Source organism: Taudactylus pleione, unplaced genomic scaffold, assembly GCF_031769625.1.
Source record: "Taudactylus pleione unplaced genomic scaffold, aTauple2 ptg000199l, whole genome shotgun sequence".
NCBI lineage: Eukaryota > Metazoa > Chordata > Amphibia > Anura > Myobatrachidae > Taudactylus > Taudactylus pleione.
This window is the reverse complement of record NW_028284601.1, coordinates 381,632-453,720: the sequence shown is the minus strand read 5'-3', so window position 1 is coordinate 453,720 and position 72,089 is coordinate 381,632. Positions and strand designations below refer to the sequence as shown.

Here is a 72,089-nt window from a genome sequence, read left to right as displayed (position 1 = left end):
CTGCCACAGTTTATCGTCCACGTATTTGTGACTCTGCAAGTGGTCTGTCTGCACTCGGCAGTGGTGCTTTGTTGTCAATAAAGATGGGGCGCTGTCTGTATTGTTCATCAAGGGGCTGCTGCCTCATTCAGGGGTGCTCTTCCCCAGTGTAAAAATAAATAAAAGTGCTTTTTTGTGTGTGTGTGTGTGTTAGCAACTTAGCTGCGCTATTAGTGTACGGTGACACTGCCACAGTTTATCGTCCACGTATTTGTGACTCTGCAGGTGGTCTGTCCGCACTTGGCAGGGGTGCTTTGTTCATCAAAAAGTGGTGCTGTCTGTGTTGTTCATCAAGAGGCTGCTGCCTCACTCAGGGGTGCTCTTCCCCAGTGTAAAAAAAAATATTGTTCGGTGACACTGCCGGTCAGACCACAGTGTAAGTTTGTTGATATGGAGGACGATAAAATGAGAGGAGAGCAGGAACCACATATCAGTCTTGCAACTGCTGCCAGCAGTCATGATGACGAGGCAAGGCCGTCAATGTCATCTACAAAGGCCGATGCGCAAGGGCTTAAGTCAAAATCAAAAGCTAAGTTAGCTGCAGAGAAACAAAAAATTGGCAATATGCCATTTACTACACGAAGTTGCTAGGAAAGGCTAAGGCCTCGGCCTTTATTTATGACTGGTGGGACTGCATATTATGAGGATGTAAGCCCTTCTCCCTGTAGAAGTGTCAAAAAATTTAAATCGCTAAGACACTTGAACCAACTGTGTGCTCGGAAAAGTCACATATCCCCGAGGAGAGTTCATATGTGTGAGCGGTTGCCATGTGTGAGCCTGACCTTTCTAATACTGTACTTGAAGAGGATCCTCCCTCCACCAATTGTATGCCCTCTGAAAATGTGGGGATGAGCAGCACAAGTCAACATGCTGACATAGAAATCGAGGATGCTTCTGTGGAATTGAACCAGGAGGATGAGGAGGATATTTCTATAGTTGGCGCTAACAAGGATGGTGAGGATGTTGATGATGAGGATGTTGTTTGTGTAAATCAGACAACAGTTGTTACCCATGGTATGAAAAAGCCGATTGTCATGCCGGAGCAAAAGACAAAAAAATCCACTTCTCATGTGTGGAATTATTTCCACTCAAATCCTGGCAACAGTTGTCAAGCCATCTGTAACGTTTGCCAAGCAAGAGTGAGTAGAGGTAAGGACCTTAACATCTAGGAACCTGCTCCCTGTTACGTCACTTGCAGCGCATTCATCAAATTCCAAAGTGTTTGAAAAATTCAGAAACTTTGGCTAAAAACATAACAATCAGTCAAGCACCTAGCTGCTCCCTTTTCTCTGTTAGATCCAAGCACCTGAAATCTTCACCACCAACACCTGCATCATCAACATCCTCAATCATGATCGGAAGTAGTCCTGCTGCATCCAATTTCATAAGCATGACTGACTCCTCTCCTATCCATGATTCCTCAGAAGGATCCTTGAGTGCTACGCTTGTTGCTGCTGATGCTGTTGCTGATGGGGGTGGATCTTCATCACAGAAAAGGGACCAAGAAGACTACTATTAGTAGTAAGTTAAAAAAAACAATTGACTATTAAACAATCCTTTGACAGATGAAGTAAGTATAACAGCTGTCACCCAATTGCGCAGCGGATCACTGTCACCATGATGGCTGTGCTAGTATTAGATGGTGAAATGCAAAAGGAGGATGAGGGGAAAATTTGCGTCCTATCTGACACTAATCAGCCACCAGTGGCAGCAGTTCTTGCTCGTGATAAAAAGAAAGCCAGAAAAGCCACGTCTTGGGTGTGGAATTATTTGAATCTAAATTCTGACAACAGTTGTGAATGCAACTGTTCCATTTGTAAAGCCAAAGTTAGCAGAGGAAGGGACGTTAACCATCTAGGCACATCCTCCCTGTTACGTCATTTGCCACGAGTTCATGCAATTTGTTTAACAAAATTATATTAATTTGTAAATTAATAACAAGCAGTCCAGTATCAGCTACCAGCAGTTTGGACCAGCACATGCAATCTCCACCACCAACACCCTCATCATCAACCTCCTCCTTAATAATTGAAGGTAGTCCTTCCAAAAATGTTTTGTGGGGGCCCAAACAAACCTAAGAGTTCAGCCACGAAAGTGTCAGTCCTAGTGGCTAAAGTGCTTGGTTTTGTTAAACTGTGCATGTCCTTTTTAATATCCCGCATAAGAGTGGGTGGGAGGGACAATACCATCTTGCACCTCTTTTCTTTACATTTTGCACAATTTGGGGCATTGCCGACTGACATTATTATAGTTTATTAAACTGCCATCCTGTCTGCCACTGCTGTGTGGCAATGTTTCCTAGACGTCTGATATTTTATTAAACTGCCGTGCGTCTGTGCCGCTGCTCTGTTGCTTACTTTAGCCAGCCAGCTCCCTGCAGCCTTTGGCCTATATTGGTGAAAAATAGTGAAATCAATAATGTGAGCTGTGAGGTGGTTCAAAATGCCTGGAAATGCCTGAAAATTATTGTTATTAAGGATAATAATACTGTAGGAACAAAAGCAGGCCCAAATTATGTGGTTTTAGCTGTTTATATAATTTTTTGGAAAAAAAAATACACATTCAAAACCAAAACATGCAAGGTTTTGTAAAATCAAATCCAGATCCAAAACCTTGAAGGAGATACAGATCCAAAACCAAAACACGGGGGTCGGCGCGCATCCCTACCCAATACAAACAAGGTAATTTATGAACTGGCAAATGTACAACTCCACAATGTAAATCCTGTTTTCTGATGTCACGTCTCTACTTTGGGGAAGCGATGGATTTTAGGGCCAAGTTGGCTGTCTGCATGGGTGCAGGGTTTATACTAGCCAATGACAGAACTGGCTATATATTTAAAAGAAACACTAATAATTATAAAGTGGCATATTTATCAGAAATTATTTGGAAGATTTGGGGGTAGCGGCATCCCTCTCTGGGATGTACAGTATCTAGGGTGGGCAGCAGCAGCAGGAGATTTCAACCGTAAAAGCAGCCCCATAAATTCTGAATCTAAACAAACTCTGGATTGCAAAGAGGAACATAAAAAAAAAAGTGTGGAATAGTACTCTTTAAACTTGCCATACATAACAAAAGGCAGATCAGACTGGGCCGTAAGATCACCATGTGCTACATGCATACCAGTCACCTTTTTAATGAGTGATCACTGGTGACCAGCTAATGTCCCACACAAAGACAGCAAACTTTCATGATCAAGTGAATTACGCTGCTCAGCAGCAGATAATTAAAGCGCACGCCAGGCAGGCGAACCATTGTGAATTGCTTTCCTCACTTATATGCTGCCATTAGTTTAGCGTGATTGCTGTTCCAGTTGTTCCATGTGAATGTATTCTCTCGGCTGCGTGTAGGACAAGTTCTGAATAAATTGTGGTATACTGTATTGACCCGATGAAACTGCAAGCTCTTCAGACTAGCCCATGTCATTTGCTTTTATCAGCCGTGTAAACCACTATTTCCTAATCCACGTGGGAGTGCAAAGCTGTGCAGGAAAATCACTGTGAATGGCTTCCATCTTCTGTGTGCAGAACATGTCCCTGATAAGTATGGTGGTGTTCTACAGAAGGATAGGATTCCCTTTCGGCAGCTATGTGCAGAATACCCCCTAATCAATGCATCTGCTCATTAGGGAATTAGTATATGAGCTCTGCAGGCCAGTCTATAGAAATTGCTTTTCTGAGGGGTTTGCAGGACAACTCCCCACAGGACGTGGTGGAGATAGCTCTATTCCCACACATGGCACAATTACAGACCTGTGATATATTTGGTGCACTGGAGAGATATAGATCAGCGTGCAAGCAGTTGCTGTGGTAACAAAGGGTTTTGTTTTGCAGAAGGGCGTCGCTGTCATCTCATGCTCACATCAAGGTAAGGTATTGCTGCAATGCCACATAGGCAACTGCTATGCTGGGGGGTTAACCACTAATAATGGTGCATACACACGATCAGATTTTTTCTTCAGATATGGACGATAACGATTTAAAAATCGTTCAGTCGTTCATATCTGAAGGAAAATCGTTCATATCTGACATGCCTGAACGATGGACGATCAACGATGCGCGTTCCCGTTTGTCAGATAACGATATCTGACATCTGATGGGTTTGCAGTCAGACTTGGACGATCCCATTCATTTTAATGCAGTCAAAAATCGTTCAATCGTTCAAATCGTTCAAATCGTTCAAAACTTTGGTCAAATCGTCCAAATCGTTTAATCGTTCAGTCGTTCATCTGACAAATCTGACAAGTCTGACAAATCTGACCGTGTGTATGCTCCTTAACAGTCCTTTTCTTCTTCAGACAAAAGAAACAAGTTAGAATAGATGTATAAACCTAATTATAGTTAGGCTATGGGAAAGGTGGGTTAGGGTTAAATTACTTACCTGCAGGCGTCTGGATTTCAACCATCAGGATACCGGTGCGAGGATTCCGTCCGCCAGCATTGTGTGCACCGTGATCATGTACCATACTTGCCTACCCTCCCGATTCGGCCGGGAGCCTCCCGAAAATCGGGTGCCGCTCCCGGGCCCCCCGGAAAGGTAGGCAAGTCTCCCGGCCCCAGCGACCCACCTGCATAAACCCCGGCAGCGGGGGGGGGCGATGACGCAATTTGCACTGAATCGCGTCATCGTAGTCCCGCCCCCTGCATCACAATGCCGATATTAATGGCATTGTGATGCAGGGGGCGGGGCTACGATGACGCGATCGCGATGTCACGCCCATGCCCTGCCCCCAATGGCGTGTCATCCTCATAGCCACGCACCCTTTTCTCCCGCGACACGCCCCCTTTTTGCCGAGAGACTTTCCCCTGTGATTGCCCGACAGCTCCCTCCCGGAAGGAGGGAGTTAAATGTCGGCGACCCTGTCATGTACCCAACCCCATGTCACTGCCTCTGTCACATGAAGCCCTGTCCTCACTAACACATCACTCATCTCTTGATATACTCTATGCTGCAGGGGTCCCTGCTCCTTCTACTATATAACTCTCAGTCTGGGCTTCCTGCCAGGGATGCCCATTGATGGTTAACCACTGAGGGTCGATGGTTTTGCAATTGATGGTGGAAATCCAATGGTTCTCCACCATCAATGGCAAAGAGCCACCCAATCGTTTATTTTTCTCCCTGTAGCCAGGACACTTAGGGCTCTATTTGCTACAATCCGCATATTGAATGCGGATTGTAGTGTGATATTACCGAGTGAATTCGCATTGCGAATTCAGGCAATATCACAGGGATTTACTATAAATCCCTTGTAGGGACAGCGCTTGTGATAAAGCTCTGTCCCTGCAGATCCCATCCGCACTCTAGTCGCGGTATTTTCGGAAAAAATACCGCGACTAAGAGCCCGCACATGCGCCGACCCACCGTCGCTGCTACCCCCCACTGACGCTAAGCCCCGCCCCCTGCGATCGCGGACCCCGCGACCCCCCCCTCCCTTCATTACACTTACCTGCATCCTCCTGGCCTCCGGTGATCTTCTCCGGGCTTCCCGATCAGGTGATCTCCCATACTGCACTGGGACCCGATCACCTGATGACTGGGCAGCAGTGCACTGACCAGCTGACTGGAGAGGAGCCATCACCGGAGGCCCGATCACCGGTCCCTGGATTCAGGTAAGTAAAAAAAAAATGTTTCAATTTTTTTTTTCTTTTTTTTACAGTAATCAGCTTGCAGTCTGTTTAGACCACACAGCTGATTACTGGTACCGGCTCCCGCCTCTGCTCTCCGCGATAGAGCAGAGTGGGAGCCCGGTAACCGGGGGAGACCCTGGATAACGCCACCTCCAGGTGGCGTTATTATCACAGGGCTTCCCCCGGTATTTTTTTACAATTTATTTTTAGTAACATTGGTCGGATCACATTTCCCATTACAATTATGGGAAATGCGATCTGCTTTACTAAAAATAAGTGATACCTAATGGTTGGAGTAGAATTTTACTAATTCTACTCCAATTGCCCTGTAATAACTACAGGTGAAACTAAAATAATGTGAAAAGGGTGTGAAAACACCCTTTTTCACTTTATTTTAGTAAAAATAATGTTAATAAATAGAGCCCTTAGTCTTGCTCCACCCCCACACTGAGACCTGTGAATCCCAACCCCCTATGTGCAGCAGCCAATATGAGTCTGACTCTCATTGGCTGCTAAAACAAACACACAACCACTGTGTAGTACACTCACTGTCAGTGAGTGTATTACCTGTGCCGGTGTGTTTGTTTTAGTGTGTAGTGCCATGGGCTGCACTGACCTGGACAGCGGGTAAGACTAAAAATAAATTTTAAATCCTTGTCAAACACTGATACTACATACACTACTTTCTATTTTTGAAGTAGGGTTAGTTTAAATTTTTAAAGAACAAGTATGCGTTCTAGATATTTGCAGAAAATAAATATGACCTGTGTGATTGTGAATTGCACTTGTTCTAACAAAGTTAAGACCTACATTTGTATATGATATATGGGTACTATGGTAAGTCAGTATATGACACATTCTCAGCCTACTGAGCCTAGATGACTAAACACATAGGTAAAGGTATGGTGGCTTCAAGTTCTCAAAGGAATTTTAAAGAAAAGTTCTCCAGTAAAATCCATTACAGTATCATTAAATTTGCAAAAATTAGACTAAAATGAAAACTGAGATCCACTGACTAAATCTTGACTAAAGCAAAGCAAAAAAGAGAGACTAAAATTTGACTTTAAATCAATAAGTGACATAGGGGCCTATTCATCAACACTAAATAGCCCCGGAACCATGCGGTAACCATCACCAGGGGTACAGTAGGATCACCTGATATTCGGCAAACTCTGAAAACTGAAAGTTTTCAGAGTTTGCTTTGCGAGAACAAGTGCCATCTTCAGACCTTGCTCCTTTCACTATAGAAGTCTCAGTGTGTGGCTTCCTGTGGCCTCCATTCCCTTTACATCATGTCACTGCTCCTGTCACATGCAGCCCTGTCCACACTGCCTAAGCGCGTATCTCCTGATATACTCTGTGCTGCTGCGCACCCTGCTACTCATGCAATATAACTCTTATCATGTCACTGCTCCTGTCACATGCAGCCCTGTCCTCACTGCCTAAGCGCATATCTCCTGATATACTCTGTGCTGCTGCGCACCCTGCTGCTCATACAATATAACTCTTATCATGAAACTGCTCCTGTCACATGCAGCTCTGGCAACTGTAACATAATTACTTGAGTGTACAAGTCACCCCATACCACAAAATCGCCTACACTCTGATTTCCTGAAATAATCTGTGCTGCAGTGATCTGATCGCAGTTTTATCCCTAGAAACACACAGACAAGCAGGAGATGAACAGTGATGACAGAGTGGTGCTAGGACCATGTTATTCTCATATTAAAAAGAAAATAGCTGATAAGTTGAATGGGGGATGGTGGCTCTTAGAATTTGTTCTGTAACGAGTTGATTGTGTTACTTCATTTACATTCTGATTTTCGGAGGGAGCAGTCGAAAAATTGACAAATTCCTCTCTATGAAAATTGCTTTTTCCAATTAATGGGGAAACATGGAGGGAGGAAAAAAAACTGCTCAGACTGTTTGTAATTCTTCAGGAACCATGAAATACTACAACTACAGTATTAACAGATAATCAAACTGCAGACTCTATGGAGGAGACATTTTGTAACAAGCTTGTTGTATATCAAATGAAATATAGGACAACAGCCAGCACAGAGATATTTGCAGGCAGTACTGCCATCTAGTGGAATGATGGATATCTGTAACCTCGAGTCCAGAATATTACAGAGTGCGCTCTCTGCTGGCCATGTACTGTACACAAAATGAGCTTCTAGTTACTTGTTCACTATCTTACTTCAATTTACTTTAATCCAGTGAGATATTAATATTTGCAAAGGGCTTAAAAATGTTTAATATTATAAAGAAAGCGACAACTTATTTTTTCTACTGTCAAACGGTCAAGCTCTTCCATAAAGCCCAGCTGAAGTGTTTAATAGACTAATTTACCCTACACTGACATTAAGCACTAGCTGGCTGATGGCTTTAGAAGGTGGGGGTTATCCTGTGGGGAACCTCCATACATTCCAGGTATTGGGCAAGCTGGTGGAAGCTCCATGATTATCTAGGCACTAACCCCCACCCACTTGGGCATTGAACCTCAGACTACCAGCTTCATACAGTACCTTAGCAGGCGGGAGGTGGGGGGACGTCAAACTTTGGTGCCCATGCCGCTGTAATCTATGGGCTACACATCATAAAACTAGCCAGGAGAGGGTTCCGGAGGAGCATACCCTGGCATGGCCGCCGCGCATGCGTGGTCTGTAGGCAGCGCATGCGCAGGAGTCCTAGCACAGGACGGAAGAGAACGCTGACACGGTCACTTCACTCCCGGCACATCGCAGGAATGCGTTCCTTTTGGAGCCCCTGCGGATGCTCTTTAATACATCTGAGGGTATGATCGCATACTGTACTGCGATCGTGGGTGCTAATGTCATGCCCAGATTGAGTCGGAAAGAGACTGTGGCATCACTTCAGTCCCAGACCATCACAGACACGGAGTAGTAGCTGCCATCTGTTGCTCCTCTTTGACAAAGGTTGGCACTCAGTGAAGGGGCACCATTGAGGCAATTAAAAGACTGAATGAGTGGCATTATGTCCCTCATGCAAGTTTTTAGATGCCATATAAACAGGGCTGCCATCAGAAGTTGTGGGGCTCGGTCCTGACAAAATATGTAGCTCCCCCCCACCCTGGAGGTATGCTGCAGAGGTGGGTGTAGTTGTGGGTAATGTGGGTGGAGCTATTTCAGGGGTGAAGCATCAATTGGTGCATAAACCAGTTTAAAAATTCTCAAAGTTTGGGCTATGGGAGCAGTTGTTAGGAAAGGTTAGTTGGACTAAGGGGTCAAAGGGCAGGGAATGCCAGCTGGACTGGGCGAGGGGTAGGGCAGGCTGGCTGGACTAGAGGGGTTGAAGGGAAGGCTGGCTGGACTAGAGCAGGGCAGGGAAGATAGGCTGGCTGGACTAGGGGTACGGCACAGGGAAGGCTGGCTGCATTGGGGCAGGACAGGCAAGACAGGCTGGCAGGACTGGAGCAGGACAGAGAAGACAGGTTGGACTAGAGATAGGGCCCAGGGAAGTCTGGCTGGACTTGGGCAGGGTGCAGGGAAGGCTGGCTGGAGAAAGGTGAGTAAAAGAGGAAAGTCCATGATAGACGCCAACCGAAACTAGATGGTGGAACGCACACATTAGTTTCGGTGCATGGGAGAGGAAATTAACTGGATCGCAACCGGAAGTTGGCGGTGGAACACATGTCACTTCCGGTGCGCAGCATTTATGTAAAGAGCGGTATTCACTTAATTTGGAGGGGTATAAATACCTGGGAGTTAGTTATGCATGTCATCCAAGCCTGAGGAAGGAGTACCAGCTCCGAAACGCGTTGTTTGGACGGCATGCTTTTAACTTGACTGTGTTTTGCTCATCATTCAAACCCACTGCGGTGGTGCTGAGGTTTTACCGGGGAACTGTTTGCTGCTTTTTGCTAAAGCCCACCACAACACCGATCAAGGGTGAGAGACGCTAACAGCAGGACATTACTTTTTATTCCATTTAATAATAAGGGAAGTTTTTATTATGTTTTGTGAGATGACATTGTGAATAAATTGTGTTCATACCACTTTCATGTTCACTTGATATACATTTTTTGGAGCTTTTTGGCGACTTATATCCCTGTACCCCTTTATGCTGAATTTCATGACATAAGGGATGTGGTGTCCCTAAGGTACGAGGGAGGCAGCCTAAAACTCCATTCATTGCGCACCTGTAAAGACTACACGTTTTTTATTGCACTGCTGCGAATGCGCCACTTTCGTGAATGTAACAGCGAATGCGCAGCACTGATTACAGCTGCGGTAAGTTAGAGCAGAGAGGGAAAAGTATCTATTTTCTGAAAAGTTGTCATTGCAAAAATGACAGCTTTTCGGAATAGATAGTTATGGGGAGGAGGAATGATGAATTCTTCCAGTAATTAGGTAGAACTCCATGCGAGCTCTAAACCTAATTACCTCCATCGATATTTTAGTGCTGATGAATAGGCCCCCCAAAGACTTGCATTATGTCCCTCATGCAAGTTTTGAGATGCCATATAAACAGGGCTTATAGTTATAGAGAGATGGGAGACCTGCGCCACAATATTATGGGTTATGTGTAGGGTTCGGTGCTTACTGCTGATCTCTATATGGGAACCCAACCCAATCTCAAGCGTAAGTTATATTGGTGGAGATCAGCGCTACACCTAAATGATATTCAGAGTACTTATGTATAGAAATAGGTATTTTTATTAATTAAGATGTAGGCACAGGGCCTATTATGCCAGTTATAAGTACGGTGCACAATAGTAACAGTAGTAGTATGATGGGTGGTATACAGATGGTTAGTGCAATATCACCAAGGTAGTTAGTGCAGTAAATACAAAAATAGTATTGTACAGATGGTCAGTGCAACAAGCTGGGGGGTGTTCGCACTGGTCCTGGTATGGTGGGGATATGTATGGCCAAGAAACAGTCTTGCACACAATTGTAGGCCCGGTGTACAGCACCAGTAGATGTGGTCCGGCTGGTCTGTAATTGTGTCCTTATACGCGGGGTTTGTCAGTATGTGTCTGGTGTGGCGGCGTCCCGTATCCCCCAGGTGCACATACTTACCCTCAACGTCCTTTGTTGTTCACCTCCAGGTGAACGGCGTCCTCTTCTCCGTCCTCGTCACGGTCTCCGCTCTTTATTGCTGTCAGTGCGTGTATGGGAGACACGTGCTGGCTGGGATGCAGCGTCTTCACCGGCGTCCTGCGAGACTTCCGGGTTACTGCGCTCTCGCAAGAGCTCGCAGTACTCCAGACTCAGCAGACGCTCGCGTTGGCTCGACTAGGCGCCGCGAGGAGACTTAGAGGTGGGTGGCCCTACGGATAGGGTGATGAATAAGTGTGGTAGTAAGTTCCTTCCAATGCGTATCGGCTAATGAGCCTTCCTCAGAGAATGGTGTGTGCCATCTTGTGTGTGGTTATTAATAGGCTGATTGTACAGTATCGGCCATCTTGGTGGTGGCTGCAGGGGTTGTTGTAACTGTAGCCATCTTGTGTGAGGCAGGGAGTGTCATAATCCTTTGTTAATGAGAATAGTCTATGTACATACATTTTAGTCATCAGATAGTGCATGTATGTATATATTATATTATTATTTGACGGTATATGTATATAAAAACCATTGGCATTACATCTGGTATATGTTATGGACAGGTGGGAGGGTGGGGTATAAACAGGGCTGCCATTAGAAATTGTGGGGCCCGATCCTGACAAAATAGGCAGCCCGCGCCCTGGAGGTATGCGGCAGAGCTGGGCCGAGCTATGGATAATGTGGGTGGAGCTATTTCTGGGGTGGGGCATCAAGTGGTGCATAAACCAGTTGAAAAATTCTCAAAGTTTTGGCTGTGGGGGCAGTTGTTAGGGAGGGCTGGTTGGACTAGACTAGGGGGTCAAAGGGCAGGGATGGCCGACTGGACTGGACGAGGGGCAGGGCACAGGGAAGGCAAGCTGGAATGGGGCAGGGCAGGCAAGACAGGCTGGCAGGACTGGAGCTGGGCAGACAAGACAGGGGTAGGACCAAGGGAAGGCTGGCTGGACTGGAGCAGGGCACAGGGAAGGCTGGTTGGACTGGAGCAGGGCACAGGGAAGGCTGGCTGGACTGGAGCAGGGTGCAGGGAAGGCCGGCTGGACTGGAGCAGGATGCAGGGAAGGCCGGCTGGACTGGAGCAGGGCGCAGGGAAGGCTGGCTGGACTGGGGCAGGGCGCAGGGAAGGCTGGCTGGAATGGGGCAGGGCAGGCAAGACAGGCTGGCAGGACTGGAGCAGGGTAGACAAGACAGGGGTAGGACCAAGGGAAGGCTGCTGGACTGGACCAGGGTGCAGGGAAGGCTGGTTGGACTGGAGCAGGGCGCAGGGAAGGCCAGCTGGACTGGAGCAGGGCGCAGGGAAGGCTGGCTGGAATGGGGCAGGGCAGGCAAGACAGGCTGGCAGGACTGGAGCAGGGCAGACAAGACAGGGGTAGGACCAAGGGAAGGCTGGCTGGACTGGAGCAGGTCGCAGGGAAGGCTGGTTGGACTGGAGCAGGGCGCAGGGAAGGCTGGCTGTACTGGAGCAGGGCGCAGGGAAGGCTGGCTGGACTGGAGCAGGGTGCAGGGAAGGCTGGCTGGACTGGAGCAGGGCGCAGGGAAGGCTGGCTGGACTGGAGCAGGGCGCAGGGAAGGCTGGCTGGACTGGAGCAGGGCGCAGGGAAGGCTGCTGGACTAGGGGAGGGGCAGGGAAGGCAGGCTTGCTGTACTAGAAGCAGGTTCGGATTAAGGTGTGTGAGGGCCCCTGTGCAACAAACATGTGGACGAACTGGGGGTATGTGCAATTGGGACCTTATGCAGAGCCCACAGTAGTGGTGCCCCTTATGCAGTGTCCCCAGTAGTGTCAGTGCCCACAGTGGTAGTGCCCTGTATGCAGAGCCCACAGTCAGGGGCGTATCTACCCATTGGCCAGGATGGCACTCGCCAGGGGCGCCAGCCAAGGGGGGGCGCCATCCGACGGTGCCACCCGCGGCCAAGGGGTACAATCAGGCTGTGATTACACTCCTGCTAGGCTGCTACTGCCCGCTTAAGTGAAGAGGGAGCCCGCTCCTATCGCTGGTGCTACTCCCAGTCCCTCCATGAGTAAAGTGGGAGCCCGCTCCTACTGTCTGCCACCTGCGCTACAACATGACTGAAGAGTGAGCCCGCTGCTACTGCCTGCGCTACTGCCTCCATGCGTGAAGAGGGGCCCGCTACTGCCACCCGCACTATGCCCTCCTCGGGTGAAGAGGGGGCCCGCTCCAACCTGCATGCCGCGCTGACTACCTGTTTGATTGCAGATAGTCAGTGTCAGCTTCCGCTTGTCCCCTTGTTCAATAAAGTATGTCAGCGTGCATGATGTCACACCTGCCGCGCCGCATGGGAGAGAAGCTGTGGCGCATGAGGAGCCGTGCTGGCTAGCTGATCCGGAAGATGCAGCCAGAAGGAGCTTTCCTCAAGAAGGTAAGTCATTAAGCTTATCATTTATTGGGATTTGATGATTTGTTTTAGAATGTGATGTACAAGTGATTATATTTAGGCTAAATATAATCACTTGTACACTACAGGGATAGAGAAACATGTTACTATAGAGAGGGGGGCTGTGTTACTACAGGGATAGAGAAACATGTTACTATAGAGGAGGGGGGGCTGTGTTACTACAGGGATAGAGAAATATGTTACTATAGAGAGGGGGGGCTGTGTTACTACAGGGATAGAGAAACATGTTACTATAGAGAGGGGGGGCTGTGTTACTACAGGGATAGAGAAATATGTTACTATAGAGGAGGTGGGGCTGTGTTACTACAGGGATAGAGAAATATGTTACTATAGAGGAGGGGGGGCTGTGTTACTACAAGGATAGAGAAATATGTTACTATAGAGGAGGGGGGGCTGTGTTACAGGGATAGAGAAACATGTTATGGGGCAGGTTGGGGGAGACGTGAGATATCATAGAGGGAGGATGGGCTACAGGGGAGGAATGACAAAGGAATATGTGGCTGGGGACACAGAAGGAGCAATGGCTGGGGACACAGAAGGGGGAATGGCTGGGGACACAGAAGGAGGAATGGCTGGGGACACAGAAGGGGGAATGGCTGGGGACACAGAAGAGGGATGGCTGGGGACACAGAAGAGGGATGGCTGGGGACACAGAAGAGTGATGGCTGGGGACACAGAAGGAGGAATGGCTGGGGACACAGAAGAGTGATGGCTGGGGACACAGAAGAGGGATGGTTGGGGAGAAAGAAGGGGGATGGCTGGAGACACAGAAGAGTGATGGCTGGGGACACAGAAGAGTGATGGCTGGGGACACAGAAGAGGGATGGCTGGGAAGACAGAAAATAATTATTCAGAAAATATGGGGGGTGCCAGTCCATTACTTAGCCAGGGGCGCTCAGACCCCTAGATACACCCCTGCCCACAGTAGTGGTGCCCCTTATGCAGTGCCCCCTATGCAATACCCCAATTAGTAGTGCCCCCAGTAGTGATGCCCCTGGTAGTAATGCCCCGTGTGGTAGTGCCCCCAATTGTAATGCCCCCTGTATAAATGAACCCAATAGTAATGCCCCCAATAGTAATGCTTCCAGTACAGGGGGATATCTATAACGGGTGCAGGGTGTGCACACATGCCCCCGGGTCCAGGGGGGCCCCGCACCGCATACCCTGCACCCATATTATATAAAACTCACCTGTCTGTGGTCCCACGTCGGGTGTCAGTGCTACACAGAACACCGGAAAATGGCCGAATGAATAAAGGAGTCTAGTGGGTATATTTACTAAAGTGCTGGTTTATAGAAGTGGGGATGTTGCCCATAGCAACCAATCACATTCTAGCTATTATCTTCTATAAGGTGCTAGATAAATGAGAAGTAGAATACGATTGGTAGCTATGGGCAACAACTCCACTTCTATAAACCCGCACTTTAGTACATATACTCCTAAGAATAAGAAGTGAGAGGAATGCATGAAGGAGTCTTAAGCTGGGTACACACTGACAGATATATTGGTCGATCAATTGATCGGCCAATGTATCTACTGCCCGTCCGGCAGTGTGTACCCGCAATATGTCCGTGAACGCCGGCTTTCACCGACATATCGCATTGGCTGTGCTGCATAGCCGATGGACACATATGTCTGCAGACCGCCCGTACACACACAGCGGCAGCCATGAGGAGGGGGGCGGGACACTCCCCCCGCCTGCCTGGACACGCCCCCTGGGCACCGGGACCTGCGGGCAGGCACAGATGATGGTTGTTCAGTGTGCATGAACAACCATCATCTGCAGATATATCTGTATAGTGTGTACCCACCTTAAGGGGTAAATTTACTAAGCATGAAAGGAGCACCCAAGATGTATATCTGCTGCGGTTCCTCTGCTTCCGATCACAACAGAAGCCCCCACAGGTTCTATTGGGACTGCTGTATTGTGAAATTTACCAAGCTTTGCATGCCCGAAGCTTGGACCCATTAGCAATTGCTGCCTTTAGACTACATAAAGCAGAGTTTAATGGGAGAGGGATCCTCTGGATCCCTCCCCGCTATGTGCGGTAAGCAGCCAGGAGTCCTGCAGAAGATGCGATCACTCTGCTTTACACATCGCAGGGACAGGCTTCTATTCTGAGCTCCTGAGCTGTGTTTCATAATACATCCCTGCTGCACAGAATTTCATATTGCCACAAATAAATGGGCCTCTAAGGGGTACATTTACTTGCTGTCAATTCAAAGCCAATTGGTATTAGTGTCTAAAAATACAGTATTTACTAAGCATTGGTTTTGACTGTAATTTAAAATCCTCCATCAGTGCTCATCAGTTTTGAAGCCTCTATCCTGCCGCAAACCCACCGACAAAGCAGATGAGAATACGCCATAAATCTGCTGCGGTTTTCAAGCACTGCACAGATCAATCGAATCTGTGCAGACTTTTATTAAAAAAGAAAAAAGTGGATAAATCACTAAATGTAAAAAAATAAATGCCTGGGGGTCCCTCACATATTCACAACCATCCCTAGGTCTCTTAGGTCTAGAGTGGTAGTGAAAAATAGTGGAGAAAAATGACATGGCCTACCCCCTATTTTTCATCAAACTGTCCTCGGCTGAACGCAATGTGGGATCTCCCTACCATAACTATACTTCCCAACCATAGCGCCGATAACAAAAGTCTTTCTGTTACGTAACCATACCCCCCAACATATGCTAGTTGGCATGAGGGACAGTCTGCGCACACCTGAAAAAGGGGCATGGCCTCGTGGTAAGGGGGTGGTAAGGGGGCGTGGCCTCACATTACACCACGTTTCCACCACTCAGCCCTCAGATGCAGGGCTGCCTCCAGGTTCTCTACACACTGTGAAGAGTGCGTGCACATGCGCACGGCATCTATTCACCCACCGCTTTGCTATGCCAGTGGAAAAACAGGACTGTCCCAAGAACAATGGGACAGTTGCGGGATAGTCATAATATCAACCAGCCCTAGACTGGTCAGCCCAGAGCTGGCATCACTAGTGTGGACCCACCAAAAATATGACCTCCCCGGACTTACAACATGTCAACATGATGAATGTCAACGAAATATACCAAACCCATACATCCAGCTGTATGTGATCCCCAGTATGTGAGATGATTATAGGAGGGAGTCTAGAAAGGGAGTGAGAAGAACGAGCCAAGGCTGGGAAATCAGACAAATGAAGGGTGATAAGAAAGGATGCAAGATGGGTAATACAAGACAGGACCTGAGCGGAGAAGAGTTGGATAGAGAATGAAAGGGAGAGGAATCAGTAAACAATAAATGCAATTAATGTAGATGAGCTAGGGAATGGGGAAGGTGAATGTAAGGATGCTGGGTGTGTGAGAGGAATGAGGAAGGGACGTTATAATAATTCATAGGAATGAGGAGAGTAGATGGCAAGTGGTGGAGAAGAGGGTGGCTATAGATCAGTTATTATAGAGGGAAATGCTTGAGGACATAGATATGAGAAAATCAGGGCTTGATTCAGCAGGTGCCTGAGCAGTACGGGTCCTGTGTGTTCGCATGCAGGCTGTCAGTGATTGGCAGTCTGCTGCCGTTTGTGGGCGAGGTGGGGGCGGTGACGGCCTCCGATTCCCGAAACAAAGGCATGTCGCCGCCGGTGGAGGGTAGGGAAGAGGCCAGGATCTCTGTCGGCTGACGGAGATTTCCTGGCCTCTTTCTCTCATCTGCGTGGCCCCATGGGTCAATGTTCCTGCACATTATCCGATGCTGCGTTGTACAACGCAGCTTGCATAAGCAATGCATGCAGGAGGCATGACGGCTCCTGCTGTATTACCATAACTGCAGATGGAGCTACAGCTCCAGGCCTCCACATAAAAATAGGCCCATCATCATGACAGCATGATGATGACCGGACACCAGTTGGCCACATGGTCAGGCATAAATCAAGTATTAAAATTGTATTTCTATTTTTCTCACAAAATCATGCAATTTTTGTACCTTTACGTATTCAGGGGCCCATTTATCAACAATACGCAACGGGTTTTAAAGCTCATCGCGTGTGATAAATGGTGCTCCAGCCAATCAGCTCCCAACTGTCATTTTTCAAACAGATTACAGTTGGGAGCTGATTGGCTGGAGCACCATTATCCTACGCAAAGAGTTTTATCACTCATTGTGCATGATAAAACTCGTTGATACATGGGACTCTTAGGGAGACACTGGTGGGCTGATACTGTAGAAGGTGTAGATGCCTACATTGCACTGGCCACACCCACACAGCACTGGCCACACCCACATAGCACTGGCCACACCCACGCAGCACTGGCCACACCCACATAGCACTGGTGACACCCACACAGCACTGGTCACACCTCTTCCGTTTCTCACATTAGGGCCTTGAACATTTTCAGCCCAAGGCTAATGTGGCCCTCAATCCGGCCCTGGTGTGCAGTCCCTTTGCAGAACCCTTCCCACTATCGATGGCGCATTCGCCACGTAGACCTTGGCAGACATTTGACAAAATGATGGTGGCACCATTTAACTGGTGATTTCTCTACTGCGTATGTGCAGTTCTGTGAGAAAATGGCGACTGCACCATTTTTCTGCTGAATACAGAAGCGTCGGTGGAGAGGTAGGTATACAGAATATGGGTGTTGCCTGTGCTGTGCAGGCATTACTGGAACTAGGCAGTAGCATCACAAGGGGGATGCGGGGGATGATACAAAGGTGCAAACTCCCACTCAGTGACAGGAGCCAGGTGCTGCACTGTATAATTAAGTGCAGCACTCGGCTCCCCACACTGTGAAGGAGCCAGCGGGCTCTGTACGCACCTCCGGCACCCCCCCCCCCTCCCAGTGACAACGGGGGTTCGGTCACGCTTTGCCGCGTAACACAAAATCCCTCCCCACCGTGAGGAGGGCCGCCACTGGAACTAGGAACCAGTGTGCACCAAACACCCTGCACCCATTATAGATACACCCATGGAGCAAACAGAAGTGACAAAGAGATATGTTATAGGGGGATATGTTATAGGGAGATATCATGTATCAACAGATTTTTCAAGATAAAAAGGATTTTCGTCTAATTTTCGCTATAAATAAGTATCGTGGGAATGTAAGAAAGTCTATCGCTATAAATAAAGCTACATTGAGGGCGAGGCTGAAAAAAAATGTATTTCCGAAAGCTTGTCCGATTGTCCTCAAAAATCCAGGTTCACTCATACTTGCCGTGGGGCCACGATGACGCGATTCAGCGCGAATTGCGTCATCACCCCCCCCGCTGCGGGGGTTTCTAGTTTTTTCTGGGAGGAGGTCGGGAGGGTCGCAGGCTTCCGGGAGGCTTGCCTGCTTTTCCGGGGTGCCGGGAGCGGCACTCGAAAATCGGGAAGCTCCCGGCCAAATCGGGAGGGTAGGCAAGCCTGGGTTCACTTAGAGAAGAGCAACAAACACAATTATCATAGCCTAATTTTCTTAAGAGGGGAACCGTGTTCCTGACCCCTTCATGTCAGTTATAAGGTAAAAGAAGGCCAGTAGAGTGAGGAAAATCAGGAATAATATAGATAATAAGTAATGTAGAACATGGAAGGGTATGGAGAGGAAGTTGTAAGGAGAAATATGGAAAGGTGTAGATAGAAAGTGATGGTGTAATGGTTATTATTGCTGCCTCACAGCACTGAGGTCCTGTGTTCCACCCCCTCCACCAGAGGCGCAGAGAGGGGGTGTGGGGCCTGCAGAGGAGAGAATTAAAATGGGACACAGATTATGAGGCCGAGAAATGAGTAGATGAAGGAGGTGATAGAAGGGAAGGCAGATTACAGACATTGAGGAACATTGCTTTCTTATTACTGCATTTGCACTGTAGATAACAACGTCTGTTCTGTACACAGATCCCACAAGCGCTGTGTAATCCATCTTCTTGAAAGGCTTATCCTGGAATGTTTGTCCCGGCTTCTCCGCTCTTAAAGACATCAATTGGGAATTTGCTTTCCAGATTTCATTCCCAGGCGCAATGTCCTTTTTAATGTGTGCAGTTTATTTTCTAGGTCTTCAAGGACCCAAATGTTACAGTTCACAAAAAAAGAGAACAGCAACAAAACACTGACATGGAGCTGTGGAACAGCCTGCATTCCTGGGGCACATATTATTTACTGACCCACAGCTCTCCCTTCACTAACGCCTCCAACTAGTGACAGCACCCAGGGGTCGTTGCCAGGCGGTGCACGGGGAGCAACCAATCCCCTATCTGAAAAAGTCTTAAAAATGGCACCTATGCAGCTTGCCCTAGGGGTCCCTGTCCACTGTCCGGATTCCTGCTATAGTGTATCCTTTAGCCGAAAATGAGATTGCAAAGGGAACATAAAACAAAGAGACCGGGGCTTGCAAGATGCTCTCCGTGTAATCAGCAGTACCACTGTTTACAGCCACAAATCTGATGCTCCTAACATGGTATGCAGTCAGGAAGCCGGTGGACCTAATCCCGACAGCCGGCTTCCCGACTGCTTAATCCCAGCGAGGGTTAATTGACTGGCGCCTACATCTAGACGCCTGTCATTTTACCGACGCCGGGAGACCGGCGCCTGGCATCCCGATCGAAGTGATGCCGGGCTCTGCTGCGGACAGCCTCGGGGGGGGTTAGGTTTAGGGTTCCCGGGGGGGACATAGGGTTAGGCACCCCTCCGGGAGGTTAGGGTTAGGCTAGGGGAAGGGGAGGTTAGGGTTAGGCACCCCCTGGGGGACTTAGGTTTAGGCAGCGGGGAAGGGGGTGGTTAGGGTTAGGCACTTAGAGGGGGGATTAGGGTTAGGCACTGGGGGGAAGGTTAGGGTTAGGCACCCCTAAGGGAGAGTTAGGGTTAGGGGGTAGAATAGGTTAGTGAATACTTACCTGGGGACGATCGGGATTTTCATCCTGTTCGGGCAGCCACTGTCGGGATTTGAACCGCTGGCCAGGGGTCCGGTGGTAAATCATACCGATTCCCCTAACGTGGCCTTGTGTTACTTTCTATTAATTCAGCACCTGAAGTAAAGGAAACTCTGAAGAGTCTACTCTCCCAATTTCCCTGATGTTCCACAGCACAATATCCAGTGCTGATGCGGCTGGCTCCTGCAGTAGTATGGCCGATTAGAGTGGGGGGAAACTTACTGGGCCAGGTATCAGGATGACTGGAATTGGGGGCCTGATTCAGATCCACACACAAATGCCATCGCAGCTGCGAGCTCTCGTGGATCGCAATAGCGAAAATATGCTAATGTCTCCAAACCTTAAACGAGCATAGGGACACCCACTGCTGCCTTCTCATATCCCAATACAGAAAAGGTGTTGCGCTAATTACATCCCATTAATTAAAACATACATACACTGTGCATGGCAGAAATAAATAAAGACGCCAATTAGAATAACATAACATTTATATCAAGTTAAAATAAATACATTAAATGAATACAACTAAAAAGGCACTAAATATAATGCTCACTAAATTATACTATATATTATGGTGGATCATATTTTGCTAACAGAAGAAAAGTGATTGAATGCCGCTATGTTTAGTATCTAATCTCCTATGTCCGCAAAAGGAACCAACAGTACAAGGTGTCCTGCTACATCATTGCTCCATACGCCATGTAGCGCTGTGCCGTGGTGTATTGAGTCGCATCGTAAAGTACTGAAGCGCTGGAAAAGCCGGAGAGTGTAATACAACTTTCTGTCCACCAGATGTCGCTTTTCCTAAACTGCACTGCGCATGCGTAAAAAAAGACAATGCAATGTCTGTAATACCACCCGCTGATTGGCTGTACCTGTAATTCGGTACGCTATAGTTGTCATGGATCGAGAATTGTAATTGAGTGTACAATAAAGGATTAAATCATTCGGCGTGTGAGTCCTTAGTACACTTTTGAAAAACAATTTATAAGTGTGTTCTGCCATCATTATTACAGTATATTATGCTAGATACACGTAACAGCAAAATAACACCTCATGTTAGAAAAGTCAGTGCCAGTCCCTGTGACTTGTGCCATGCACATTGTTCTGCAGTGATGTGTTGCACTCACACAGTGATAACATGCCTTAGAAATTAACAGTTGGGTGGAAGGGTACATAAAATCATCACTGAACTACAAATGTCAGGCCAGAAAGAGGTATCTTTGAATTACAAGTTGACTGTGCGCTTTATGCAGCACACTTGCATCAATTTCGGCACTGTTGTCCCGCTAGGAGCTTGACGCTTATCGGTACACATGACTAAGTGCCGGTCACTGTGGCACTGTAGACAGTGATGTGCGGCATACACACAGTGTTGGAATGTCTTAGAAATTAGTAGTGGGGTCTGACTGTGTGTTTTATCCAGCACACTTGCGGCAATGTTGGCACTGCTGTGCCGCTAGGAGCTTGATACTTACCGGTACACATATCTAAGGTCAGGTCACTGCGTATTTTTGTATTAATGTATTTTTTTTATTTAATCACCATGTGCTGTCGAGTACACGTGCCCTACCTTGTCACAGATTGTGTATAACGGAATTGCAAGCTCCTTGCGGCAATTTCAGCACTGTTGTCCCGCTAGGAGCTTGACGCTTAGACAGTGATGTGCGGCATACACACAGTGTTGGAATGTCTTAGAAAGGAATCGGTATGTGGCCGCATGGCCGCATGGCTGGCAGTTCGAATCCCGGCAGCGTCAGGCCGACAGAGGAAGAGATATCGGCAGCGGCAGCCCGACAGCGCTGGAAATCCCGATCGTCCCCAGGTAAATACTAACTGACCTAACCTACCCCCCTAACCCTAAGCCTCCCTTAGGGGTGCCTAACCCTAACCTCCCCCCCAAGTGCCTAACAATAATACCCCCTCTAAGTGCCTAAACCTAACCCCCCCTTTCCCGCTGCCTAAACCTAAGTCCCACGGGGGGGTGCCTAACCCTAACCCCCCCTTCCCCTAGCCTAACCCTAACCCTCCCTGGGGGGGTGCCTAACCCTAAGACCCCCCGGGAGCCCTAAACCTAACCCTCCTCCCCGCGGCTGTCCGCTTGCGGCACCCGGCGTAGGGGTAATGACAGGCGTCTAGATTTTAGACGCCTGTCATTTAACCCTAGCCGGGATTGAGGAGTCGGGAAGCCGGCGGTCGGTATTGCGGCCGCCGGCATCCTAAACGTATAACCTTAGAAATTAGTAGTGGGGTCTGAGCAGCGGTGTATAATACCATCACTGAACTACAAGTCTCAGCCCAGAAAGAAGTATCTTTGAATTACAAACTGACTGTGAGTTTTATGCAGCACACTTGCGGCAATGTTGGCATTGCTGTGCCGCTAGGAGCTTGATGCTTACCGGTACTCATAAATAAGTGCAGGTCACTGCATATTTTTGTATTAATGTATTTTTTTATTTACTCACCATGTGCTCTGGCTGTCGAGTACACGTGCCCTACCTTGTCACAGAGTGTGTATAACAGAAGGGCATTAATAATGGCGTAAAGAATTGTAGTACAGTAGAGTTTACTTTTATTCAAATTGTTTTCAGGCAAACGTTAGTGTACATTACACTGTTTTTTGTTTTTTTACAGTACATCAGCGCTAGAGGAGACAGCAGCAGGCAGAGGAGGGGGAGGCAGCAGGGCCTGCACAGCCAAGTTTACAAGCGAATGTTTTACAGTATTTCCATGTACTGTAGGGCAAATTTAGATTTTTGTCTATGTCTGTGCCAATGTGTTTGTTTCCAGTGTTTTTTTCTCTTTTTTAAATTGTGTTGAGGCAAAATGAAATTATAGTATTTTGTTTCACATTAGTACGTTGACGGCACATATGCCAGATATCCTCTGAGGAAGAGAGGATGGGACGGCGGGGCCCGACAACCCTCCCCAGCCAAGTAAGTACTGTCTGTATTCTACCTCCTATACTGCAAAAGCTCCACCCCCAACGGCTCTACTGCTGCTACTTGTGCCATCACTATTGGAGTCAGGTCCGCGCTTCTCTGATTACTTCCTTGCTTCCCAGCCGTATTGTGTCCTGAGAATTATGGTACTAAGGGGCAGATGTACTAAGTTCTGGAAAGTGATAAATTGGAGAGTGATAAACTACCAACCAATCAGCTCCTAAGTGTCATATTTCAAACACAGCCTGTAACATAACAGTTAGGAGCTGAGTGGCTGGTAGTTTATTACTTTCCAATTTATCACTTTCCAGAGATTAGTACATCTCCCCTTAATTGTTAATTGTGCACTTTTTATGTTCTGGTTACTGTAATGTACACTTGTGGTGCCTTATACTGTAAATGAAGTGTAATAATAGTAATTGTACAGGCAGGGATTCAATTATATATTATTTTGTTTACACAGGCCCAGAACCACGCCACCGTCATGAGGCGCAGGAGGCGGAGGCCGGGGCAGCTGAGTCCGACAGACCTCCCCAGCCAAGTAAGTACTTTACAGTATAGGACAACCATCAACAGTAATGTATTTGATTTAGCAGTCAGCCCAATAAATATCTCACCAGATGGATCCTAGGTGGTGAGTATAATACGTTCCTCCACTTTCGTCCAGCGTGTAGGGTAGGGCAGACCTCCGCTTTGATTAAGTAAATGGCTCCCGCAGCAATAAGTAGAATGGCTACTGACGATCACACCACAGACAAGTATCCAAGGATGTCAAGTGTCACTGACGCGTTTCGCTTCTGTAATAGAGGCCTTCTCATATTTGTCCGATGACATGCAACAGCGTAAACATCGGGAACAGTGACGCAGATCAGGCAGCCACACAGCTTCTGAGTAAGTCTGACGTGCTTCAAACACTGTGGCTGTCCTGGCACTCTGAGTGCTCTAATGCTGTAAGATTGCAATGGGTAATTTATGAAACAGAGTTTAAACGGCCCCCGACACTCCTTCAATTACCTAGCCCCCCCGCAATACCTTACTTAAATACAGACTAGTCATTCACTTTACGAGTGAATCCTCTGTGTGAGCGTAATCACAAGTATATCACAGCGTGTGCGCAGTGCAGCTTTCATGCATGCGCAATGATTAACAATCACTCGATCTACGTAAACACGGCATTTGCGTACAAGTCTGAAACAGGCCATTTTACAGATCTGGCTTTTTCAATATATTTTATATGGTTTCAGCTCTTTCAAAATGTTTTCTATGAATCTGGATTTTTCAGTATAACATTGACAAGTATAGAAATCACGGATTTACTAAGAATCGTGTCAGTCAAATCAATCAAAATTGCAGCACAATGCACAAAATTAGTAGACCTGCCTGTGAGCGGTGGGCAGTGGCGGGCTGGGCCGGGGGGCAGGGTGCCATGTGCCCCCCGGGCTGCAGCGTCATGCGGGCCGCGGGCAGTCTGTGTCACTGTGACACAGACTGCACCGCATGTGTAGCGCTGACCGGACGGAGTTCGGTCAGCGCTACACAAGTGACAAACACACAGGCGCCGGCTCCGGCAGCTGTGTGTTTGTTTTGATCAGCAGCCAATGAGAGTCTGTCAGACTCTCATTAGCTGCTGCTGCTGAGCCTTCTGCAGGAGCCGCTCCATCTTCCTGCTCCCGCAGTGGGCAATGGGAGAGGCGTCATAACGTCATATGACGTCTCTCCCATAATGCAGAGCGGCCCGGGGGGACAGACGGAGAAGCGGATGGCGACGGCGGGAGCAGGGATTCAGGTAAGTGTTTTGTTTTTTTTACTATGTGTGTTTACTGGGGGGGAGGCTGGCACTACAAGCGGGAGACCACTACTGGGGGCACCACAAGGGTGGGGACTACTACTACTTGGGGCACTACAAGGAGGGGGGGGACTACTACTACTGGGGGCACTATAAGGGGACTACTACTACTGGGGGCAATACAAGGGGGGTTGACTACTACTACTGGGGGCACTACAAGGGTGGGGACTACTACTACTGGGGGCAATACAAGGGGGTACTACTACTACTGGGGGCACTACAAGGGGGGGACTACTGGGGGCACTACAAGGGGGAGACCACTACTGGGGGCACCACAAGGGGGGCCACTACAGGAGGCACTGCTAGGGGGATTACTACTAATGGGGGCAATACAAGGGGGGTTGACTACTACTACTGGGGGCACTACAAGGGTGGGGACTACTACTACTGGGGGCAATACAAGGGGGCTACTACTACTACTGGGGGCACTACAAGGGGGGGTACTACTGGGGGCACTACAAAGGGGGAACCACTACTGGGGGCACTACAAGAGGGAGGGACTACTACAGGGGGCACTACAAAAGGGGAACCACTACTGGGGGCACTACAAGAGGGAGGGACTACTACTGGGGGCACTACAAGAGGGAGACTGCTACTGGGGGTACTACAAGGGGGAGATCACTACTGGGGCACTACAGGGGGGGGCACTACAAGGGGGGACCACTACTGGGGATTATAACTGGGGGAACTTCAAGGGGGGGACTACTACTGGGGGCACTACAAGGGGGGGACTACTACTACAAGGGGGGACTACTACTGGGGCACTACAAGGGGTGGACTACTACTACTAGGGGCACTACAAGGGGAGGGGACAACTACTAGGAGCACTGCATAGGGGGGAGGGGACTACTACTAGGGGCACTACATAGGGGGGAGGGGACTACCACTGGGGGCATTGCATCGAGGGACCACTGCTGGGGGCTCTATAAAAAGGGCAATACTGGGGGTACTGCAGATTGTGTATAACGGAATTGCAAGCTCCTTGCGGCAATTTCAGCACTGTTGTCCCGCTAGGAGCTTGACGCTTAGACAGTGATGTGCGGCATACACACAGTGTTGGAATGTCTTAGAAAGGAATCGGTATGTGGCCGCATGGCCGCATGGCTGGCAGTTCGAATCCCGGCAGCGTCAGGCCGACAGAGGAAGAGATATCGGCAGCGGCAGCCCGACAGCGCTGGAAATCCCGATCGTCCCCAGGTAAATACTAACTGACCTAACCTACCCCCCTAACCCTAAGCCTCCCTTAGGGGTGCCTAACCCTAACCTCCCCCCCAAGTGCCTAACAATAATACCCCCTCTAAGTGCCTAAACCTAACCCCCCCTTTCCCGCTGCCTAAACCTAAGTCCCACGGGGGGGTGCCTAACCCTAACCCCCCCTTCCCCTAGCCTAACCCTAACCCTCCCTGGGGGGGTGCCTAACCCTAAGACCCCCCGGGAGCCCTAAACCTAACCCTCCTCCCCGCGGCTGTCCGCTTGCGGCACCCGGCGTAGGGGTAATGACAGGCGTCTAGATTTTAGACGCCTGTCATTTAACCCTAGCCGGGATTGAGGAGTCGGGAAGCCGGCGGTCGGTATTGCGGCCGCCGGCATCCTAAACGTATAACCTTAGAAATTAGTAGTGGGGTCTGAGCAGCGGTGTATAATACCATCACTGAACTAAAAGTCTCAGCCCAGAAAGAAGTATCTTTGAATTACAAACTGACTGTGAGTTTTATGCAGCACACTTGCGGCAATGTTGGCATTGCTGTGCCGCTAGGAGCTTGATGCTTACCGGTACTCATAAATAAGTGCAGGTCACTGCATATTTTTGTATTAATGTATTTTTTTATTTACTCACCATGTGCTCTGGCTGTCGAGTACACGTGCCCTACCTTGTCACAGAGTGTGTATAACAGAAGGGCATTAATAATGGCGTAAAGAATTGTAGTACAGTAGAGTTTACTTTTATTCAAATTGTTTTCAGGCAAACGTTAGTGTACATTACACTGTTTTTTGTTTTTTTACAGTACATCAGCGCTAGAGGAGACAGCAGCAAGCAGAGGAGGGGGAGGCAGCAGGGCCTGCACAGCCAAGTTTACAAGCGAATGTTTTACAGTATTTCCATGTACTGTAGGGCAAATTTAGATTTTTGTCTATGTCTGTGCCAATGTGTTTGTTTCCAGTGTTTTTTTCTCTTTTTTAAATTGTGTTGAGGCAAAATGATATTATAGTATTTTGTTTCACATTAGTACGTTGACGGCACATATGCCAGATATCCTCTGAGGAAGAGAGGATGGGACGGCGGGGCCCGACAACCCTCCCCAGCCAAGTAAGTACTGTCTGTATTCTACCTCCTATACTGCAAAAGCTCCACCCCCAACGGCTCTACTGCTGCTACTTGTGCCATCACTATTGGAGTCAGGTCCGCGCTTCTCTGATTACTTCCTTGCTTCCCAGCCGTATTGTGTCCTGAGAATTATGGTACTAAGGGGCAGATGTACTAAGTTCTGGAAAGTGATAAATTGGAGAGTGATAAACTACCAACCAATCAGCTCCTAAGTGTCATATTTCAAACACAGCCTGTAACATAACAGTTAGGAGCTGAGTGGCTGGTAGTTTATTACTTTCCAATTTATCACTTTCCAGAGATTAGTACATCTCCCCTTAATTGTTAATTGTGCACTTTTTATGTTCTGGTTACTGTAATGTACACTTGTGGTGCCTTATACTGTAAATGAAGTGTAATAATAGTAATTGTACAGGCAGGGATTCAATTATATATTATTTTGTTTACACAGGCCCAGAACCACGCCACCGTCATGAGGCGCAGGAGGCGGAGGCCGGGGCAGCTGAGTCCGACAGACCTCCCCAGCCAAGTAAGTACTTTACAGTATAGGACAACCATCAACAGTAATGTATTTGATTTAGCAGTCAGCCCAATAAATATCTCACCAGATGGATCCTAGGTGGTGAGTATAATACGTTCCTCCACTTTCGTCCAGCGTGTAGGGTAGGGCAGACCTCCGCTTTGATTAAGTAAATGGCTCCCGCAGCAATAAGTAGAATGGCTACTGACGATCACACCACAGACAAGTATCCAAGGATGTCAAGTGTCACTGACGCGTTTCGCTTCTGTAATAGAGGCCTTCTCATATTTGTCCGATGACATGCAACAGCGTAAACATCGGGAACAGTGACGCAGATCAGGCAGCCACACAGCTTCTGAGTAAGTCTGACGTGCTTCAAACACTGTGGCTGTCCTGGCACTCTGAGTGCTCTAATGCTGTAAGATTGCAATGGGTAATTTATGAAACAGAGTTTAAACGGCCCCCGACACTCCTTCAATTACCTAGCCCCCCCCCGATACCTTACTTAAATACAGACTAGTCATTCACTTTACGAGTGAATCCTCTGTGTGAGCGTAATCACAAGTATATCACAGCGTGTGCGCAGTGCAGCTTTCATGCATGCGCAATGATTAACAATCACTCGATCTACGTAAACACGGCATTTGCGTACAAGTCTGAAACAGGCCATTTTACAGATCTGGCTTTTTCAATATATTTTATATGGTTTCAGCTCTTTCAAAATGTTTTCTATGAATCTGGATTTTTCAGTATAACATTGACAAGTATAGAAATCACGGATTTACTAAGAATCGTGTCAGTCAAATCAATCAAAATTGCAGCACAATGCACAAAATTAGTAGACCTGCCTGTGAGCGGTGGGCAGTGGCGGGCTGGGCCGGGGGGCAGGGTGCCATGTGCCCCCCGGGCCGCAGCGTCATGCGGGCCGCGGGCAGTCTGTGTCACTGTGACACAGACTGCACCGCATGTGTAGCGCTGACCGGACGGAGTTCGGTCAGCGCTACACAAGTGACAAACACACAGGCGCCGGCTCCGGCAGCTGTGTGTTTGTTTTGATCAGCAGCCAATGAGAGTCTGTCAGACTCTCATTAGCTGCTGCTGCTGCGCCTTCTGCAGGAGCCGCTCCATCTTCCTGCTCCCGCAGTGGGCAATGGGAGAGGCGTCATAACGTCATATGACGTCTCTCCCATAATGCAGAGCGGCCCGGGGGGACAGACGGAGAAGCGGATGGCGACGGCGGGAGCAGGGATTCAGGTAAGTGTTTTGTTTTTTTTACTATGTGTGTTTACTGGGGGGGAGGCTGGCACTACAAGCGGGAGACCACTACTGGGGGCACCACAAGGGTGGGGACTACTACTACTTGGGGCACTACAAGGAGGGGGGGGACTACTACTACTGGGGGCACTATAAGGGGACTACTACTACTGGGGGCAATACAAGGGGGGTTGACTACTACTACTGGGGGCACTACAAGGGTGGGGACTACTACTACTGGGGGCAATACAAGGGGGTACTACTACTACTGGGGGCACTACAAGGGGGGGACTACTGGGGGCACTACAAGGGGGAGACCACTACTGGGGGCACCACAAGGGGGGCCACTACAGGAGGCACTGCTAGGGGGATTACTACTAATGGGGGCAATACAAGGGGGGTTGACTACTACTACTGGGGGCACTACAAGGGTGGGGACTACTACTACTGGGGGCAATACAAGGGGGCTACTACTACTACTGGGGGCACTACAAGGGGGGGTACTACTGGGGGCACTACAAAGGGGGAACCACTACTGGGGGCACTACAAGAGGGAGGGACTACTACAGGGGGCACTACAAAAGGGGAACCACTACTGGGGGCACTACAAGAGGGAGGGACTACTACTGGGGGCACTACAAGAGGGAGACTGCTACTGGGGGTACTACAAGGGGGAGATCACTACTGGGGCACTACAGGGGGGGGCACTACAAGGGGGGACCACTACTGGGGATTATAACTGGGGGAACTTCAAGGGGGGGACTACTACTGGGGGCACTACAAGGGGGGGACTACTACTACAAGGGGGGACTACTACTGGGGCACTACAAGGGGTGGACTACTACTACTAGGGGCACTACAAGGGGAGGGGACAACTACTAGGAGCACTGCATAGGGGGGAGGGGACTACTACTAGGGGCACTACATAGGGGGGAGGGGACTACCACTGGGGGCATTGCATCGAGGGACCACTGCTGGGGGCTCTATAAAAAGGGCAATACTGGGGGTACTGCAGAGGGTGGAGACTACAACTGGGGCCACTATTTAAGGGGCACTGCATAAGGGTTACCACTATTGGGGGCACTGCATGGGGTGTGGACTGCTACTGGGGGCACTATATAAGGAGCACTGCATAGGGGGTACCACTACTGGGGGCACTATATAAGGGGCTTACTACTGGGGGCACAAGGGGCACTGCACAGGGGGGACCACTACTGGGGGCACTGTATAAGGGGCACTGCATAGGGGGGATCACTACTGGGGGCACTACTGGAGGCCTGCATAAGGGGGTCCTTCCTGGGGCACAGGGGGCACTGCATATGGGCACCACGACGGGGCTGTCCCTAATCTTTATTTTTACTTTACATTAATCCCATATGGACCCGCCTCCTCCCTTGAACACTTGAGGGGGGGGCGCCGTAGCACTCATGTTCTTCGGGCGCCCTGGCTACACGCTACTCCTCTGCCAGGGCCGCCTGCATGCATTTGCCCCCAGGCTAAAAGTTGCCAGCCAGCCCCTGGTCAGCACATACCTCCGGGGGACTACCTTTTAGTTTCCTGAGGTCCTGTCTGTGTCTGCTGGGCTGGTCTCTTCTCGGTCTAGTTGCACTGCTGCAGCGCAGCCTGACAGTGACAGCCAGGAGGCAGGCACAGGAACCACCCCGGCTGTCACTGGTATATGCTCATAGAGCGCAGCGGCGGCCCTAGTTCTGCACAATTGCACTGGCCCGGGGGGCAGATGGCACCCTGCCCCCCGGCCCAGCCCGCCACTGGTGCTGACCACATGTGTCAGCACATACACTAATAGCTCCGTATCTGCAGGAAGAAGGGAGGGCACGGGAGGGTGGGCGGAGCCTTAGGGGACCACCTGCTGAGCTTGAAACATTGAGATCAGTGCTTTCAAACAGGGGGGCGTGGTGTGGGCGGAGCATGACTCGCTACTCCTGTCACACCCACACCACACCCCCAGTATGGAGGCACTGATGATCTCTCAATGTAATGCAGGCTCAGCAGGTGATCTCTCCCCCCTGTGAGTTCTGTGTTAGGGGAGGGGGGGAATCTATGTGTGGGTCAAGCACTGTGTCAGCATGGTGGGGGGAGAGCTGTGTGGGGGGTCCAGAGTGAGTGGGGAGAGTGTTTGTGTAAGGGGGGATCTAAGTAAGGAGGAAGATCTTTGTGAGGTGGGGGATCAGAGTGAGGGGGATCTGTATGGGTGCAGCGCTGTATGTATGTGAGGAGGTGATCTCAGTGATTGGGGAGAGGTGTGTGGGGAGGTTCCTAGTCCCGATAATTATAATTTCTTGTCGCCAATATTGCACGTGTGTGTGTGTGTATACAGTATATAAATGGATATAATATGCACCATGCCAAACTCTAACTTGTCTCCGGGTGAATGGGATGAACTTACGCCGCCGGGTGCGGTGGTTGGATGTTGTATGACGCAATCGCAGTTTGTCAGTGTGAAGAGGAGCCGGTAAAGAAGCTGAGGAGCTGCAACCAGCGACACACAGCGCACCAGCCAGATGCTGGCAGTAATACTGTTGGCAGGACAGCTGGAAGAGAGGCAAGTGTGTTGTTGCTGGATGCTATAGGGGCGGGCTGCGCATGTGAGGCCATGGCATATACTAAGTCCTGACAGTGACAGTCACACTGGCAGCCGCAGTCATCTCTCTCATGTCTGTGTGTCTCTTCCCTCCCTCCTGGCTCTCTAACATTTGTTAATGTACTTTGTGAGGCGCTGCAGAACCCTTGTGGCGCCATATAACTTAAGGATAATAATAATATCCCCCTTCTGTCTCTATCAGCTGATATTATATTATATATATAAAAAAAGAAATATTGGTATGTATCCACAGTCTCCCTACCCCCGAAATGTTTTACCTGCACCATTTCTTCCTTTCCTTCCTCTATGTCAGTGGTTCTCAAACTTGGCCCTCGGGACTCCACACAGGTCATGTTTTCCAGGTCACCCAGCAGGTGCACAGGTGTATTCATTACTCACTGACACATTTTAAAATATCCACAGGTGGAGCTAATTATTTCAATTGAGATTCTGTGAGGAGACCTGGAAAACATGCACTGTTTGGGGTCCTGAGGACCGAGTTTGAGAACCTGTGCTCTATGTGCTCCCCAGATCCTATATTCCTATTTGGCGTTGTGGCCTTTGCTTGCCAATTGGGTGCAGCCAAACAGAGGAAGCAAGGTTGAAATAAATGTAGTGTAGGGATACACATGTGCACTGTGTGCCCTTAACTAAACTGAGGGCCTGATTCACTTGTGATGTCAGTAGGTGGACTTCCTGCTCTATTAGAGAAAGAAGTCCACTGGGGCTTGCGTCAACGAGACACTACCACAAGGGTCTTGTTGCAAGTCCGACCATCGGCTTGCGACAAGACCCCTGCGGTAGGTCTTGTTGGTCACCCACAGCTTAGCGAGCGGCCAGGAGGCTGGCTCAGAAAAAACAAGCGGCCGCCCTGATTCAGAGCGAATGCTCGCTTTTTGCGAGCGCCTCTGAATCAGGCCCTGAATTCCTTAACCACATACAGTCCCGCTGCTAAAGGAGCCGTTCTCAATTCAGGAGTGCTATCATGGACCGGCAGTGTGACTGCATACTGGCCTAATAAGAACAACTGAGAGAGGGGGTCAGAGGAATGTGCCTCTCCCCTTACTCTGGCTGTCCTGGTGCTGATGATCCGTTTCATCAGCGCCGCTATGTCAACAACACCATAAGTCATTGCCGATGCCCGTGTCTTGCGTAGCACACGGACATAATCAGGTGATCTGCAGTACAGAGGGAACCACCTTAGCAGGTGGGTATGGCTGCCCCAGGGTTGCCTACCCTCCCGATTCGGGCGGGAGCCTCCCGATAAACGGGTGCAGCTCCCGCCCCCCCGGAAAGGCAGCCAAGCCTCCCGCATGCCGCCGATCCCCTGTCTCCCCCCGTCAGTACCTGAGAAACCCCCTTCAGCGGGGGGCCGCTGACACGATTCGCGTCATTTTGGCCCCGCCCCCTGCTTCACAATGCCTGTATTTCGGCATTGTGTAGCGGGGGCGGGGCCAAAATGACGCGATCGCGTGGCCCGCCCCCTGTCACACCCGGAAACGGCCTTCAGCCCGCCCAGCCACGCCCCCTTTTGCTGGCCAGGCCCCCTGTTCTGCCGATCTGGCTGCTCCCTCCCGGAAGGAGCAGCCAGATAGTCGGCAAGTATGGGCTGCCCCCAGTGTAAGCCATGGGCGGAAGGCATAACGCTATTACACTGCTTTCTGGTTTGGGTCCTCGGGGCACGGCTGTTGGTCGGTGCATATGTCACTGGGGGCTGACGGAGAGGGATCCAGAGCACCCCTCTCTGGAAGAATTTGCTAAATAGTATCCCATAGGTTACTATAGGATAATGGGCCTGATTCAGCAAGGAACACAGTTGCAAAGACGCACGCAATCGGTCGATTGTTGCGTTCAGCGCTTGTGTATGTATGAACTAGCAATTGTGATGGAAACTGCATTTGCAGAGGCTACGCAGACCCAGAGCAGAGTGATTGACAGGAAGTGTCGTTTGTGGGTGGTGATGGGGGGTGGTCGGGCGAACGCAGGCGTGCTGGTGCGTTTCAACGCTGTTACATGGGCATGCATAAATTAGCTACTGCGATACCTGACACCTCCTTAGGTCTCATAGCGTGTGCAGTCTGGAGATGGCATTACCCTATCAGGGCCAAGCTCCTAAATGCCTCACAATATGCTAGTAGAAAAGCCGGAGCCACTTGCTTGTGTTTGCCCCCCAGTCTGAAAGTTGCCAGCCAGCCCCTGGCGATATCTTCATTTTTTAAAAATCATATTTTATTACAAAGCTATGCACACGATGATATTTGCACTGTATTTCTTTTATTGAAGTTGAAAACACATACAGTATAAACCACGCGATGGCAGATATTGAGTTGGCCGCAATTGCACCCAAAATGCAGATGTAAAATGTGCTTTTAAACAATGTCTACAAGTCGGCACTGGTAGCATATGCACCAGGTTTATGTTTATGCATATGTTGCATATATTTACACCCTGTTTAATAATGGGGGGGGCGAGGTGATAAAATAAAAAGGCTGGGTGCACAGACTGTATTTAATAGTAGAGGGGAGGGGCCCTGCCTATTTTGTCAGTCCCGGGCCCCACAATTTCTGATGGCGGCCCTGTTGGCAAGACCTAGGAGCCAGGGTATTCTGCAGTGGTTGTCAGTATGGTATGCACAGGGCCGGATTAACAGGGGACGACAGGGGCGATCGTCCCTGGGCCCCCACACCTGAAGGGCCCCCACACCCATCGGGGTTAAAGTGAACCGGAGGAGATGGAACCAGTTCCACCTCCTCCAGCCATACTTGCCTACCCTCCAGATTTGGTCGGGAGCCTCCCGAAAATCGGGTGCCGCTCCCGACCTCCCGGGATGGTAGGCAAGTCTCCCGGCTGCCACGGATCCCTCCTTTCCCACCGCAATAACTTGTAAAAACCCCGGCAGCAAAGGGGGGCAGTGACGCGATTCGCGTCATTTTGGCACCGCCCCCTGCTTCACACTGCCTGTAATATCGGCAGTGTGTAGCGGGGGCGGGGCCAAAATGACGTGCTCGCGTGGCTCCGCCCCCGCCCGCAAAAACTTGTCATCTGGCCGGCCCCGCCCCCGTTTGCTGGTCACGCCCCCCAGTAATGCCGATCTGGCCGCTCCCTCCCGGAAGGGGCAGCCAGATAGTCGGCATGTATGCCTCCAGCCAATCTAACCCTGGCTCCGCAGGGAGGCACCACTTGCCAGGCGCCCGCTTGTACCAGCAGGCGCCCGGCTCCCTCCCCGCAGCAGCAGGCGGAGCTGGAGACTGGTGCTCATTCGTGAGCTCCAGGCTCACGCAGTGTACTATGGGAGAGACGTCATGACGTCTCTCCCATGGTGCAGAGGAGCGGCCTGGAAGTGGACGGCAGCGGGAGCGGCGCTTAAAGTAAGTATAAGCTCTTTTTTTTTTTTTTAGTGCAAGCGGCTTATGTACTGGAGGCATTACTCGGGGGAGGGGGGCATTACTACTGGTGGCATTACTCCGGGGAGGGGGCGTTACTACTAGGGACACCACTTCTGGGGGCATTGGGGGCTCTACTACTTGAAGGCGGGGCATTACTACTGGGGCACTACTACAGAGGGAGCATTACTATTAGGGACACTAATACAGGGGCATTACTACTGGGGGCATTTATAAAGAGGGTACTACTATAGGGGGCATGACTACTGGGGGGTATTACTATGGGGGGCACAACTACAGGGGTATTACTACTGAGGGCATTTATACAGGGGGCATTACTATTGGGCACACATAGGGGGCATGACTACTGGGGGGTATTACTATGGGGGGCACAACTACAGTGGTATTACTACTGGGGGTATTTATACAGGGGCATTACTATTGGGGACACTACCACAGGGGGCATTACTACTTTGGGCATAACTACAGGGGGCACTACTAATGGGAGAATTGCATAGGGGGCACCACTCCTGGGGGCACTACTAATGGGTGCACTGCATAAAAGGCACCACTACTGTGGGCCCTGACACTACTGAGGTCCCTATTGTGCATACCCCCAGTTCGTCACATTTAATAGGGGCCCTCATATGTTTGTTGCCCAGGGGCCCCACAGACCTTAATCCAGCCCTGCTTCTGCAGGCTGCTGGACATTACTACACCACCCATAATCCCTTGTCCTGCCCTGCACATGTCCTAATAACATGCATTCACAAACGCAGCACCTATTGTGAGGTGACCATGTGGCCATGAGGCAGGGACATCACAACACCTTCCATTGACATAACTAATGACAGCTCTAGTCATAAAAGAATAGTGCCGTGGAAAAAAATTATTAAAAAAAAAACAGCTAATGAAGAAATTGTAAACTTAGTATTTTTTATTTTATTCCCACAATAACCAAAGTTGACAAATTTCTCAACTTGTAAATCAAACTAGTAAGTGCTGCCACCTAGTGGCCGTACTGTTATAGTGCCGTATATAGCAAAAGGAAATAGTGAAAGATGTACCTTAGCTGACTGGTGACACATGAAATTGCGGCCGTTTTGGGAGCTACCCACAAATATTAAGTACTGTATCCCCTGAACGTAATAGCAGCTCTTATAAGTTTCAATGGAGACTGCTAACCTGTGACATTTACCAGGCTCTGGATCTTGTCCTCGGTAGCTAACGCCATCTTTAAATAGCTTTAGCCCAGTGGTGTCGAACCCTGGCACTCCAGCTGTTGTGGGACTACATATCCCAGCATGCACTGCCATAGTTTTGCTATTAGGGAATGCTAAAACTGCGGCAGGGCATGCTGGGATATGTAGTTCCCACAGCAGCCTATGGGCTGCATTACGCAGAATTATCTCGGAGAGGAGGCCGAAGGATTCCTCCCTGGCACTCTCAGCTCGCACCTGCATGATCTGATGACAGCGCATGTGCAGTAGCGTGGACGGGGTCCTAGCAGTACAGTGAACGCATTAGCGCTCACATTACTTCTCATACATCGCAGGGACAAGGGCTCCGCATATGATTTTGTTAAACTTGGGTGATAATTTTCTTCATTACCACAATAAGCAGCGATAAGCAATTATAATTGTCCATTATGTCGGACAACATGGGTCCTGAAATCTGTGCTGTTCATTGGCTTCTGAAAATAAATGTGAGGTCATATTTAAGGGCCTGTTTTTAGAAATGGAGGTGTTGCCCATAGCAACCAATCGGATTCTGCTTATTCATCTAGCACCTTCTAGAAGATAAGAGCTGGAATCTGATTGGTTGCTACGGGCACTTTAGTAAATATTCCCCGTGGAGTTACCATGATGAGTCAAGAGTACAATTTGTGCTGCCTTTAATCAGATCAGGACAATATATGCAGTTATGTTACAGAGTTTGTGTTTATTTGTACAACCGATATACAATCAGAGCTGCAATATATAAATACACGGGTACGGTTTAACGAAAGAAAGCCAGGCGCTCCTTCAGCCATTCCTCCGTGAGGTCACTGGTGTTCCTGATCTCAAACACCTGCAAAGAGTCACACAAAGAGCTTAGTCAGATGTTGCATCCTTGACAACCCATGAGCATACATGCCTAATCTCCTGGGACGTGTAGGAGGCTCCCGAAAATCAGGTGGTACTTTGGGTACCGGCCGGTCCGGCCGACCTGTAAGAGAGGGCATGTCTCCTGGACCGGCCGGTACCCAAAGATCTGCAGTCAACCGATCACCGGGAAGATGACACTCTTCAATAAATCTGTGATTTAACTTCCGGGAAGGGGCAGACAGGTCAGCATAGTGGGGGGGGGGGCATGGCAGGCAGGGCATATTTTATTAGGGGTGGAGCGGGGGCGTGACCATGCAATCGCATCATCATGGCCCTGCCCCTCACTACACAATGCCAAGATTACCGGCATTGTGAGGTAGGGGGCGAGGCCACTGTGACGCGATTCAGAGCTAATGTTTGTGTTATGTTGCTGGTGGGTGGTGATGGTAAGGGGGGGGGAGGCAAGTATATTTTACCCTATAAAAGGAAACTATTATTTCAGTTATTTGTTCAAGAAGTCATTTTGTTCTGTTAATCAATGTTGACTCAGCACCCGATAGTATGTGTATATTTCACACGTGTTCGTTCATATATTAGTGTCTCTCTATATCCTAGTCATACTTGCCTACTTTTTTTTTTTTTTCCAGAAAATGTTTTTTATTGTCATTCAAAGCATTGAACATGGTTTTACATAGTTGGTTGAGAATTCTAAATTGCAAATACAGTATATGAAAAAATATTTATTATCTGGATCTCTCAAAACAGTATACTAATAACTATTATCATTTAGTATAATATAATCGCAGAAGATCACATGGAATTTCATATAATGTGATCATGTTAGATCAATTGGAATTAACCAATCAGTAACCAACATATTGAAAAACAGACAATACATTTGCATAATAAAAACAAATACAATGAAAATAAATGTAATTCTTTTGTTCCAAACTTTCTGTCACATAATTCAAATATTTTGATAAAAAAAAAAAAAAAAAGATGGGCTACCCATAATACTTGCCTACTTTAAATAACTTTTCTTTGGGAGAGGCCGGAGAGGAGATGCAGCTGACAGATTAGGGGGGTCGGGCTATCCATGTCATTAGACCCTGTCCCCGTCACGGCAAAACACCTCACTTTGTAGGTCCACTGGGAGGGGGCGGGGCTAAATGTTACCCCTGCCCCTCCGTACAGACCTGCAAATTCCCTATATAATCTCCCCATCCTGTCCGCCTCACTAGGAAGTAGACGAAATGTGAGAGATTCGCCTACTCATCCAGGGGTGCGAGGGACTACCCGAAAAATCGGGATCCTCCCATACCTTCCATAGAGTAGATAAGTATGATCCTAGTACATCTGCTAATACATCTGCCAATGAACACATGCTGTCAAAATAAGGGGCCTATTTATCAACAGGTTTTATCATTCATGAGTGCGTATGATAAATGGTGCTCCAGCCAATCAGCTCCCAACTGTCAGTTTTCAAACAGATGACAGTTGGGAGCTGATTGGCTGGACCATCATTTATCATACACAGAGAGTCTTATCACTCATTGTGAATGATAAAACTCATTGACAAATGAGGCCCTTAATGCTTCCCCTGTTCTCTGTATCCACAGATCAGATTACTCTGTGGCACTACATGTCCAAGAGGGTCCTGGATGCCAGACTATGATTACACTTATGGTTCTAGAAATGTCCCTATACTCTGGCAGCGATAGGTGGCTGGCACTTAGAGTTCTACAAGCACCAGAATACCCAAGCAGTGTAATCCTGCCAGGACTGGCTGGGCATAGTGGTGCCACATATTAAAACATATCTATCTTTATTACATTTTAAAATAATTACCTCAACACCCACCACCTACTGATTGCTGGGATAAGCCTCAGAGTTATCAGCAGGAAGATAGGTAATCCCACACTGTTTCCCTGGGACCAGACTAGCCTTGGGCGTTACTTTGAGTTGGCCGTTTCTTAGGCAATTTTAGTTGTTCATGGATAAAAATTGCGCAAAAATCATCAACTCGATAACTTGCACATATTCCTTCCTTATAGGTGTATCTTATCAGCCTGTAAAACCTGACACATAAAATAAAACTCATAGAAAGTCACAGAAACTCATGTGATCATCATCAAATATGATACAAATGGCGTTATAGGGGTATAACGCTGCATGTAAGAGAAGATCAAATGCATGTCTAAGGCATTCTTGCCTACCCTCCCAATTTGGCCGGGAGCCTCCCGAAAATCGGGTGCCGCTCCCTGCCCCCAGGAAAGGCAGGCAAGTCTCCCGGCCCCCGGCGACATGTCTGCACCCCCCCACGGTTGTAAGTATAATCCCCGGCAGCAGGGGGACGGTGACGCGTTCGCGCTGAATCACGTCATCGTGGTTCCGCCCCCTGACTGCACAATGCCATTAATCATGGCATTGTGAAGAGGGGGCGGAGCCACAATGACGCGATCGCGCTGTCACGCCCTCACCATCCGGGCCCCGCCCCCTTTCACTGCATCACACCCCCAGCAGTGTAAGCCCGACAGCACCCTCCCGGAAGGAGGGAGCTAAATGTCGGCAAGCCTGGTCTAAGGGGGGTGGCCCACTTGTGTCTCCACCAATGTAGTGTGATGAACTTTCACGTGAATGTTCCCAATCTTATCTGCCTCTCCTAGCACAAGTGCTGCGAGCAGGGCCTTCATGCCAGAATCTACAACGCATGCCTGGGTCTCTGGGAAAATGGCACCTGCATTTTCTACCCAGGGACATCTTTTCTACACTTGCGCAAGTCACCGGGAAAATGGCCGCCGCCATTTTCCCTGTGATTTTTTGTTGCTCTGCAGCGCCTTGAACGGTAACAAAGTGGTTTTAATAGTCCCAAGCTTTACAGCCCTATCCCTCCCCCTAACCATAAGCCTCCCTCTAACCCTAAGACTTACCTCCACATTCTGTCTGCATTCTGGCAGTCGGGATGCCGCTGACGGTATTGTGACTGTTGGCATACTGGCTGGCTGACTACATCCCGTGCCCGGAATACCACCTGTACACCATACTTACAGATTAAAATAAAATATGAAGAGAAACGGCTGTATTGCCATTTTGCCATCACTAGCATTGCACATACACGTACACTGCTATTGGTAGTCTTTATTCAGATCAGGAAATATGTAAAACATAGAAGTCGACATTCTGGCTCCCCTTCCGGGAGGGGGCAGCCAGTTCAGCAAAATCGGGGGCGTGACCGGCGTTTGTGGGCGGAACGGGGGCGTGGGCATGTGATCGCGTCATTTTGCCCCCACTACACAATGACGTGATTCGGCGTGAATCGCGTCACCGCCCTCCCCCCGCTGCAGGGGATTCTCATGCAATCGCGGGGGAAGGGGGCAGGAGGGGTCGGCGGCTGCCGGGAGGCTTGCCTGCCTGCACCCAATTTTCGTGAGTCTCTCGGCCAAATCGGGAGGGTAGACGAGTATGATGTCATATTATATATAATTCTTCAATTGTCCAGTGTAACGTCATTGAGCAAGTTCAAGAGAATGCGTGTGGGTTGAACACATATGATACATACATCATTATACAGTGTGAGTCATAAAATCTCTGAAAAGAATGGAATTCCCTAGCAGGACAAAATAATAGCAAACAAAGAAATCCTTAGTGCAAAGCGATCAGAATAAGGGGCCTATTTATCAAGTAACATTTGCGGGTATCCGCAAAGTCTCCCCCAAATCTATCTTTGGGTGACCACAGCAAATATCTGCTGCAGTACTTCATTTTTTTATCACCATAATTAGAAATTTACTAAGCTTATTACAATAAATATACCCCTAAGTAGTGAATTAAAAGTACTATTAGTTTCACAATCATGTTACATTTAAAAGCAAATGTACAATACAGCAGCTTAATACTGATAAATTATAGATGCCAGTGCAAAAGGCTACAGCGGGAGTATAATATTACATTAATTATTTTTTTGTACGTCTGTACTGTTACGGACAAGCCTAGCCTACCAATAACACTGCTACGGACAACCTAGCCTACCAATAACACTGCTACGGATAATCCTAGCCTACCAATAACACTGCTACGGATAATCCTAGCCTACCAATAACACTGCTACGGATAATCCTAGCCTACCAATAACACTGCTACGGACAAGCCTAGCCTACCAATAACACTGCTACGGACAAGCCTAGCCTACCAATAACACTGCTACGGACAAACCTAGCCTACCAATAACACTGCTACGGACAAACCTAGCCTACCAATAACACTGCTACGGATAATCCTAGCCTACCAATAACACTGCTACGGACAAGCCTAGCCTACCAATAACACTGCTACGGACAAACCTAGCCTACCAATAACACTGCTACGGACAACCTAGCCTACCAATAACACTGCTACGGACAGCCTAGCCTACCAATAACACTGCTACGGACAAGCCTAGCCTACCAATAACACTGCTACGGACAACCTAGCCTACCAATAACACTGCTACGGACAAACCTAGCCTACCAATAACACTGCTACGGACAAGCCTAGCCTACCAATAACACTGCTACGGACAAGCCTAGCCTACCAATAACACTGCTACGGACAAGCCTAGCCTACCAAAAACACTGCTACGGACAAGCCTAGCCTACCAATAACACTGCTACGGACAAGCCTAGCCTACCAATAACACTGCTACGGACAAGCCTAGCCTACCAAAAACACTGCTACGGACAAGCCTAGCCAACCAATAACACTGCTACGGACAAGCCTAGCCTACCAATAACACTGCTACGGACAAGCCTAGCCTACCAATAACACTGCTACGGACAAGCCTAGCCTACCAGTAACACTGCTACGGACAAGCCTAGCCTACCAGTAACACTGCTACGGACAAGCCTAGCCTACCCGTAACACTGCTACGGACAAGCCTAGCCTACCAGTAACACTGCTACGGACAAACCTAGCCTACCAGTAACACTGCTACGGACAAGCCTAGCCTACCAATAACACTGCTACGGACAACCTAGCCTACCAATAACACTGCTACGGATAATTCTAGCCTACCAATAACACTGCTACGGACAAGCCTAGCCTACCAATAACACTGCTACGGACAACCTAGCCTACCAATAACACTGCTACGGACAACCTAGCCTACCAATAACACTGCTACGGACAAGCCTAGCCTACCAATAACACTGCTACGGACAAGCCTAGCCTACCAATAACACTGCTACGGACAAGCCTAGCCTACCAATAACACTGCTACGGACAAGCCTAGCCTACCAATAACACTGCTACGGACAACCTAGCCTACCAATAACACTGCTACGGACAAACCTAGCCTACCAATAACACTGCTACGGACAAGCCTAGCCTACCAATAACACTGCTACGGACAAGCCTAGCCTACCAATAACACTGCTACGGACAAGCCTAGCCTACCAAAAACACTGCTACGGACAAGCCTAGCCTACCAATAACACTGCTACGGACAAGCCTAGCCTACCAATAACACTGCTACGGACAAGCCTAGCCTACCAAAAACACTGCTACAGACAAGCCTAGCCAACCAATAACACTGCTACGGACAAGCCTAGCCTACCAATAACACTGCTACGGACAAGCCTAGCCTACCAATAACACTGCTACGGACAAGCCTAGCCTACCAGTAACACTGCTACGGACAAGCCTAGCCTACCAGTAACACTGCTACGGACAAGCCTAGCCTACCCGTAACACTGCTACGGACAAGCCTAGCCTACCAGTAACACTGCTACGGACAAACCTAGCCTACCAGTAACACTGCTAAGGACAAGCCTAGCCTACCAATAACACTGCTAAGGACAAGCCTAGCCTACCAATAACACTGCTACGGACAAGCCTAGCCTACCAATAACACTGCTACGGACAAGCCTAGCCTACCAATAACACTGCTACGGACAAGCCTAGCCTACCAATAACACTGCTACGGACAAGCCTAGCCTACCATTAACACTGCTACGGACAAACCTAGCCTACCAATAACACTGCTACGGACAAGCCTACCAATAACACTGCTACGGACAAGCCTAGCCTACCAATAACACTGCTACGGACAAGCCTAGCCTACCATTAACACTGCTACGGACAAGCCTAGCCTACCAATAACCCTGCTACGGACAAGCCTAGCCTACCAATAACACTGCTACGGACAAGCCTAGCCTACCAATAACACTGCTACGGACAAACCTAGCCTACCAATAACACTGCTACGGACAAGCCTAGCCTACCAATAACACTGCTACGGACAAGCCTAGCCTACCAATAACACTGCTACGGACAAACCTAGCCTACCAATAACACTGCTAAGGACAAGCCTAGCCTACCAATAACACTGCTACGGACAAGCCTAGCCTACCAGTAACACTGCTACGGACAAGCCTAGCCTACCAGTAACACTGCTACGGACAAGCCTAGCCTACCAGTAACACTGCTACGGACAAGCCTAGCCTACCAGTAACACTGCTACGGACAAGCCTAGCCTACCAGTAACACTGCTACGGACAAGCCTAGCCTACCAGTAACACTGCTACGGACAAGCCTAGCCTACCAGTAACACTGCTACGGACAAGCCTAGCCTACCAGTAACACTGCTACGGACAAGCCTAGCCTACCAGTAACACTGCTACGGACAAGCCTAGCCTACCAGTAACACTGCTACGGACAAGCCTAGCCTACCAGTAACACTGCTACGGACAAGCCTAGCCTACCAGTAACACTGCTACGGACAAGCCTAGCCTACCAGTAACACTGCTACGGACAAGCCTAGCCTACCAGTAACACTGCTACGGACAAGCCTAGCCTACCCATAACACTGCTACGGACAAGCCTAGCCTACCAATAACACTGCTACGGACAAGCCTAGCCTACCAGTAACACTGCTACGGACAAGCCTAGCCTACCAATAACACTGCTACGGACAAGCCTAGCCTACCTGTAACACTGCTACGGACAAGCCTAGCCTACCAGTAACACTGCTACGGACAAGCCTAGCCTACCAGTAACACTGCTACGGACAAGCCTAGCCTACCAATAACACTGCTGCTTAGGGAGCAGTCAGTATGAGTAATTGTGCAATGCTGAAAATGCAATATAACAGATTCTCTCTATTTTAATCAGAAAATCTGGTCTACGTATAGTCAGTAATCTGGGCATGTGTAGTGCCCACTTTTACCTATGCAAGTCATGATTTTCGGCATACGAAAAGTGATTCACCTATAATAAATGGACTTGGTTTGGTGAATGTTGGCAGGAATGGCTGGGAGTATTGCTGAGCTTGGTCTGATCACTGTATATAGTTAGTTCCCCGCCACTGTAGATATCCCCATACCTTTGTAAGCTCCGCAGTCTGCACCAGTCTGTTCTTGCTCCCAGCATACATCATTTGCTGCTCCGGTTTGCATCCTATTTGAAACAGATATTACTGAGGTTAGATGTTTACTTCAGCTCTTACATAACTGCCCTCTGTATCTAATGAATTAAATGCTGCTCTGAAGGCAGAGGAGATGGCACAACTGCCCATTCCTGGTCCCTGAAGAGACTCCTGGCTCTGTCACTGGAGAGGAGCCAGAGAGAAGGAAGAACAGAAATAGGGATGGCCATCGGTAACTGATGGTTCGTAACCATCAATGTTTTCAATACGACAGCAATAGATTTTCAATCAGATTCCAGAAGGGCGATGGTAGAAGCACCACCCACTTAATTTCGGTGACTGGTTCAAACCTTCGAATGGTTAACAAGCAATGGTTACATGCCATCGCTTGGCATGTTCCAATGGTGGCAGGACAGGAACAATTTGACTTTGCATTGGTCATCCCTAAAGAGAAATCAAGTGGAGCCATAGCCATACAGTAAGTGTGGGTTGTGAAGGTGCCAGAGAAACCTAGGGGTGGGGTACAATTAGGGTGAGGGGATGTTGCCCAGTCTGTCTGACCTGGCATAAATATACAGGTATGGCTATGCTCATGGTAACAACCCAAGTGTGTGACAGGGTGCAACAGGGGCTTGAGTCAAGACCCAGTCCTGTGTGCATGTATTGGTGTTCATATAGATATCACAGATGGGCTTCCAACCAGAAAATAGATAAAGAAATAGAATGTTAGTGTAACAGGATGTACTAAGGGCCTGATTCAAAGACGTACACTATGGTAATCGCAGCTGCATTCAGGGATCGCAGTTGCTAAAATAATCTAACGCGTTCCAAAACACAGCCGAGCATAGGGACTCCCACCGATGCCTTCTCATATCCGTCTGATGACGCACAACAGCGTAAACATCGGTACTATAGGCACACAGCATCCGGCCACGCAGCAGGTAAGGGAAGTCTGACCAGCCGCAAACACGGCAGCTCTCATAACACGCAGAGAGCTCTCATGCTGCGAAGGAGATCGCAATGGTTAATTTATGCACGCCCATGAAACGGTGTATAAATGGTCAGACACGCCTGCGTTTGCTTAGCTGTCCCCCGTTACCACCTCCAAATGCTGACTACCTGTCACTCACATTGCGAATGGATCTCCCCTAGGGGGGAGGGTTAGGGTTAGGCACCAGTGGGGGGGGGTTAGGCACTAAAGGGGGAGGTTTAGGTTTAGGCATGAAGGGGGAGACTTAGGTTTAGGCACTAGCGGGGAGGGTTAGGGTACGGGGTGGGTTAGGGTTAGGCTACTAGAAAGGAGAGTTAGGGTTAGGCAGAGAAAGGGGAAGGGTAAGTATAATTACCGACCCCTGTCGGGATAGCAACCACTGTAAGCATTTTGACAGCAGGCATCCCGATAGCCGGCATTACATACCGATTCCATGCAGGAACTGGCCCCGTACATGCTCAGAAGTGGACCAGACCCACCCCAGCAATATCGCTCCAGCGATTGTGTAAGATGCCCCTGGTTATGTATTTTCTTAGTCTCTCATTTATTAAATGATACAACAACCACTAGATAGCACTTGGGAACAGGAAATAGGTTGTAAAATGGGAAATCCTTCAGTTTAATAAACAAACGTTTCAATGTTCCTTACTATCGTCTGTTTTTTTTATAATTATGGAGTCTGTCTGTCTGTACCTTCTAATTTATCTAAAGGAAAAGACTGTTCACTGAAGCTTGTTGACTCTGGGTTCTGGATCACTTGCGACAAGCACACTGATGATTCCTGCTGTGAGTAATCCTCACACTGATGTTTGTTAGGAGTAATTGGAGTTAGCCGAGGATTGCCTTTTCCTCCACAGTCTCTTTGCTTTGCTGAGCTCTTCCTCTTTTTGTTGGTCTTTTATTCAGTTCTTTTATTTTAATTGTATAGAATTATAATACCATGAATCGACTACTCTCCCACTTGCAACCTAAGGGGAACTCATTTTATCCTTGCCATATGGACCCGCGATTCCTGTCAATGAATTATCTACCCATTCCGCCCACTTCACTGGGAAGTGGGCTGAATGTGGGAGATCCAGTCCCGGCCACTCTTCCATTGGTGCGGAGGGCTACCCAAAAAATTGTGAGACTTCCGCACCTTCCGGAAGAGTAGGTAAGTATGATTTAGGGGGCCTATTTATCAAATATTTTTTGCTGGGTATTAGGCATTTTCTGGGGCACTTGCAAATATTTAGTGACCCCTGAATGCATGTACAGGGGGCTGCAGCAGATATCGAAGATGGTTTTAGCCATTGCAGTCTAGAGGCCGCAAAAAGTAGGATCCCACAACCGGCACTCTCTTCTTGCACCTGTCTCTTGATACATGCTGGTGGCGCATCATTTCTTAAAGCCGCGTTTCAGTGTCGATAAGAAATTATAATTATTTTGAAAAAAAAAATAACAATTATAATTATCGGTTCTAAATCCCAATGAATAACAAATGGGCCCCTTAGAGTTGGGAGTCAATCCAGCTAACACGTGTACTGTTAGACCTCAACAAAACCATAATATGATGCATGGGGGGGGACATTTAAAGTGGAGGGACAGATATGGAGATGGGAACAGGTAGTCCCCTAACTCGAGCGCTATATGTAAAAGCGGCCAGTAAATTTAATACGTGCAATAAAAATAATAAATAAATTGCATTTGCTCCCCTTACAGTACATCGCAGCATGGATTCTCTAAGTTCAAATGTGCACCTTTATTTGCTCCTAACTATAAATGGGCCCATGCTATTCAACTGTGTCACTGATTTTGGGATGGTTCATATAGTTGAACGTAACTTTCCCAATTAACTATATATAAGGTAACAACTCAGCCCATAATGGCGGTTTGCATGGGCAATTAATAGTACTTTACAGTATGTATATAGACCAATCACCCAGCGCTGTACAGGTGGGAATTGGTATAAATTCTCCTACTGACTTCCACGACTGCCTGCTGATGTGTTTCATTCGCCAACCTGCCGAATTTTTCAAAGCTGGTTGAATTTTTAAAGGCTTTGAAATAGTTTGCAGGTTGGCAAAAAGGAACAGTAGAGATGTTCGTGGATGTAATAATCTTCTCATATGGAGGTAAAGATTTAGATGTATATAATTATGTCAGAACTCTTCTCAATTGCATGTATCCAGCCAGGGGAATTAGAACTTACATGAACAATTAGCCGGCAGGCAGCGCATACTGACCCTCATTCAGAGCCGCTCGCAAAAAGCAAGTGCTCGCTCTGAATGAGGGCGGCCGCTTTTGTTTAATAGACGGCCTCCTGGCCGCTCGCTAAGCTGTGGGTTACCACCCACAGCTTTAGCGAGTGACCAGGTGATGGTCGCGATGGTCGAGACCATCGGGGCTTGCGACAAGACCCTTGTGGTAGGGTCTCGTCTACCACAAGCCCCAGGTAGCTTCCAGCTCTAACAGACCAGGAAGCTCCCTACTGACATCACTGGTGATGTCAGTAGGGCTGCCCTCAAACGGCAGGCGTTCCTTCAGGAACACCTCCGTTTGTCTGGCCACCCCCCCACCCTGCCTACAAAACGGGGCGAGCTGTCGATCAACATCGACAGCCGCCCCGTTTGTAGCGAGCCTCGGAGCGAGTGAATTTGTCACTCGCTCCGGGGCTTGCGCATGCGCAGGCCTTCACCGTCGTCCCGCTTGCAAGCGCATAGGCGCTTGCGAGCGGGTCTGAATGAGGGCCACTGTACATTGAAAGCCTGAGAATTGACACCTGGAGCATACGTAACATTGGAGCTACCTAATCACCGCTTGGCTGAGTATGGTTTCCGCTTACTATACCCTTAGAACAGGCTTGAGTTATGGAACCTGTAATGTGCCTGTAAACAGAAATCAAATTATTAACCAATGGTTATTGCTGCTATGCTGAAACTAACATTGGACCGTGCTTGAAGCATATCATTTACTGAGGACAAAAATGCGCCTTTGGTCCTGATTCCTGATTCTGCAGCAACTTGTGTTTCCGTCTTTTGTCGTTATTGCTTCTGCAACTTTCTGCAAATACCGCTACAAGCCCTTACCTGGTGTACAGCCATGTCTCTGAATGTACCAGGACTGAAATGCCTGCTTTGTGTGTCTGTAGATGCTCATATACTGCAACCAATGGTTATACCATCGAAACTGGCACCAGTCGCATGCTAGGTGCACATTCCTCCGTCAGAGTATGGCCTCCAATGTGAGATAATTATGCGTGTGACTTCACAACCACTGCAGCAACAATCCTGCGACACTCCCATAACACGCCCATACATCCGTGTAGCCACCTCCCTCTCACCTCCCAGGAACACGCCATACATGGGTTCGGTTCCCACTACAGCCCTCACTGTGTGGTCTTTGTATATTCTCCCTGTGCTTGTGTGGGTTTCCTCTGGGTACTTTGGTTTCCTCCCACACTCCAAAAATATATACTGGTAAGTTAACTGGCTCCCAACAAAAAAATGCGCATTAGCCCGATCAGACTTACACGGACTGACGGAGCTCGCCATGGACCACGTGTCCCGTGAAATGGGCATTCCTGAGTGGTAGCCACATGCAAATGTCATAGAAGAGTAATTCACCTTCCATGCATGACCGTAGCGTTCAGGCGGAGATAGGACGCTTGTTTTGACAGATCTTTGCACCTAGCATGGGGCGGGGCAAGTCCACATACTAATAATGATGATGGTTACATCTGCAGACAGATACCCAGTGGGCGGTACAGGCTTCGCCTTCACGGATTGTCTGCGCACTTCAGTGGATTCTTGCATCAGCATATGAAAGTAAGTTTAATGCCGCACATGCGCCCGTCTTAGAATCAGACCCTATCAGTGGCGTAACTAGGGGGGTGTCGAGCACCCTGGGTGCCGTGACAGGCCCAGCAGAGGGGGGCGCCGCCAGACAGGGCATCGTACCTGCACCGCCCACCCCCTCGCCACCATTGCACCTGACCTGACAGACGACGAGTCCGACTGTGAGCTGTGAAGAGCAGCAGAGTGCCAGGCAACTGTGCCTGCTGGGGCTGACTGTAGGGGGAGCTGCAGCGAAAGCACACAGCCACTGTCAGGCACTGCTGCCTTCCTATTCTGCATGCTGAGAGCTGCTGCCGGCGCAGGGTGACAGCTAGTGATTTCTCCTTCCCCGGCGCTCCAGAGCCGCAGCGCAGGTGTATACTAGTGTGTGGTGCTGGAGGGGGGGAGATGCCGGTGGGGTGTGGGGGGAATCTGTGCCAGGGTGTGTGTATCTATGTGTCAGTGTGTATGTCTCTGTGTCAGTGTGTATGTCTCTGTGTCAGTGTGTATGTATCTGTGTGTCAGTGTGTGTGTCTCTGTGTCAGTGTGTATGTATCTGTGTGTCAGTGTGTGTGTCTCTGTGTCAGTGTGTATGTATCTGTGTGTCAGTGTGTGTGTCTCTGTGTCAGTGTGTATGTATCTGTGTGTCAGTGTGTGTCTCTGTGTCAATGTGTATGTATCTGTGTCAGTGTGTATGTATCTGTGTGTCAGTGTGTATGTATCTGTGTCAGTGTGTGTGTATCTATGTGTGAGTGCGTATCTGTGTGTCAGTGTGTGTATCTATGTGTGAGTGTGAGTGTCTGTGTCAGTGTATCTGTGTGTCAGTGTGTGTGTCTGTGTCAGTGTGTATGTATCTGTGTCAGTGTGTGTGTATCTGTGTCAGTGTGTATGTATCTGTGTGTCAGTGTGTATGTATCTGTGTGTCAGTGTGTATGTATCTGTGTCAGTGTGTATGTATCTGTGTGTCAGTGTGTGTGTCTCTGTGTCAGTGTGTGTGTGTCTCTGTGTCAGTGTGTATGTATCTGTGTCAGTGTGTGTCTCTGTGTCAATGTGTATGTATCTGTGTGTCAGTGTGTATGTATCTGTGTCAGTGTGTGTGTATCTATGTGTGAGTGTGTATCTGTGTGTCAGTGTGTGTATCTATGTGTGAGTGTGAGTGTCTGTGTCAGTGTATCTGTGTGTCAGTGTGTGTGTCTGTGTCAGTGTGTATGTATCTGTGTCAGTGTGTGTGTATCTGTGTCAGTGTGTATGTATCTGTGTCAGTGTGAGTGTCAGTGTGTGTGTCTGTGTCAGTGTGTATGTATCTGTGTCAGTGTGAGTGTCAGTGTGTGTGTCTGTGTCAGTGTGTATGTATCTGTGTCAGTGTGTGTCTATCTGTGTCAGTGTGTGTGTATCTATGTGTGAGTGTGTATCTGTGTCAGTGTGTGTGTATCTGTGTGTCTGTGTCAGTGTGTATCTATGTGTGAGTGTGTATCTGTGTCAGTGTGTATGTATCTGTGTCAGTGAGTATGTATCTGTGTGTCAGTGTGTCTGTGTCAGTGTGTATGTATCTGTGTGTCAGTGTGTGTATCTATGTGTCAGTGTGTGTCTGTGTGTGTATCTGTGTCAGTGAGTATCTGTGTGTCAGTGTGTATGTATCTGTGTCAGTGTGTGTGTATCTGTCAGTGTGTGTGTGTCTGTGTCAGTGTGTGTGTCTGTGTCATTGATGTATCTGTGTGTCAGTGTGTGTGTATCTGTCAGTGTGTGTGTGTCTGTGTCGGTTTATTTATCTGTGTCAGTGTGTATGTATCTGTGTGTCAGTGTGTATGTATCTGTGTCAGTGTGTGTATATCTGTGTCAGTGTATGGGTATCTTTCAGTGTGTGTGTCTGTGTCAGGGTTTATTTATCTGTGTCAGTGTGTGTGTGTATCTGTGTCAGTGTCTGTCTGTCAATGTGTAGGTATCTGTGTCAGTGTGTGTGTCTGTGACAGTGTGTGTGTATCTGTATCAGCAGGTGTGTCTATCTCAGTGTCTATGTATCTGTGTCAGTGTGTGTCTGTGTCAGTGTGCGACTGTCTGTCTGTGTCAGTGTGTGTGTATCTGTGTCAGTGTTTATTTATCTGTGTCAGTGTGTGTGTTCATAGTCGGGAAGTATGGACTGTGGGCCTGATTCAGAGCCGCTCGCTATTAGCGAGCGCACGCTCTGAATCAGGGGATCAGCTGTGGGTGACCACCCGCACCTTGTGCGAGCGGCCTGGTGATGGTCGCGATTATCGCGACCATCGGCTTTGCGAGGAGACCCTTGTGGTAGGGTCTCAGCACTCGCAATGCCAAGTGGACTTCCAGCTCTAATAGAGTCGTAAGTCCACTACTGACATCACGAGTGATGTCAGTAGGGCCACCCACAAACAGCCGGCGTTCCTTCGGGAACGCCTCCATTTGCTCAGCCACCCTCCCTACCCGCCTACAAAACGGGGCGAGCTGTCGATCAACATCGACAGCTGCCCCGTTTTGCAGCGCGTGAAGATCTCACTAGCTACGGGGCTCGCGCACGCGCGTTGCACATGCCGCATGTGCGCACTGGGCCACCATCGACCCACTTGCGAGCGCAATGCACTCGCGAGCGGGTCTGAATCAGGCCCTGTGTGTATCTGTGTCAGTGTATGTCTGTGTGCATCAAATACACACGGTAGTGCATAAATCCCCTTCAGTATTTGTACCTGGAAGTGATGTGGAGTGTGGGCGGTAGTGCAGTTCCATGCCCATACAGTCCACAAAAAGAAGAAATTTGTCCCCTTGCCACAGTTTTTTATTCGCCCTCCATGCCCACGTGGATAGTAGAGAATGACGTTGGACAGTAACTGATGACGTCAGGGTACAAATACTGAAGGGGATCTATCCACTACTAAATATACATGTGGACATTTGACAAGCCCCAAAAAATTAAAAACTGTGCTCAAAAAAGAGGTTAAAGAGCGAAATTTACTACACACTTATAGTTACATTTCTCTGTCCAGAGTACTCTGGGTCTCATTCAGAGCCGCTCGTAAGCGGCCGCTCGTTCGCTCCGAGCGATGTTCGCACATCTGGCATGCGTATGGGTTTTAGTACGCATGCGTGAACCAGTCAGTGCGGTCGAAAATCGTGTGCTTGCAAAATAGCGAATGCCTGCTAATTTGAGTGACAGGATGAGGCGTTTGTGGGTGGTAACAGGGGAAGGTGCTTGAAAACGGGGAGTGGAATTAAAGAACGCAGGCGTGCCAAACGGTCAAAACGGGCGTTTTAAGGGTGTGCATAATTAACAAAGAAGCGTCATTGACCACATCACTTGGTTGTCTTTTAGCCTGAACTGCTCGCATGATTGCGGTAGGAAAATGCTACCACAAGAATAGCGAGCAGTTCAGATGCCGTTCGATGTACTCGATTAATCTAATAGCGGAGATGACGTATGATGCGAGCGGCCAGGGGACGACACGGTGGGTAGGTGATGTGTGCTGAGAGACGAAGCAGGAAGGGGAGGCGATAGTGAGCTGAGAGACGATGCGGTGGGGAGGCGATGGTGTGTTGAGAGACGACGCGGTGGGGAGATTGTGTGGCTGGGAGACGCAGGGGGAAGGAAGTTACACAGGTGGAACGAGTTTGGTTGAACTGCTGTTGTATGATGTTGACCTTGTTAATATTCCTACATTCCCAGAGTGACGAGAAACAGGTGGCATGTCATGTTGGCACGCCCCATTTTCAGTGGCCACGCCCCTTCTGTTATGTGGCCACTTCGGCATCCAAATATAGTTTATTATGTGTAGGGGGGGCGCTGTTCTTCGTTTTACCGTAGGCTCCGAAGACCCTACTTATACCAATGGCAGAGGGGTAGTGTAGCCTTGAGTATTTTATCAGCATTTGCGCAGTTATCCTCTGGTTTACTAAACTCACTGACATCTACTATATTACTAAACTCACCGACTCTTCCCTCACGTGCTTCTCCTTCTCTTACTCATACGATCATCTACTCCAAACTCCCCACAAGGGCACCTAACACTTGGTAGCTGACACCCTGCTGCTTTGGAACGTTATGAACACTATTGCAGCAATGTATATAAACTATGTCCTTGTCCTGCATTGTTTTATACTGTAAGTTGCTGCTTTCTTGTTTGCTCATGTGTTTATGTAGTTTGTGAGGCGCTGCGGAACCCTTGTGGCGCCATATAAATAAAGGATAATAGTAATAATAATAATCAAAATCAGATGATGAAACATAACTCGGCCTAGTCTGGGGCCTCTGTCTGCCAGTAGCTGGGCCCTAGCCCTCACCTCAAGATGCACATCTACCATACACCGAGAATGGTCATACATCACTTTCATTGTTAAAGATGTTCTGAGTGTAATCCATACAGTTCTGCCTACTATAACCAATCTCAAAATGGCGGGTTTGGGATATCTTGTCAACAGTCAATGCGTCAACATTCATTATGTCGACAGGGTGGACATGTTTAGTATGTCGACATGAACATGGTCTACTTGCAGAATGTCGACACTGATGAGCACTAACTCTAAACCTAGGGCCTGATTCAGACTTGGTCTCTAGGATGCGTTCGCACGCAGCCGTCAGCTGCCAAAGTATGCAAATCCCGCGATCGCTAGCAAGACAGTAGCACGCCCACTATGTCTTGCCGTGTGATCACGGTATGTATTTAGACGCCCACCAGCCTATCACAAAACGCCCACACGTCATTACCAGGAAGTGAATTAAACAATCGGTAACATTGAGTAACATCGGACCCATAGGCAGCACTTGTGGCTGTCCATACCCTACCGCAAGCACTGCGAGTGCTGCTGTGTGTAATTCAGCCATGTGACGTGTATTCTGATGCTGCGTCTTAATTATGCACGCCCCTGAAACAGCATTCAGATGCACAGACACGCCTGCGTTCGCACCACCACACCCCCGTTTCCATCGACCACCCCCTGTCACCACCGACAAACGGCCCGTCCTGTCACTCATTCTAGCGGGGCGTCTGTGGATGGGGAACCTCAGGCCCGGGGGCCGTATAAGGCCCACGGAATCATTTGGTCTGGCCCTCTGAGCTTTTTTTTTGCTAGCCTCATCCGGCTAGCAGGGTGCCTAGAATGGCACCCTACAGCCAGAATCTATGCAGCAGTGCCACCTGGAGCGTCCTTAAGACGCTTCAGACAGTCATACCGCTGCCCTTACATCTCCCTGGAGCATCCTCAGTATGCTCCAGGCATTGCAGTAATCACCGGTAATTGTGGCCCCACTCCCATGTGATGTCACGCGAAGGGGGCGTGGCCTGCACTGGGCCCGCGATTAATGTTATATGTATCAAAATGGCCCTCGGCAGAAAAAAGGTTGCCCACCCCTTCGCGATCGCATGGACTGGTTCGCGCAAGCATGCGCAGATTGCAAACATCGGCAGGCTACATGCAAACGCAGTCTAGCGAGCGGTTCTGTATCAGGCCCCTAATGCAAACCCTATCATTTCTATTGTGAACATTTTGACTCTGTCGGCATGACACTGTAAGCATGACAACATTTTGCAGATATGTTAGATGTCAGTATTTTAACTATGTCAGAACATATCATTCAACATTCTGGTGTCGACCTTATGCATATCGACATAGTAAATGTCAACCCGATGCCTGCCCGCAGGGCTGGACTGGGACTAAAAATAGGTCCTGACAGTTAACCCACAGAGGCCCACCTCAGCGTCAGCATATGGCTCCTGGCATAGACTCCTCCCCTTACTATTCCTGACTCCTCCTCCTTCTTAGTCTATGCTCTTACTAATATAAGTAATATTAGAACATACAAGTGTACATCATTCTCTGTATGAAAAATACACACATCACGCTCATCGTGCAGTGTATTCAAACTCTAGACCACATATGCCATTTGCACCATGGTAAAGATAACCATCACTTTTCTTAATCCCACTATATTCAAATACACAACACTCCAAGTAAGGGATCTAAACACCAAACCTCCTTTACCATAATCCATACCTCCCAACTTTGGTGTAGCAAAAGGGTGAACACTCCTGTTCGCCGCCAAAATTAGTAGGCGTGGTCTCACAGCTAAGGGGCGTGGCCCTGCAGGAAATGCGAGCCATGTCTGAGTTTTTGTCACGTTGGGGCATGCCCCGGAGTCCCTCTCTCCTAGGAATAAATGCTGAGCACATGTGAACAGCATGTATTCACCACATGCTCTGAGAGCGGCCCACGGTTGGGATGGGGGTACAGCCAAAATCGTGTCAGTTGGGAGGAATGTATAATCAGACACATAACTTATGAGCTATCAGTAATAGTGTAACATATGTGTAGTAGAGTTGCCTACCTTTGAAGATCTCTTCCCGGGAGAAGCCCGGGTAAGAGAAGCAGGAGGGAGGCAATGGGGGGCGGAGCCTGATGATTCACGTCATTAAGCCCCGCCCCTCACGGTAAAATTGCAGCGATTGGCTAGAATTTGCATAGGGGGTGGGGCCAAATGACGTGATTCTTGTAGAATCACGTTTTAAGCCTCGCCCCCTGCACGGAGACCCGCAATCGCCGCGGGTATTCTCATTCTGCCCACTTCAGTAGGAAGTGGGCAGAAAGCGTGAGAAATGCCTACCCTTCCGGGGGTGCGGGGGGTTACCCGTAAAATCGGGAGCCTCCCGCGAAAACCGGGAGGGTAGGCATGTATGATGTGTAGCTTTTCAATTACAACTTTAACCCCCCCCCCCCACCTGCACACACTGTATTTGAAATACACAATGCTTAGCATGCCATGCAGGGAACTTGAATTCTAACTAAATGTACTCTACATAGATCTTCTTAACTGTAGCAATCTAAGCTAACAATTACAACCAGTTGACACATAGCTAGAATTACTAAGATTGCTACACAGGAGCAAATAGTTCAAGTGTTAAGTGTCTGACTTTGGTAGATGAGGCACACTGAGCACTGTGTGTTTTTACCACACACGCTTCCCCAGGATTTTTGTCACCCGGGGCAAGGCCATCATTTGGCGACCCCTAAAAGAAAAATACAACATAGAGGACGAAAAGGGTGTGTGGTCTTGTGACACATTAATGCCCCCTATAACACCTTATGCCACACATTAATGTCTCTTATAACACATTATGCCAGAGTAATGTCCCTTACAACACATTTTGCAACACAGTAATGCCCCTTACAACACATTCTGCCACAGGAATGCCCCTTACAACACATTATGCCACAGTAATGCCTCTTTTACATTAAGCCACAGTAAGGACCCATCTTCCTTCTCTTACCTGCCAGGGCCGTGCGGTGGGTGAGCTCGGGGTGGTGCAGGACAGGGCTGCCACAAGCTGGGGAACTGTCAGTACTGGCGTCATTGTAATGTGGCGCCGCTCGCGAACCAATTGGAGCTCACAGTCCGGCAGCCTCTGCTGATTGGCTGCCGGTCCGCGAGCACTGATTGGCTTGCGACCCACACCACAAGACTGACAGTGTCTCTGTGCCTCTCATGGCTGGGATGTGGCTCCAAACCCACAAGAGCAGAAACCCAGCCTCCCTGCAGCCTCTCCCCGGCGCCCCCTCAAGTCCAGCACCCGGGTCACGCGCCCCCTTAGCCACCCCCCACCCCCCTAGTTGCGGCCCTGGCTTCCCCCCGCCAAGCAGTGTCAGTGACAGTTTAAATTAGAATTATCACAAAACTCTTTTCACTAACACCCAAGCACCATTGTCTTTTTTGATAAGGGGTACATTCAGGGGTGTAACTAGGTATTTGAAGGCCCCATAGCAAAAGTTCGTAAGGGCCCCTATGTACTACTCAATGGTGAAAAATGTATGTACAACATTTAACTTTGAAGAAAGTTGGGCCCCGCTAAGCTCTGGGCCCCATAGCAGCTGCATCCCTTCGAAGTATGGTAGTTACGCCTCAAATATTAAGTATCCCCCGTATGTATTAAGGAGGGACGGCAGCAGGTATCTCCAATACCTGCTGTGATCCCTCCATTACCGCTGGCAGCCGCCTCCCCCATAGGTTTCTACGGGGGGTACGATGCTGTCAAATTCACCAATATCCGGAATGCGATGCATTCCAGATATTGGCCCCCGGAGCTAACGCCAACTGAAGATGGCATTAGCCGCTGTAGCCTATGGGCTATGGCGGATGTTGCATGTGCAGTCCACGGGACCGTGCATGCGCAGCACCCCCTGCACTGGCCGGCAGCTCTCCGGAAATATCGCATGGGTGGGCTCCTTTCGGAGCCTGTGTCCCTACATGTCCCGGATGATACATCCAGCCGATAGGATCGTATTTTGAAATGCGATCATGGGCGTTACTGGTATGCCCTGATCACGCTGCAAAAGTGATCATTGATAAATGGGCACCCAGGGCACTTAACATGGCACAAAATTTATGCCTAATGCAACCTCAGACTGATACCTTGCCAGCATGGCCTGGGGTGTTCAGGGAGGAATGCAGGCTAACATTATCTTATACATCTTTCTTCAATTATTGCTTTTTAGTTGCCAGCCTATAGGTGGGTACACACCTGACAGAGATCTGCAGATGATGGTCGTTCATACACACTGAACGGCCATCACCTGCTTGTGCCCGCGGGACCCGGCGCACGGGGGGCGAGTCGGGGGCGGGTCCCGTCCCCCTAATCGCGGCTGCCGCTGTGTGTGTACGGGCGGTCTGCAGACCACCCGTAGACACTTGCCGATGGACAGATATGTCTGCAGACCACCCGTACACACTTGCCGATGAACAGATATGTCTGCAAACATATCTGTCTATCGGCTGTGCAGCACAGCCAATGCGATATGTCTGTGAACGCCGACGTTCACCGACATATCACGGGTACACACTGGCCGACGGGCAGCAGATATATTGGCCGATCAACGGGAGAGCCGTAACAACGCATGCGCCTGATAAAATACAACGGCGGCTACTCGTGCCAGTCCACGACTGTATGACATGACGTCACGACGCAGCCGCGTCATAGAAAAACTCCGCCCCCAAGCACCCAGAGGCAGCTCTTGTTGTCAGTCAGTCAGGGCTCTTGCACGCTGGACCTGTCCATCGGCCCTTCTGGCATTTGCCAGAACTGCCAGATGACCAGTCCGGCCCTGCCTGCCTGCATGCCATCATGACTGCCCACGGGCTGAAAAAATTACCCCTTTCTCATTTTCAAAGACACCATTAGAACTTATTTAATTTATTCTTGCACTGTAAACGGAATAAAATGACTTTTTTATGTTATCAGTCACCTACTACACAGTGCCCCGGACATGCCCCGGAGTCCCTCTCTCCTAGGAATAAATGCTGAGCATATGTGAACAGCATGTATTCACCACATGCTCTGGGCCTCATCCAGAGGCGGTCGGAGGATGCAAGCGGTCGCTCAGAAACTGGGCGACCACTTGCATCCTGACCGCCCGCCTCTGTTGCGGTCATTAGGCTGTGGGTTAACACCCACAGCTCTAATGACCGCTCGGGTGATGGTCGCGATGGTCAGAGACCCTAGGGTAGGGTCTCACTTGTCGTAAGCCCCGGAGAGCTTCTGGCTCTGTCAGAGCCGGAAGCTCTCCACTGACATCCACTGACATCACTAGTGATGTCAGTGGGGCCTCCCCCAAACGGCAGGCGTTCCCATGGGAACGCCTCCGTTTGGGCTGCCATCCCCCCGGCCCGCCTTCCAAACGGGGCGAGCTGTCAATCAACATCGACAGCTCGCCCCCTTTGGAAAGAGACCCGCTACGACCGGCACTGTCGGTCGTAGCGGGTCTCACGCATGCGCACGAGGGAGCCGGCTCCCTCGAGCGCATGCGCACTGGCAAAACATTGAGGCGACCGTGCGGTCGTAGACCGTACGGCCGCCTCTGAATAAGGTCCTCTGTCCCCTACTGCCTGGCTGCTCACATCTGCGATGGTCACTCACCTACTGGGCTGGAGAATATCATACAGAGCGGGTAGGAGATTCGGCCATCATCATGCAGGTACCTATAGCTGTACACTAGGAATGTGGTAACGTGTCAAGGAAATCAGTGAACAGAAGACACATCTACAGCTGCAAAACTTATATTGGTCATAAATATAAAATTCAATATGGCACCAGAGTTGTAATTCACAGAAATATTGGTATCATCATTATTAGGTGCATCATATTATTAAAGAAACCATGTTGTCTCTTCTATCTAAAATGTAATATATTATAGCTGCATGCAACATGGAGGATATTACCGCATTGGGTGAGCAACTGGACCAATCAGGAACCACAATATTAGTTATTGCAGATTATGGGGTCTATTTATCAAGCAGTGAAAAGTGTGGAGAAGTGGAGCAGTGGAGAAGTTGCCCATAGGTCCTACCTATTATTTTATAGACTGTACTTGATAAATGCTACTTGAAAGCTGATTGGTTGCTATGGGCAACTTCTCCACTGGTTCACTTCTCCACACTTTTCAATGCTTGATAAATAGACCCCTATGATTGTTTCTCCTACAAACAACACCCTTCACTGTGCCACACAGCCTCGGTTTTTGACTGAACCATAGACCCTCACTAAAATAAGGCTGTACAGGCAGAGCAGTATCTGGGGCTCTGCGGTGTTCGACCTGAGCGGTTGCACTGGGGCGCCACCCATAGAGGGCGCACCCCTCCCCAACATCCCGATTTCAGCGGGACATTACTGTCCCGCTGTTCCACCTGTTGGCCGAAGTGGCCCGCGGGTGGTTAAATCAGGAGGTTGGGGACCCCCCACTGCCGCGGCATCTATTCAGTGACGGGAGAGGGCTGGGGGAAGCCAAGCTAGTGAGGCTCCCCACAGCCTGATGTTATTTGGAAACAGACACGCCTCCTAATAACGTTGCGTAGGGGCATGGCCTATGGTAATTAGGCCACGCCCCCATTTTCGGCCGCGTGCGGCAAAGCTGCGCGCGAAGAGAGGGTGCACTGGAGGGGGCCGGCACAGGGTGCTACGACCCCTGGAGCCGGCCCTGGGGAGGGAATAAACTATTGCATAAGTAGGACATATACAATAAATGTAGAAAGTTAGACAAGGCTACCCAAGGTTAATTAGAACCAATTAGGGGATAAGAAAAAAGGATAAAATTGTTACTTTTAACAAATTGTCTTATTTTCTTATTTTTCCAGACAGCAACTGCTCTGAAAAGGAGTAACATCCTGGCTGCTCCCTCCCTATAGAACTCATATTCTTTACACATAAACAAATGCATACACACAGTGACACACACGTGTGCACACATGTATAAAAGTACATACACATTCCGGACCTATGTGCTCTCCTGTTTACTCCCTGCACATCTGCTTTATCTCTCCCCAGTTCACTCGCTGGAGAGAACAAATTCTAAATGGTTTTCTGTTGATGTAATGGAAACCGGGCTGCCATGAACATCGCACTTCAGCTGCGGGTGGATAGGGAATCATTCTGGATGAGAATAGAGTACATAAGGTAAGGCATGGTCAGGTCTTCAGAGTACATGTAGTCACGCAGGCTCTGGGATTTGCCCCTAAACAGGCTAGTTAAACCCCACACACTACACAATGTCAACAAACTAAACAAAAAATACAGCAGAAAAAAAAGTGTAGTAATAAAGAGACTATAGGGGTATATTTACTAAAGTGAGAGTTTTTAGAAGTGGAGATGTTGCCCATAGCAACCAATCAGATTCTAGCTATTATCTTCTGGAAGGTTTAACTAGCATCTTCTAGAAGATATAGCTAAAATCTGATTGGTTACTACGGGCAACATCTACACTTCTAAAAACTCTCACTTTAGTAAATATACCCTTAACAGAAACCCAGTTTATCATCCAGTTTCATGGTTGAGTAAAGAGTAAATAGAATATATATTTTTTTAAACAAAAACTTTTTGATATAAAGATATACAGCAGCAATATAATTCTTATATGAGTTAAGCCGCATACACACTAGACGATATTTATTAACAATTTGAACGATAACGATATCTTTGAAAGATATATTGTTCAAATCATCCAGTGTGTATGCACTTAACGCCGAACGATGTGCGCTTCCGCTGGTCGTTAACGATATCCCCAGTCGTCTATACATGCAGCTCAATCTGGGGATATCGTTAGCAATGCCATGTTGCCGAATACAGCATGGCCACGCTTCACCACCCCGCAGTGGTTCGTCGTTGCCGGCAACGGCAAGTGTGTACGCACTTGCTGATGCCGGCACCCCCGCCGGGCCCGCCGCATCCGACATCGCTCGATACACACATCGTCCAGTGTATACGAGGTTTCAGTCTATGTTTTATTCACTAGTTACCTGCCATGAAAATATATATTTTTTTCGTTGCTCTCTTCCATTAATTAATATCCTAAAATAGCATTAACAGAACAAGTATTGGGCCACAATCCCGCAATATGTGATTTATTTATTTTTATTATTATTTATTTTTGTAGAGTAAACATATTCTGTCGCGCTTTAAAATTGTGAATAAAAAAGTAAAAAACAAGACTGGTGAATGACAGGCAATGAGGTAAATAGACAATGCTTGCACGCTTACAATCTATGGATAGTTGATAAATAACCGATATCCGGTCGTCAACATTCAAATGGTTGACACAACAATAGCGACAGTTTCTGAATGTCAACAGTCAGAATGTCGACAACCAACATGTTGATTTGCATATAGGTCGACAGGGTTAAAAGGACGACACATTCAAAATGTTGACATATTTTTTTAAGGATTAGGGTTAGTTTTAGGGGTTAGGGTTAGATTTAGGGCTAGGATTAGGGGTTAGTGTTAGATTTAGGATTAGGGTTAGATTTAGGGTTAGGTTTAGGGGTTAGATTTAGGATTAGGGGTTAGGGTTAGATTTAGGGTTAGGGGTTAGGGTTAGATTTAGGGGTTAGTGTTAGATTTAGGATTAGGGTTACGGGTTAGATTTAGGGTTAGGATTAGTGTAAGATTTAGGATTAGGGTTAGGAGTTAGGGTTAGATTTAGGGTTAGGTTTAGGGTTAGATTTAGGGTTAGGTTTAGGGGTTAGATTTAGGATTAGGGGTTAGGGTTAGATTTAGGGGTTAGTGTTAGATTTAGGATTAGGGTTACAGGTTAGATTTAGGGTTAGGATTAGGGTTAGGAGTTAGGGTTAGCTTTAGGGTTAGGTTTAGGGTTAGATTTAGGATTAGGGTTAGGGGTTAGATTTAGGATTAGGGTTAGATTTAGGGTTAGGTTTAGGGGTTAGTGTTAGATTTAGGATTAGGGTTTGGGGTTAGTGGTTAGTTTAGGATTAGGCTAAAATAAGCAGAAAAAACACGTTGACATTTTGGTGTCAACATGTTAAATGTCGTCATTTTTTAACATGTCAACATTTTCTTTTTAACCACGTTGACCTAAATGAATGTTGACATAGTGGTGGTCAACGAATTGACCATGTTGACATAATGACTGTCAACATCCAGACTAACGAATGTCGACCTACTGAATGTTGTTGCTGGGAGAAACCCCCTAATTAAATATTCTTAGGATAGTTTGGAAAAAATTAGCTGCATGTTTAAATGGTACTTAAGTGTTTGTGTTAGTCCTACATAAACCACACAAAAGAACAAGTCCAGGGCCAGCACTATGAGGACAAGGGCGGCCATCTACAGCAGCAGCATTTCAGGGAAGCATAAACATGGGGCCTATTTATTACGCTCACAATTTTTCCCTATTAGTTAACATATGTTATTGCTGCTATGTGCAGTGTTTTCCAATATTAACTAAAGGGGAAATAAATGTGCACAGTGGATCAGTACATAGAGGACCCGATTCAGAGTTGTGCACAAACTCAATGGTTTACGTACAACTCCAATGTTTAAAGATCTGCACCTGAAGGTTACTCAGATGTCCTGAGCGGAGGATCACAGCAGCGGATCACAGAAACCGGTAGGTGGCAAATATTAACACAAGACGCCTCCTACAGCGTTAGAAAATTATAATACAGCTAGTTGCAGGGCTGTGTAATAGCGCGGAACTCTGAATCCAGCGCAGAGTCAGAAGTAAATGGACAAAATGTAATATTAAGAAGGTAGATATTAACAAATTACATATATAACACATAGGTAAATAATCGTAAAAAGAGGACTGCAGCTAGGAGGTAATTTGCTACTGGTCAAGACCAATATTGTATTCAATATACAGACTGGCAAGTGTCCAAATATATTGGTTACACCTGTAGGGTTTGTTAATTCAGTGGTTATATAGGGTCTAGGGATGTGCGCCGACCCCTGGGTTTTGGTTTTGGATCTGTATCACCTTAGACGTTTTGGATCTGGATTTGGTTTTGCAAACCACCCTCAAGTGTTTTGGTTTTGGATCTGGAGTTTTTAAATAAAAAGTAGATAAAAAGTTTTAAAAACAGCTAAAATCATGTAATTTATGCAGTCCAAAACCCGAAATTTAAAATCCGAATTCCAAACCGCAAAAAGATCAGAACCGGGACCTAGAATTACCCGGATCTCCTCAGGAGATTAGAACCGAGAATCGGATTTACCCGGATTCACGAAATTCGGGTGTGGATTCGGATTTCTGGAGAACCGAACCGCACATCTCTAATAGGGTCCCATTTATTAATGATCGCATTTACAGTGTAATCTGGGCGCGATATTAGCTCCCATGATCGCACTGCAGGATGTGATAATTTCGCCCGGATATAACAAAAAGCACTCGCAGGAACGGTCCTTGTGATGTGTTGGGAGTGAAGCTACCGCATCTGCGGTCTCTTCACTCCTGTGCCGAGACTCCAGCACATGCCCGGTCATGCCCATTACCGAGGGAGGATACCTATGGAACCCTCTCCCGGTAGTTTATGCGATGCGTAGCCCATAGCCTACAGCAGGCTACCGCCGTCTTCAGCTGGCGTTAGCCAATCTCCGGAATGCATTGCATTCTGGAAGTTGGGAAATATGGCAGCATCACACCCCCATAGAAACCTAGGATGGTTGCAGCTGCCAGTAGGAATGGTGGGATCACAGCAGGTATCAGAGATTTCTGCTGCGGTCCCTCTGTCATATATTCAGGGGATACTAAATATTTGCGGTTACCCCCAGAAAATGGGTGTTTTTAGGTAATAAGCTGCAAATATTTATTGATAAATGGGCCCCATAGTAAAATAAGTAGGACAAATAAGTTTACAAAGTATCCCTACAAGTAGAGAATTGTAGCTATCCACAAATTCACTATTCTTTAATCATAGGATAACGGTAACTTTTTCTTTAGGATATTAAAGATGAAATTCCTCTGTGTGTTGCGGCACCGTCTGCAAGAGGTATGCAGACTGGGGACGCCAGGAAAGGAGCTTCCATTTTAGCCGGCAGCAGCTGACACACCGCCATAGCCACCTGAGAAGGCGCCCTTCTGTTATGGGATCCTCACCTTGACTGGGGTTACAGGTGTGAGGTGGTTATTTTTGGACACTTGCCCGTCTATATATTGAATACGATATTGTTCTCGTATGTTAATGAGTACCTTTTAATATTACACTCTGTGTATTAACCCTCTGTTATACTAGGCATTCCCACATCTTTTCCATTTATAACAGATTGATTAACAGGGCAATTTATCATCAAAATCATGCTGGGACAGTCCATACTATAAGAGGCTGCCCCAAAGATTACTTTCCACCACTAAAACCTCCTTTACCGCTTACTTATTACAGAGTGATAAGTGTGTAATTATTATACAGGGCATGTGCATACTCCACGGAAAAGTGAATGGAAGCCTACGGGCTACAGCAGCTAGTGCTATCTATGGTGTCAGCTAATATTGCACACACTAGAAAGCTAAGCATTTCAGAAGCTTGGTAAATTACTCCAGACCGCCACCCCGATTGCAGATAATAAGGACGTCAGGTAATTATACTGTGTCACTTAGCTGAATGCAGGCGATATCTTAGGTGAATTTCAGGGACACTTAAATTGGGTTGTAGTCGGCATCCCGGCATGCTGGATGCCGACGGTCTGTATACCGGCGCCGAAATCATGACAGGTCGGTATCCCAGCACCAGTATCTCGACCGCCGGCATCCCGAATGTAAGTATCAGAGTGTTAGGGGGAGGTTAGGGTTAGGTAGCGGGGAGGGAGTGTTAGGATTAGGGTGCGGGTAGGGGGAGGTTGGTTTAGGCACTAGGGGGGAAGTTAGGTTTAGGCACTAGGTGGGAGGGGTTTAGGCACTGGGGAGGGGGTCTCAGGTTTCTCTGGAAGGGGGAGGTTGGCTTAGGCACTAGGGGGGAGGTTATGGTTAGGAACCAGGGAGGGGGTCTTAGGTTTAGGGTACTGGAAGGGGGAGGTTGGCTTAGGCACTAGGGGGGTAGGTTAGGGTTAGACATCGGGGAGGGAGGGTTAGAGTAGGGATAGGAAAATAATTACGTGGGTTCCTATGGGTGTCTGGATTCTGGCTGTCGGGATGACGCTGTAGGTATTCTGACCAGCGGCATCCCGACACCTGGGATTTCATACCCAACCCCTTAAATCATGTGGAAACTGCTGTTTCAAGGGACAGATAATCTTGATAGGGATGTAGTTGGCATCCCGGAGCATGGAATGCCAGCGCCCACAATCCTGGAGCTGGAATCCTGACAGGGGTCAGAATCCCAGCTCGAGATTCCACCCTGATGCAATCCCGACAGCAAGTACTAGGGTTAGGGTTATATTTAGGGTTAGGGGTTAGGCATTAGGGGAAGGGGGAGGGTTAGTCTGTGGGAAGGGAGGGTGTAACTGTGGGAGGGGAGGGTTAGGCTGTGGGAGGATACGGGAGGGTGAGGTAAGTCTGTGGGAGGAGAGGGCAGGGTGAGGTTAGTCTGTGGGAGGGGAGGGGAGGGTGAGGTTAGTCTGTGGGAGGGGAGGGTTAAGGGTAGGCTGTGGGGAGGGTTAGAGTTTAGGTGGCCACAAACATGGCGATCTGCACACGATCAGCCGATGTGTACGATTTGTGTACGATTTCCCTTGAAACTCTCCCCGGCAGCTCTGCACACGATCTGCACACAATTTGGTGTCCAATCTTCATACGATCTCTCCAGCAATCCAGACTTTCACAGTGCATCGTGTCCTAGATTGTCAGATCTGCCCTACTGCACGGCACATCTGAAGATGTGATGTACGACCAGCAGGGACACGCATCGCATCGTAAACGTGAGTGGGGACTCACGATTTTCTCACGATCTGGCCATATTTTACATGATCTGTCATTCCAGTGCGTCGGAATCGGCCAGATCGTGTAAAATATCGCTCTGTGTGTGGGCACCATAAGGCTGCTGGAGGGGAAGGTTAGGGTTAAGCTGTGGGAAAGATGAATTAGGGGAATGGTTAGGACAGAGGTTCCCAAACGCAGTCCTCAAGGCACCCCAAAAGTTCAGGTTTTAGAGATATCCATGGTTGAGTACAGGTGGTTAAATCAAATTGACTGAGGTACTAATTAAGTCACCTGTGGTCAAGCATGGATATACTTAAAACCTGGACTGTTAGGGTGCCTTGCAGATCGAGTATGGGAACCTCTGGGTTAGGGAAAGGGTTAAATTACTCACCTACACTACAGGCGTCAACATTTAAATCGTCTGAACTCCAGCGTCGGGATTCCCGACCGCAGGCATTATGTGCGCAGACATCTCGTACCAAACCCTATTGATAAATAGGCCCCTTGATGACTGCTAACATGTATTGGGTGAAGAAAGAATAAGCCGTATGGCAGATGAACACATCCCCCAACCATAAAACAGCTGCAGTTACAGGCTACCCCTCATGTTATGAAATAGCATGGAGACACACCAACTGCTAATTGCCGCGGCCTACTGATATCTTCACTTGGTTACTGGAATCAAGACATTACTGAGCTGTGTGGCTTCTCGTAGCGACTATTACTTGTACTGAGCTCCTACACAGTAAGGTAGACCAGCGTAACTAGTAAGGATATCTAGGCTGACGTTCCGGGAGCTCGTTCTGTAGCTCATCAGGGGAAATATCCTGAAAGACAAATTTGCAACTACAGTTAATTTTAGTTTTTTAATATATACTTTGCGAAGAGACAGAAGGCCGGGTCCTGAGACGCCCACAGCTCCATTAGCCGCACTGGAAATGCTAATGTATACGCATGTCTGTGTGCTTAAGCATTGCGCCTCCCCACTGATTTACACAGACGCAGCTGTTATCGCTAGTATATAGCTACTATGCTGGGTGCAAGAAATCCCCCTGAAATAGGCGTATAATAAAAACCCCTCGGTATATGCATGAATAGGGCTCAACTCTGGCTACAGGCCCACAACACCCCCAGAGATGTTTCTCTACCGTGCGTCCTCCAAGATTGACACCCAGCAACTCCCATTTTATGAGAGAAGTGACCGAGACTCAGAATCGCTCAGAAAAACGCAACGATGCCTATTTTTGCTACGGCGATGGATGCGACTCAGAATCGGGTGTATTATCGCCCAGTGGATGCCATCTTCTGGACAGATGAAGCAGCCACGGCAGATTATCTCTGGGGGGGACACACATTCGTGGACAGACAGACGGCACCCACCTCAAACTCCTGCTCCAAGATCACCAACTGCTTCTCCTTGTCTATCTTCACTATGAAACAAAGAAGAATGGCGAGTATGAGGGACGGAGAGATAGCGGGATGCACACATTCTGCACACCTGCCCTTGCCACACGCTATGTCCCATCACGGGTGTTCTGTTCTCACTCTGTGTCAATGCACAAGAGGTCACTCACTCAGAATAGCAGCGTTATTGGTCTCCTTCCTAAAGCGAAATTTCCTCAACTTGTCCTTAAGCTCAGGGTCCACGTCACAAACCACCAGTGAGTCTGACTGGGATAAAAAGAAGGGTGGGAGAGTCATTACTCACCACAGTCATTCCTACTCAGATAATCCCATTCCCTATAAAGGCTATTCTGGTAGCTTTTTGACTGTCTTTTATGACCCAAATTGTTACTTATGTGGATAAGTAGCAGCAATGTGCGTTGAGAATGCATGCAGTTTAATTTAGGGCTGTTTGAGGACCTGGTAGGCCAGGGTTTCCCAACCACGGTCCTCAAGGCACACTAAGTCCAGGTTTTAGGGATAGCCATACTTGAGCACAAGTGACTTAATTAGTACCTCAGTTATTTTGATTTAACCATCTGTGCACAATAATTTTTATTTATTACCAGTTATTTATACAGCGCACACATATTCCGCAGCGCTTTACAGAGAATAGTTGGCCATTCACATCAGTCCCTGCCCCAGTGGAGTTTACAATCTATGTTCCCTATCACATGCTCACACACATACACACTAGGGTTAATTTTTTTGTTGGGAGCCAATTAAGTGGGAGGAAACCGGAGTACCCGGAGGAAATCCACGCAAGCACAGGGAGAATATACAAACTCTGCACAATTAGGGCTGTGGTGGGAATCGAACCCACGACCTCAGTGCTGTAAGGCAATAACTGCCACAATCATGGATATCACTAAAACCAGGACTGTTAGTGTGCCTTGAGGACCGAGGTTGGAAATCACAGTGGTAGGCCAATGAATATAATCTGCAAGTAGACAAGGTCTTCGCTCTACAGCACTACCTGGACCACGTGATCTACTGTACATGTCAAGTCACTGGTTAACCACATTGGCCACTGCTACACTGCATATCAGAGCCAAAATCACTCCCATTGACATCACTAGTGATGACAGTGGGGCCGGCTTCAGACGGTAGGCGTTCCCATGGGAACGCCTCCGTCTGGCAGCCGCGCCCCCGGCACGCCCATCTTTGGTGCGACAGCACGCCCCCTTTGGTGCGAGACCCGGAGCGACGGAGAGCCCATCACTATCCGGGTCTCGCGCATGCGCACGACGGAGCTCCATCCGCAGTGGGGCAACATCGACCCGCTTGCGAGCGTCCTGCGCTCGCGAACGGGTCTGAATGACCCCCTGAGTTCCATCATCTACTACAGTGGTACTGGTACAAGTTTAAGGTCTTTCAGCAATTTGATAAAAAAAAAAAAAAACAACAGTATCATGGGCATGACCATCAGACATGTGAGTAACCTAGGCTTGCCATTTCATCCCTTTAATTTGGGACACATGAATTACACTCAGGTCACTCTGGATGTCCGGTTAAATCACACAGCCGTGGTCAGTGAAGCTGCATCTAAGGACGTAGCCACCGGTTTCGGCACAGAAGCGCTTCCTGACGTCGCCCATAAACGCCAGCCACATGTCACTCATACCTCAGTGCTGGGGCGTGTCGCGCCAAAAATGGGGCGAGGCATGGAACATGACGTCTCTTCACAATGCCGAGATTAATGGCATTGTGAAGCATGGGGCGGGGCTACGATGATGCGATTCAGCGGGAATCGCGTCACCGCCCACCCCCCCGCTGCCAGGGGTTTATACAGCTGGCTCTCTGGGGCCGGGAGGCTTGCCTGCCTTTACGGGGGGCGGGAGCGGCACCCGATTTTCGGGAGGCTCCCAGCCGGGAGGGTAGGCAAGTATGCCGCAGTGTTTGTGGCACTGCGAGTGACATCGCTATCCCAGATCTGCACATTCATGGTGCGTCTTCTGCGAATGCGCAGATCTAAGAACATCGGAGATGTACCTAAAAATCGTGTGTACATCCCTGAACAACGCCCAAAATGAATAACACCTCCGTGGATGCACAATCTCCAACTTTTCCCCTGTATTCTTAAAGTTTGTGCCCCCAAAACATACTGGTGGGCATCGTGAGGTGCAAGTCATCCATTCAAAATATACTTGTCTTTGCTACAGAAATCCATGAGCAGTTGTTTTAAAAAATAGGTGAAAATTCCCTTATTTATGTCTGAATTAGAGAGAGCCTCAGACTGGCAGGGCGCACTTTTATTTCAACAGCTGTACAGCAGATTGCCTAAGCCTGGTCTGTGCCATTACACCAGTTTTATGACGTGTGCAACATCAGGAACAGGGTTGAAGAATACATTTGTATTTTGTATTTTATACTAATTTTGCCTCAGGTGCCTGGGATTTCCTTCACGGCGTCTTTCGCTCTAGTTTACTTGTGATTTGATGCCTCTTGACTGATTTAATTGCAACATAGCTCTTAATGCTTCATTTACTCAACAATATATGATTGAATTATACTATTGGAATAACATCTGTGAGGAGGTAAAGCATATATTATCTATGCATTTAACTCCGGTTTGCATGTGAATATCTGATTCATTATAAGATTGATTCTTTCTTAGCAGTGCTCAGTATTACTCATAAAAGACAGGGCTCATTCATAGCAGTCTTTAGAAGAACAGGGCTACACATCCCAGGACGAAAGTTCCAAAGGGGCAAATCCTTAACCCCTGGGACTGTTTGTGGCAGTTCTCAGACTTACACAAATACAATGGTTTTCCTAAGTAATAAGGCACTCAGCCCCAGAGAAGAGATGCAATCTTACCATCTTGCAGGGCGTCTCCTCTGTGACTAGGTTGCTGTCTGTCTGCTTTGTGGCCCTGATGACAGCAGGATGTGAGGGTCAGAAGGAGGAGGGGGCTTCAATGCACAGCACAGTACTGTCTTAGGAATACACCCTCACCCAGTGCAGCGGTACAGACCACATGTTCTGCCTCCACCACATCCTGTTAGAGCAGCGCAGATATACGTTTGTCATTTTGCTGATGAGTAACAAATATGTTATAAATGCTAACAGGGAGGATTTGGATCTTCAGACACAGAAAAACCATCTTCATTGGTAAATAACCAAAAAAGAAAAGTGGGGCTTATTTAATATTGTGGAGAAATACGCTGTAACACGGAGCAACTGATTAGAGCATCGCCGTCATTTTTCTAGTATAATGAAAGCATATATTTGATTTGTTGCTATGGGTTACATGACATTTAAGCATAATGCACCATTTTATTAAATAAGATCCACTGTAGGGTATAGAGGCCCTGATTCAGAGCCGGACGCTCTGACAGAGCACTCGCTCTGAATCAGGGCGTCTCTTTTTTTTTTTTTTTATAGAGCGGCCTCCTGGCCGCTCGCATTGCTGTGGGTTGCCACCCACAGCGATTGCGAGCGGCCAGGATGATGGTCGGGCTTGCTATGAGACCCTTGTGGTAGGGTGTCGTGGCCACAAGCCCCAGAGAGCTTTCGGCTCAAACAGAGCCGGAAGCTCTCCCACTGACATCACTTGTGATGTCAGTGGGGCCACACACAGACGGTAGGCGTTCTCATGGGAACGCCTCCGTCTGGGCAGCCACCCCCCCGGCCCGCCCACCAAAGGGGGCGTGCTGTCACTCAACTCCGACAGCACGCCCCCTTTGGTGCGAGACCCGGAGCAACGGATTGCCCGTCGCTATCCGGGTCTCGCGCATGCGCACGACGTAGCCGGCTCCGTCGTGCGCATGCGCTCTGGGCCACCATCGACCACTGCTGTTTGTGACTGTACCACTTACACCATCTATAGATAGCATTAGCGGTACAGTCCCTAATGCTGGCAGTAAGGACAAAAGCCTTTCCAGCTTCAGCAGGGGCAAACGCAGGATTTTTATGGGGGGGTTTCCATACATTACAGTATATATATATATATATATATATATATATATATATATATATATATATATATATATGAATAACGGAGGGCTCGAATGTGCCAGTAGTGACTTAAACCAGGAGGCTGGGCTTTGGCCTGGGTGGTGATCATTGTGTTGGTCCCAACCTATGAAATCCTTAGTGGGAGGAGTAGGGACAGAGCTTATTTAAGGCCAGGCTTACAAGCTTGAGGCCTCTTTCATGGGATCATTTGTTCAGGTACTGTGTCCCACAGTGAAACATACACACTCTAACTTTTTCCAATCTCCACGATTCTTTACTCTTTCTATCTTCTTTAACACCCCCTTTATCTTCTTTATCTTTCTTTATACCTTCTTCTTGTCTCCCTCTCTCTCCCTTTACC

The 72,089-nt window shown here is 48.4% G+C and overlaps 1 protein-coding gene across 1 annotated transcript; it reads right to left on the bottom strand.

Moving 5' to 3' along the window:
- Nucleotides 1–36,780: 36,780 nt before the first annotated feature.
- GMFG (glia maturation factor gamma) lies at nt 36,781–70,666 on the bottom strand. Its single transcript, XM_088477022.1, has 7 exons — nt 70,589–70,666; nt 67,900–67,996; nt 67,706–67,755; nt 67,103–67,152; nt 59,104–59,186; nt 44,348–44,421; nt 36,781–36,973 (listed from the first exon to the last, which is right to left on the bottom strand). The coding sequence occupies exons 1-7, from the start codon at nt 70,589–70,591 to the stop codon at nt 36,902–36,904; spliced, it is 429 nt and encodes a 142-aa protein (XP_088333148.1). The 5' UTR covers nt 70,592–70,666; the 3' UTR covers nt 36,781–36,901.
- Between the last annotated feature and the right edge of the window lie 1,423 nt (nt 70,667–72,089).

Excerpts from the sequence above, each read along its gene's own strand:
- GMFG (XM_088477022.1), bottom strand. Across the intron at positions 59,187-67,102 it reads CTCCCGGAACGTCAGCCTAG|ATTCCTAGTGTACAGCTATA; the intron begins ATATCCTTACTA and ends ACACGTTACCAC. Across the intron at positions 44,422-59,103 it reads GATATTCTCCAGCCCAGTAG|GATGCAAACCGGAGCAGCAA; the intron begins GTGAGTGACCAT and ends TGTTTCAAATAG.